Here is a 72,089-nt window from a genome sequence, read left to right on the forward strand (position 1 = left end):
AAACGCAAAAATTTTTTTTTAAAAAATGTAAGAGAGAGTCTCGTAGCTCCACAACTTAGCATAGAATTCAAACTGATTGCTATTACGACATGCCAGGCCTTGCTGACATACTGGGTGAGCCAATCAGAAGACCTGGAGAGTGAGACACTGAGACTGGAGAAAAGAGAAAATTGTTCCATCTTATTCCCTCAGGTATAATACTTCCTTTAACAGGAAGATCATCGTTAATCAGAAGTTATCCTACCAACAGGCCCTCTCTGACATCCTACTAAAATTACGTTTCTCTTCCCTCCCTGATATACTTTTATCCTTATTATTATCAATTTTACTTATTTAGGTTATTATCTGTCTACTCCTACTAAAATGTGAGCTCTATTGAAGGCATGGATTTCATGCTTTCTTTGTTCACTGTTGTTTTCCTGCCACTTATGACAATGTCTGACAAGTGAAAGCTCCTCAATATTTGTTGAATTAGCAATGAATCATGATATTGAGGGTGAACATGAAGAGCTGAGGGAGGAGTTCTGACTGGTGCTCACTGACAGCTTTGTGTGTCTGGCTGCTGATTTAAAAAGAAAAATCAAATTCTGGCACTTTTGGCAATGCTGATCTCTGAGATGCTGCTTCTAAGAGAAATGTGCCTTTGCTCCTAGATTGAAAACCATGCATTTCACCATGTCTTAATCCTAATTCTACCCTCCTTTTCCTTGGGCAATTCTCAAACTCATGGCAGGAACTCCCCAGCTGACCTACTTCTGAATGTGACCCATAGCATGGACTGTTGGAAGTTCCACATTATACTGGTTTAATACCAAATCAGCTTTTCATTAACATATTTTGTTTTCTAGTCTTTGTAACAAGATACATGGCTTTTAATACTTAAAGCCACTAAACTCTGAGATGGACGGTGGCTAACTACAGGACTTAAAGTTGAGATTCCATCTTCTCTTATTCTCTTCACTAATCTCTAGAAATAGTGGTATCTTAATGCTGTGGTGTTCTGCAGAATTTAAATTTAGGGTGCCTCAGTCTTCATCTTAGATCTAGCATTCACTAGCCTTGTAACATTAGGCAAGTTACTTAATATTTCCAAGCCTTTGTTCTCTAACCTCTAAACAGGCATGACAACAGTATCTCCCTCACAGAATTGCCATTAGCGTAAAATGAGGTAATGCATGTGAACCTCTCAGCATAGTAATTGGCCATTGTGTGTGCTCGATAAATATTAGATATTATTGTTGTCAAATTTTAAATGCATGAAAGGTAATAATTTATTTTTTCTTCAGACAGCGTAAACCAATATAAGCAATGTAGTGATGAATGTATGAATTAAACTGCCCATCTCTGATTGCTGGCAGTTTTCTGATAATCTTGGTCAGTAAGCCTGTAATTTAAAAATGGAATGATTTGGAATAATATTAAATCTACTACAATAGGTGTCTTGAGATAGGATGTAGTTTATTTTTTAATGCCTTCTCTTAAAATTTCTGCATATAGTGAAATAATTTTCTTTTCCTTCCCTCTCACTCCTAAATGTGAAGAGAAAATGTGAGCAAAGCCAGAGAGTGATCAGGGAATGATGGAGTTGGTCAGGGGAGATGTCTCTGAGGAAGGGCATGGTATAATAAATTCTATAAAGCATAATGGCTGCACCCATCCTGGGGAGAGAGGAGGAGAAGGCACAGAGAATGGGAAAAGGAGTAACGGTCAAATTCTCTCAAGGATCCCAAAGGCAATATTTTTCATGAGCTCAGTGGGGTGGTAGCAAAATCCTTCCTGCCTTTCTTCAATCATGTGAATTACTCTGAAGCTCAATCTTCTCAATTATTGCCTTTGTCTGGTATGACAATGAACTGGTGACAGATTTCCATGTTTAAGGCTCCATCTTTCAAAGTCATGCCATAGTGGATAGATGAGAGAAAGATGTCACCATTATTCACTTTGTAAAATGTTGTTTTATTCTTTAAAAAGAAAAAAAAAGTTGCCTATTTCCATATTCCTCAATGGTAAACATTTAGCATCAAGCTCTTTACCTCTAATGCCAGCTGAGTACTCATCGCTACACATAAAATAAGTCCATCTCTCACAACTCTCTATGTCCATTACCCTGTTTTGTATTCTTTAATACCACTTGTTATGTAATTATTTGGCTGTATTTATTTTCTATCTTCCCACACTAAAAATTAGACTTTATAAGAGCATGCCTTTATCTATTTTGTTCACTGTCACCCTCCCAGTCCCTAAAAGGATACCTGGTACACGGTATCAACAGACATATAGGCATGAACTAATAATTTTGTGAAAGAAGAGAAAATGACTCCAATCTTTGTTTTCATAAAGAAACCATCCTTATTCTCTCTCAGCGTTTTATCTAAAGCTAGATAGTTCTACAAAGAATCATTGTAGTATAAAGTAGAATAAAGCCAAGGCTAATGAAAATACTTAGAAAAAGGTTTTAAATAATCAAAAATTCCAAACTAGAACTCATGGCTCCCTACCAGTACCCTCACTCAAATTATCTGTGGATGCAACTAATTTAAAATTTCAAAAGACAAGACTGAAAATCTTATCCTCTTGTTTGCTTTCTTATAAAAACAAGAATACCCAGATATTCAGAAACATACAGAGAGTGTACTGAATGTCTCATTTTTTACCTGAGTAAATGAGATTTTGAAGAGGCAATGACTAGGATAACTATTACAATAATATTTTTTGCAGTTGAAAATATGCATTTTTTCCAAAATTGGTTATTGTAGTAAATCACAACCAAGAGGGACATATATGTTTTGGGTTTTTTTCCTAAAATTTTCATTTCCCAACAAACACCAATGGTAACAAAAGGCTAATTTATCTCGTGAAAGGCTCTGCTCTGCAGAAGGAACAGTTATTTAAACATGATCAATCCCAACTTGCTTTTCATAGAAATCTCACACTCAACACTTGAATCTGTCCTTTGTCAGTATGGTGGAATTTAACACGCACAGCTCCATTAGCATTAATGGTTGTCCGGCACACATCAATCCCCTGGCTGTCAATGACGGAGCAGATCCGACAGAAGACAACTTGTTGAACAACTGAGAGGATTGTGCCAAAGTTGTCCCCTATGACATGACGGATATCCTTTCATTTTTCCCTTTTGCAATCAGAAAGTCAATGGCTGTAATAAAGTCTTATTGCAACAAAAATAGAGCAAGGAGCTCTGAGCCCATCTGACCTTTCCCAAGAACATACCTTCTAGAACATTAGGGACAGTACTTTAATAATATGTTCCCAAAATCATATCAGTATTTGGCTACCTAGAGCTTAATAATGGACTTTTTCAAAGGAGTCTCTGAAACCCAGACTCATCTTTTATACTCTCTTTGTTTTTATAAATATTAAATACTTTCATTGCAGATTTTGCCTCAGTTTCTTTATTCAAAACAAACAAAAATGCTACCTGCTACTCAAGAAAGCTATATTACACACAGATGCTATATGGAAACAAGCTAAATCTTATTTTCTAGTAGCTACAAATAATACTAAAGAAACCAAAACGTGGCCTTAAAATTATATTTCTAATACTGATCTTTTGAAGATAAACTTACAATAGAACATGAATGTGAGCTATATATAAAAGACCAACTCCAACAGATATATACGACTAAAGAAAGCAAGGATATGGCTGATATCTACATTTTCCAAGAAAACCATACTTTAATATTTCCTGCATTAGAAATATGCCATACAAAATTAATTAAATGGTCAACATGCAAGTTTTGAGCATATGTATATATAATATTCATTTTGTAGCACATATTAAAATATACTTTAAGCATTTACCTTGAAATGCATATTCAACAAAAGAAGGTACATTGCAGTACTCAAAGATTTATGACCTAGGTTGAAATTCTTGGCTTTATCATTTATGATCTTTATAACCTTGGAAAATTACCTAACCTCTCTGAATCAGTTTTTTCACTAATAAGATTGGTATAATAGTAGTATCATCAAAACTTCATTTTTCAAAGTCTATCATAGAGGATACTTCATACATGAGAGGTTTTAGCATTCATTATTTAGTCTTCATTAAAGTCATTATAATTAAAATTTAAGTGTTTTAGAGAGAATAAGAAATAAAAAAATGATGTTTGTGCATATACATCAATATACATAAAACACAAAGATATGTGTATGTATGTGAACATATACAAATATATACATAAGCATGTAGCATGAGAAATCCATTCTTTACATATTTTAAGGTCCCATTATATTTCTAGGACCTGGATTATTAAATAAAATATGAGAAAATCATAAATATGTAAATAAAAAACACAAATTTTGACTCCTTCAAAAACTAACGTTATTTGGAGTCATTAAATATATTTTTTATCCACATTTATTATTATTCATCCTAGGAGATTTCAAATTTCCTTTCTAGCAGCAAGTTTCAGATCGGGGGGCAGTTTCTATTGAAACATCATGCCAGGTAACTTCTCACTTTGTAAATCAGCCATTGAGTTATTTGTAATTCTTTGCCCTAAAACAATTTTCCCTTCTCAATCCCTAACCTGTTAAGAGTTACATTCACAGTCAATGTGCTCCCAGAACGGATTTCCCAATAGTGTCTCACGAAAGCCATGAATCCCCAATGTGGCTTGAACTCTGAGTACCATAGCGCAAAATATACTGGTGCTTTTAAGCCCCATAACTGAAGCCTATATAGTCCTAACTATGGAACTGGCCACCCTTCTGTAATTAACTCAATGTCGGTTGACTTCCTGTGTTTGTCTTTCAACAGAAGGAGATATAATGGAATAGCTTGAAAAATGAAAGACCTTCTCATTTACACATGAAAAACCATCTTATGTGGGAGCTCCACAGGGCTGTCTGCAAAGCTCTGTGTATACATTGCATTTAAGGGCTTAGATCTCTCTGCACCTGCTGTGTCACTACAGACCCCCACTAGTTTGAAGCCTGTTAGAGCAGGAGACTTTTCAGGCTGTGTCTACAGGACGCCAATACAGCTGGTCAATTCAATTCATTTGATGAGAAAAAAAAAAGTCACTTCAGTAGGGGAAAATTCATCAAGCTGTTTCTTTGGTGTTGTGTAGACAAATAAATTGGTTACCTTCATTTTCCATTTTGCCACCTGTTCTGTGGGGCTGTGTAGACTCAGCTCCAGGCTCATCATTTGTTTTAATCACACTAAATGCAGCATTGAATCAACTTTTCAATCTGAAAGCTGCCATCTGCTCAACTCCAGAGACGAGATTTAGAAGATGCTACCCAGTTGCAGCCCTACAGAAGCCTGAGGCAGCTTTTTCCAATAAAAAATGCAGTACTGGTTAGTGTTTCTGTGAGACGGCCCTTAAGAGACAAAGTATTTTGTGTATTACTATATAAATAGATTTATGTCACCAACCAGTTGTTTATAATGGGGATGTAGTGTTACTGAGCTGATAAAAGGTCAGTAACCATTATCCAGTTAATAGAGTTATTAACTACAGCCAAATTGGTTCAATAATCTGAAAGCAACAAGGAGTAGGTCAGAAATTCTCTGACCACCCACACACTGTGAAGGACTTTAGGAGTAGTCGCATAAATAGTCTGCAGAACAGCAGAGAACATTAATAATACAACACACAGCATATTTACATTTTATGCATTAGCTCAACTATGAGCCACTTGGAGTGTATATTTCTCTTGGAAATTCCTTTTCAGCAGCCTCATCACTTGTATCAGCTCTTGGGAGTAGGGAACTTATCTGTGAATGAGAACATGCTAACAAAATTGTAATTTTATTTAATATAAAGGATAAATATATTACCTATGCTTTATAAATTACTTGTATTACACAGAGGTATTTAACATTTGTGTCACAAAAGTAGGTATTTTACTATGCATCTAAATTTTATTGATAATATTAATAAATATTAATCACATTTTCTACAAGAACCAATGTTCAAAACCTAACCATTTGTTTTTAGTAAATGATATTGTATGTGTCCCTAAATATGCTAATTTTATCATTATATGAGAGGAAAAAATCAACAGTAAATATCATTTATTAAAAAACCATTTGGCATTTGACATAGTTTGATTCAATGCCTAATAATATGGTCCCATAGTCATGGCAATAAACCAAAATAGAAATTTCCCCCTAAAAGTGGTCTATCATTAAGGGTAAAAAGCTAAATTTGTAAGACTTTCAAAGTCAGTAAATGACCAAATTCTCTTCACATCTACAAGACTTGAAGGGATGTTATGCAGCACAATTTCCACATCAGGAGACAATTGGCTAAAGTTAGCTCTCAACTTATAGTCTCCTTTATTTTGTTTTAAAGATACCGTGCTCTGTTAAGAAAAAATTTTTAAATGTTTCTACACTAGCAATAGTGTTTTGTAATTTACTTATCAATAGCATATGTAGGTATGTGGAGACGAGGGTGGGGATGGGGTGAGATGGAGGTGAGAGGGAGAGAGAGAGAGAGAGAGAAAGAGAGAGAGAGAGAGAGAGAGAGAGAGAGAAAAGGACATGCTCAACTGATATAATAAAGAAAAGGGGGGATTTAAATAGCAATCCAAAGGATTTAACTGAGACATAAAGAAATTCTTAGCAGTGGGGAACTGTTAAGTGTAGAATAGGTTACATGGGGAAAAATAAATTTTCTTATAAAAAGCAGACATTAATTTATCTATAAAGTTTAGGTATAATCCTGTCAGAAGGTAAAAGGATGATACTTTAGGGTCTTGGTGGCTAATTAACAATTTGCTTTAGCAAAACTGGCAAATTACTCGTACTATAAACACCTAATATTTATTAAATATGATGTATCCTGGATTTTTTAAAATAGATAATCTAAAGACCAAGTCCCTGTTTTCAATAAGCATATATCTGTCAAATGTGGGGGTACAGTGGGGAGGAAATTATATTACAGCACTGGTGTTTTGTGATAGTCTAAAATAAATGACTACTTAACAAAATGAATCAATATTTTATGCAATAAAAACATTGTAACAACTTGGTAGGTGCAAAGATCTGGGCTAAATAGTAAATAGGTATGTCTTCAAGAGGAAAGAACAAAGGACTATAACCAAACACATGAATCAAGTTGGACATGGAACTGAGTCATATTGCTGATACCAATTATTAGTGCAGGAATGAATAGAAGGAGCAAGAGTGTGTGAGATTAATGACTCTTAGTTTATTTAGTCCTTAACTTTTCTAGGTACCTATCAATAATCCTTCCTAACCCCTTTTATAAAATTGTAAAAGCTCTCCACAATACTGTATTCCACTAACATAAATCCCCTGGGATATCTATCAATTCTATTGTTTCCCAGGAGTTCTCCTTCCCAATACTCTCTGTTTGGTATTCTGGACTGATTCTTTGTGTGATGTGCACACCTCTCTTATTGGAATTTCCTCTTTTATGTATGTACTATAACTCTTGTTTTCATAATCTAATCTATTGTTCTTGTTTACTCCCTAGTTGTGGTACAATTTATCAATAGAAGTTTTCTCAAAAAGGTTGCATGGAAAGTAAATTTTTGTAATCGTGTGTGTCTAGAAATGTCTTATTCTATCCTCAGATTGATTAAAGCTTGGCTATATACAGAACTATAGAAAACATTTTATTCCAAATTTTAAAGAATCATCTTCAGCTTCCAGTATTGCTATCAAGAAGTCTTATGTTGGTCTGATTATGATCCATTACATGTAACCCATTCTTTTAAAAAATCCAGATACTTTTTATTTTTGACATTTGGAAGTATTGGAGGGAGTCTTTTCTCACCCTTTTGCTGAGTGCTTCATGGACCCTTTCATTCTAGGAACTCATATGCACCACCTTCCTGAAAAAAAGTCTTCTCTTATTTCCTTGATATTTACCATCACCGGATTCTTTGATCCTTTTTCTATTCTTGAAACTCCTATTAGTTGGGTGTTGAACTTTATCTCTTTCTTTTCATTCTACTGTCTAGATTACATCATTTTTTTCTTCCTACACTTCAATTTTTATAACTATTATATGTTACTTTAAAAAAAAATCTTCTTCAGTCCCTGATTGTTTCCTTGATTAATATTATATTGTTTCTGTTTGATAAATATAGCATTTTCTCTTATCTCTTTGAGAATATTAATTATAGTTTCATGATACAGTCTTCCATTAACTGTATAGGCTTTTTTTAGAGTTTATTTTAGTTTGTTTTCGTATCTTTCTCTCATGTTGACATTTTCAGTCAAATTTCTAGTGGTCCTTGACTGTCCACTCACAGAGTGAAATTTAAAACCTAATCTAGAACTCTATGTATGGGCCGGGCTTGCGAATTCGTGGGCTGCCCTATAAGTCAATAAGGTTTCAAGCTGGATTTTTACAAGGAGATCTTCAAATGTTTGATTCTGGCAATGACAGTGCTTACATTATAGAAATTAGACAAAGTAAAGAGGTAGACATTTTCATCATTAGATAAATAGACATTTGCTTAAGCCTCTTGTTTTCAGGAAGGAAGTTCATCTCACCTCTGCTTTGCCAGGGATCCCTGATTCAAAATCCTTTCCAAGTCAGCATCCCTGGAAAAGAGACATAATTTCTCTTTCAGAGCTGGGAAAGTAGCAACTGCCTGACTGTTAGAGATGGGAGAAGACATCTAATGTTTCTAATTACTTTTTTAACAAATATAAGCCAATGTTCTTGATTCTGTCTCACTTAAAGGTTGCCTTTCATAGATCCTGAGATTTCTAATCCCTTAGAAATCTGGAGAGATTTCAAGGGATTGAAATCCCTTGATTTCAATCTGAGGGACTAGATTAGAAATCTGAGGGACTTTCCAAGGTCTAGTGGGGAAAAAGTGATCTTTTCTTCTCTGGAATCCTTCTCTGGAAGTACAGAAAGTTCCATGCCTGCTCTGCCAAGTCATTTATTACACATTTATCTGCTTTCCACATGAAGTTTGATGTCATCACTTAGCTGCTGTTGTCTCTATTCCTGTTTGTCCCTATAGACTTTTACCCCTCTTATTCCTTTCTGTTCTCTTAGTTGGGTTATAGGAAGCAGTGTCTGCTTTCAATGTATCAAATTTAACCAAACTTCAACACTGTTCAACTGTAAAATAAGTGAGATGATATCTAGACTTTCAGATGCCAAAATATAAATCTCAGAGGTAAGAGAACCTTGTAAGTAGGGAACATCTGAGTAGTGTTTACAGATGGGAACAGACGGAGGGGAAAAGTCTATTGAATTGATCACTCCTGTCCTACCTTTGAGAAAGAACAGTCAAAGTCAAAGAAGTTTGACCTCCAGGAATGTAAACTACTCACACAGAGGCAGAGTGCCAGCAGGAAGAAAGCAAAGGAAAAGATTCAAGGAAAGCTAGGAAGGCAACTCTGAATGCATTAGCATTTCCAGTGTTCTATTTATCCCAGGTTCAAGGACAAAGGAAGATCCAGGAGCAGAGGAAACATATGATCGGAGTAAAGAAAATAATAGAAATGAAGAGGTCAGGAGCAGAAACGGTTTGTAGAAAAGGATATTTTTTAAGCTAGACTCTAAACAGCCAGTGAGAGGAGATTTGACAGCACTCCAAGGGTCTGCATTTGGAAGAGTTTCATGTGCTTATTTTAATTACATCCTCTTATATTTTACATTACAAAGCATGCCCAATTTTGAAAACTCTAGCTATAAGCATAAAATACTTTATGTAGTCCATTTCTTTGGCAATACACATGTAATAATTAACAAAGCTTGGAAAGGCAGAATTGTGTTATAAAAGAGTTATTGCTGTATATTGGGGACCATTTTATTTATTAATTCATTCATGTTATCACACAAATAATATTTCTGAGTGTCTGCTATGTACCAGGCACTAGGGATTAAAACAATAATGGAAAAAAATTTCAAAAGAATTAACCTTAATTTTGATTGTAGAAGGGAAAAAAAAAATATGGTGTTCTAAGAAACGAGTAGTTATTTTCAAGAAAACATACAATTTTGAATATAATATTTTTTATACCTAAAAATCAAGTATTGCTGTAAAATTCCTTATAGCATAGCTATTGTAGGCACTTTATAAGGAGGCATTTTGTAGGAATTCTTTTCAAACATTTTCAAAATGCATAAACTGGGGGCTTTTGCATTTGGAAAAAGCCATGATTTAGCACCTCTGACACAGACACAAGTTTATACAGTCGCAAATTGAAAGAGAAATAGCCAGAGAAAAACAAACTCAAGAGATGAAACTGTGTATGCCTGATCAAAAAGCTCTGGATTTCAAAAATGAAATATTTGGCAATTGCAAACAGACAGAATGACTCTCTATAATTAGTACTTTTATCTCTGATGCAAAAAAAAGTAACCAGCACCTAGCCCAGCGAATGTCTAAATCAAATATTTGTTGAGTGAATGAATTAAATATCAGTGCAGTAGAAATCTGTGTGGACTACTATGGGATAAAGAAGCACATGAAGGAATCATGCAAATCCAGAAACATAAAAGATTACAGGGGCTACCATAACCAGTTTTCTCTAAACTGTTACCACAAGCTGATGGCTAACATTAGAACCATATTTTCATAGTTGCTGCAAACTTACTTTACTTATGCTTAAGCAATTATATAAATAATATGTTTGTTCCATACTGTGAGTTCCCTCCTTTTCAATACATTCCCTTGTCATTATAAATATCCAAGTTAAAAATAGTCTTTCAGTTAATGTTAAGAGGGGCCATCTAAATGGATAAGCCTGCCGACATTTGCAGTCAGGATTTGCCCTTCACCAAAAAGGAAGTCTGTGGACTAACTCTGAATAACAGTGTCTTATAGCAGGGGCAATCCATTTTGGTGATCCTCCTTTTAAACTTATAAACTCCCCCTAAATTTTGATACAAAACACTTACTCAGACAAAATACTAAATATAATGATTTTAAGAATGAGTTTAGTTTCAAGTTTTGTGTATACTAATATGAAGATACAATTGGTAGATAAAGTAAATACTAGTTAGTAGGATCAAATTGCTGTTGAGAAATTAGAGCAGTGTTTAATCTTAACGATGAAAAAGGAATTTAGCATCATTCTTCCATCTATCATTGTGATGTCATTCCTATCCATTTGTATAGTGAGGTATGAGGCACTCCAGGTGAGAAGGCACAGAAAGAAGTACAAGGTGGAACTTCAAGTGTAGTATTTGACACTATTTTGTTTTGCGGGCTTGAGTTCCAGCTTTGCCCTTCTGAGCAATGTAACTTCATTTCTCATCTCTGTAAATTATGTATAAGTATGTGTAATATAGTAATAATAAGGTTTCTTGTTTTTATAAATCATATGCCAATTAATTTGTGAGGAGGAAAATGAAGTCAATCTATAAACTTCTATTACTAAAAAGGCAAAAAATAGCATAGAATGTGAAGAAAAATGGGTCTTCCCAAATTCAAAATATTCATGAGAAAAATTACCATTAAGGCAGAAAAGAAGATTAGACTTGACAATAAAGATTTATGTTCTTGCAAATTATAAGTAGAAATGTAAGTATCTAAGATGATGAGACAAGAGACTAATGGGTGGAGGTGGTGGAGATTGAGGGACTATACAGGATAATCAAAGTCCTCTCCAAGAAAACACTTTTAAGCTGAGAACTCAACTTATCAAATACATGAAGAACAATGAGAGCAGAGCATTCTAGGCCAAGGCCTGCAGGCTGGAAAGGGCAAGGACAAAAGAAAACCATAGTAGTTGGAGCATAATGACAGAGAAGGAAAGTGGTTATGAGATGTAGTTGGAGCGGTAACCTAGAGTCAGAATACATGGGGCCACAGAGGTCATATTGAACAATTTATTCTAAAAGTAAAAGGAAGCCATAAGTAATATGTGTGTTGTGTGGCAGTGGTACTTATGATCTGATTAACCTTTAGGAATAAAATCACTCTGCTACGTGGTGAACAGGACCAGGGCACTAGAAGAAGCAGTGAAACCAGTTAGAAGCTACTTGAATTAGTTCAGGTGATTGTTTAAACCAAAATAGAAGAGTGAAGATCAATATAAGTAGACAGATTCAAGACATATACTAAAGATAGAACCAATAAAATTTGCGGTTAAGTTGTATTGGAGGTGGGGTCAGGAAGAAGTAATAGTCATGGATACTCTGTACAATTTCAGTTTGACTAACTGTGTAAATTATCATGATATTTACTGACATAGATAAGACTAGTGGGGAATAGTGCTGGGAAGATAGGAATCACTCTATTTTGGAGTCATAAATTTTTAAGTGCTTGTTAAGACATCAAATTAAAAGTTAGATAAGAGTCTGGATCTCATGCGAAAGCTCTGGGCTAGAAGTACACAACTGAGGCTCATCATTATATAGATAATATTTAAAGCCACATGAATATATTAAATTTCCTAGTGAACAAGAGTAGAGAGGAAAGAGAAACCAAGACTGAGATCTAGGACAAATCAATCTTTAGAAGATGTGCAGAGGAAGAGCAGCTATCAAAGGAGAGGAAGGAGTGGTTGGTGCAAGCAAAAAAAAAAAAACAGAAGAGAACGGCATTAATTCATTTTGTGACTAAGAATCTTCCCTGAGATTTTCTATAGCTTTGTTTCTATGACTTAGATTTTCAACCTCATTATTACCATTCCACACAATCCCGAAAATACGTTTTTTGTGTTTTGATGGAAAGAGCATGAATTTTAGTTGAGTTTTAAGGCTGCATTAGAAAAAGGCACTTAAGTACTAGGACTCTTTTTTATTATGGCTGTCCTTTAGAAGTCTACTTAAATTCTCTCGAGCTTAGTTTTTCATCTATAAAATGAAGAAAAAAATTGGTAGGTAGTGAGGATTAAAACATTTAATATGTGAAAATTACTTGAGACAGTGCTTGGAATATAAGCCCTCAGTAAATGTATTGTTATTTGAATTTGCATTATTTCTCAAAACCTCTCTGCAATACAACTGATCACAATGAGTCCAAATTTGACCATCACAGAAAAAAAATACTAATATGATGACAAAATAAAATAATTTACTGAAATAAAAGACCAAGAAGTACAAATAACAGAGGTATACATAAAGGTCATGTATAGAATATGAAGGGGCAATCACTTATGGCTCATGTACAAACCTATTAAAATGTTTCCAAAACAAAGAGGGAAAAAAGGAGGAGGGGAAAGATGAGGAGAAGGAGAGGAAGGAAGAGGAGGGGAAAGAAGAGGAACAAAAGGACAAGGGAAAATAGTACATCAATTTTGCAGGGAAAAAGGACTGAGTCTCAAAAAACTGTAAGTGAAAACTTTCCTCTGATTTTGTTCTGTAAGAAAAGAATAGGTAAGAATTTTTAAAATACATGAAAATTCTACTTTTGAACCTCAGATTAAAAATTTTTTAAAGGTGTGGTATAAATAAGTGGCAATATAATTATAGAGAGATTGAAGAAAGATGGCACTCAAATAACGTGATTATGGGCATGAATAAATTTATCGCAGAATTTCAGGTCTTGAAGTCTCTGGCAACAGTTATCAGTGTAATTCTATTTTAAAAAAAGATGACTCGATGACACAGGGCCTATTGATTATTGCGTTTATGAAAAAACAGGGCAGGACTTCAGAAATGCAAAGATCTTAACACTATTGAATTCAGACCATAAAATATTTGTGGGGGTTTAATTGCAAAGATAAATTGTTATATCCACCAAAATGATGTGTGGAATCCAAATCTGTGCAACAAAAGGAAAATGGCTGACTGCCTCATCTCTTTTAATGGAATTAGTAGAAGGATAAGATGGTTTATTACCTAAGTAACAGCACATTAAAAAAATGCTTTTGACTAGAGACAACATCTTATATTTTCAGTCATGATATACAAATAAGTGTAGATTTAAGTGTGTGAGATATATAAGAATAACAATAATATGATTAGAAATCCAATAAAAATGGATAGAATTAAAAGGAAATAATTATCAGTATGCCTGTGGTAGATACAGATGCCTGGTATAGGCTTCTGCTGTACACAATGGAAATACATGGTGATACATGTTTATACACTGTATCATCTCGGAATGATTATGGAAAGCTACTGATAAAGATACCAAAAACCGAAATTCATTATAGATATGTGGTGGCCACTATTCTCTCTGCGTTGTAGAAACTATCATTTCAATTGCTTATCCAAAGCAAATATGTGAAAGGTTAAACTGTCGTTGCCCTTGTTCAACACAGTAAAGGAAACTTGGAATTTGAGCCAGAGGTGATAGGATCAAAAGAGAGATGTAAGCAGCACATCATGAAGATTCAGAGGGGGTATATCACATGGAACCGAGAAAAGATTCATCAAAGAGGGAATATTTGAAATGAACCAAAGAAAAGACAGATTTTGGCAGTTTTAGAAGTGATAGACTAACCAACTCACAGGGTGACCAGCTGTCCATGTTTTATGTTTTACCTAATTTGTTTGGTTTTTCTGTTTGCTTTTATTGTTAGAGATTCCTAAAGTTGTTAATATATTAATATGTACCATGAAAAGACTAGGTGGAGTTTACAGCCTGATCTGGGCATGAAACCACAAATGCTTTCTCTCTCTCAATATTTAGTGAGACTAGCATTTGGTAAATTTGCTCTAGAGCTTTGCTCCTCAAAGTATGGTCTATAGTCCAAGAGCATTTGAATCATCAGCACTCATTACAAATTCAGAATCATAGATCTAACTGAGGGCATACAAAATTATTTAATTTTCAAAGCACTGATCTAGAGAAAGAGTCAGCAAACTTTTTCTGTAGAGGACCAGATAGTAAATATTATGGTTTTGTGGGCCATACAGTCTCTGTCACTACTACTTAATTCTGCCTTTTTAGAGTGAAGGTAGGCACAGACAATATGCAAATGAATGAAATTGGGTATGTTCCAATAAAATTTTGTTAATAGAAACAGGTGGCAGAACAAATTTGGCCCCAGGTAGCTTGCCAACTTCTAGCTTAGTATAGGGTAGTTGTAGATAAAAAATAAGAGCCATAAATGAGAAATCTACAAGTAATCTATTAAGAAGACATAGAAAGCAGCTTTTAAGGAAGTAAGGTTCATATCTCAGTCTAACATTGCAGCAGTTAAAATGGAAAGATGCTAGAATGAGGTGCCAGCTTAAAGACCACTGTAGTAATTTGGGCTGTAAGTATCATAGGCCTGAATTAAAGTGATGTTAGGGAAAGCCTAAAGGTGTAAATATAGGCGAAATTCCATAGTTCAAAGAATCTGATTGGATGTAGGGTTAATTCAATATTATTACATGTTCTTTCTTAGCACCTGGGAAAATAGGACTATCATTGCTAAGGACTGAATTATCAGAAGAAAATGCTGATACTGGAGTAGGAAAATGATATTTTATATGCTGTGTATAATTTGCTGATATTATATCAAAGGAAAGATGTCTAGGAGGCAACTTGAAAGCTGGGTCAAGAGACATATGTCAAATAGAGCCGAAAATTATTCATGTAAAAGAGAAAATGCCTACTGAACCAGATGAGATCTACAGAAGAGCTGGGGCAGGAGAAGCAAAGGAAACTTAAAGAAAAACCTTCGGAATAGGCCTACATTTAGAAGATGATAGAGAAGGCAGAAAAGTAGAAGTTCAGCAGTGTACAACTCAACATTCAATGAAAAAAGGGGAAAATGAATATAGCAGATAATTTAAGACCCTGAGGTTCTTACACACATTTAAAATACTGAAAAATAAATTCTGTCAGGGCTTTCCTGGGTGTAGTTATAGGAGTAAATATTCTAACACTGCAACTCAAGGTCTACTAAAACAGGAGTAAGACAGCATGGCTATTTATGGAAAAACCAAAGCTATCACTCTCATTTGCTCACGATCCACTAAGTGGCTTTTTTAAACAAACAAACAAACAAACAAACAAACATTTACTATGGTAGGTCCTAGTTCCCTGCATCTTATCAACACAGTTCAGAATATTCAAAGAAGGAAAACTGAGTAAGAGCCAGAGATGTTATGACAGATAATGTCAGGAACAGCTTAGGTCAATTTATGAATAAGCTATTAACCCTGCTGAATAAACCTCTATGAACCCTTCCAATCTCTAGGACCACCAGGTTTTCTGCAACAGGTTCTTAGAATTAAAAAGAATTAGAATAAAGATGACCTTTGCTATATTCTCTATGTTAAGTTCATATAGAAAATACACATTTTAATCAGGTGAGCTAACAGCACTAATTTATAGTGACAGAGCCATTTTTTTCCATTAAATATTTTTTTTTCTTAACAACACAATAGATTGTACATATCAACTAATAAGCTCTGGCTAACCAATACTAAGTTACTAAGGTCAGAGCATGAGCTTCCTTGCTTTGGATTTTCAATTAGATATCATAAATAGCTGAATTTAACCTTTACTTTCTTTTTTGCATGCAAATATAACATCACCCTCTAGTTGGCAATTGTATCCTAGAACTTTACTACAGAAGTAGTTTAGGAATAACAGTAATAATAAATAACTAATAAAGAAGTTATTATGTGGCAGGAACTTTTGGAACAACTCTACATTTATTAACTCATTTCACCCTTATTAGTCTCACAGATAGCAATTATTCCATGGAAGATGTCTTATAGATCATCATAGCCCTGACTACCTCGATTTTTCTCTTCCATGCCCTATTGGCACTGTACCATGGATTCTGAACATACCTAAGCAGTTTGCCATCAGAGACATGGCAGCTACTCAACAGGTTCTGGCCAGCAATAAAGAATGTTTTGCGCATATATGTTGAATTAATTTGAACCCATGGAGCACATATGTAATTGGCCAGATCAGCATAAGAAGTAATCGTTTCATTTTCTCAGTCTGGCTTGATTCAGGGGCAACATCTGCATCTTTTAGGGGTATGGAAAGAGAGCCAAGTGAATGACAGCAAATATATAGAATTTAGTTTGATTCTTACCTGTGCTCTGTTAACTGTGTTACTGAGAGCGAATAAGCTTTAGAAATCTCTAAAATGGAAAGTAACTCTGAGAGGTAGAGCTGAGATTAACGATTATACCAAACGCTGCTTGTAAATAGAATTTTAGAATTATTAGCGAAGTACCCACTACTATTTTAACATTGTTTAAAAGATTTATTCTGTTTGCATTTTATGTTTGTAACTAGTCCCTACTCCAATCCTTCTTTGTGTTTTTTCCTTGCTAAAATCAGAGTGAGCTTTAATGTCTCTGTTCCTCAATCAGATAGTGCATACACCATAGATAGTTATTTCTATTGCTTCTTTTTGCACATACATCAAAATCTGTAGTTGACAGAAGCAGACTTTTGAAAAACATCACTGATCCCAAAATAAAATGCAGGTGATTTCTGCCCCATATGACCCTGTAACATCTGTAATCTATCATTTCCCAGGTGTCAGCTACTCACTAAAGAAATAGAAATAATCACATTTAAATGATGCCTTTCAGACTTAATTAATTCATAGTGGCAAGTAAAAAAACGTATGGTTAAAAGATTAGTTTCGATTTATATAGAACTTTGCTTTTCAACCATATTAAAGATACAGAAACAAAAACAAATGGCCTATGTATAATAAATGCAGCTTTGATCCTTCTGGATACTAAACTGTCAGAGAAATTCAATTCACTCCGTAAATCATGACACAATATGTAATACCTATAATTTCTGGTTTTCTTTAAAGATTAAAGAAAAACCAACATTAAAATTCTGAGTGCTGCACTAGGGATATTTGTATATATATTAGTTCACTTAATGCTCACATAAACCTTAGAAAGTTGGCATAATAATCCCCACTTAACAAATGAGGAGAGTGAGTTTCAAAGAAGTGAAATAACTTGCTCAAAACTATAAAGTTGTTAAATAGCATAGACAGAATTAGAACCTAAATCTTTCAGCTTCATCTTTCTCTTTTGCCATTATTACTAAAGGAAACAACTCTGAAAGAGCTGTACTTGAGATTGTACAGAAAAGATGAAGAGGAAAGAATGGCAGAGTTAGACAGAAATGGAAGTAAGAGAGATATAAATAGAGGAATTGTCGTCTTGAACAAAAATATATTCATTTTCCATTTTCTGCACTATTTAAATACAAACTAATCTCCCTGGTTTCATGGGCAAAATTTAGTTTAGATGATTACAAAAATGTTTCTGTGGGGACTGAGTAGGACAGCTGCCTTAATTCCAAACTGTTTTCTACTATTTCTACTTGGGAGCAGATATTAGAGAAAAGTTAAGTATACAGCAGTCACTGGCTTCAAATTAAGTGGTAATGAATGCAGATTGCCATGAAGATTCCACGAGTTAGTAATTACAGTTTTATTGCCATTTGAAATGGTGAGATAAACTCAGTCTCCACTGTCCCATACATGTAATTGATGAGTTAATTTGTCTTCAGCACTCTCACTGTTCTAATATTTCTCCATCGATGCCATGAAAATTAATAGAATGCAAAATGTATAAAATTATACCCACTAAAAAAACCATTGTGCAGTACCAGGGAGGCATATTTATTTCATCTGTGGATGGTACGGGGTCACCATTTTTTTTTCCCCTTTCCCAGTGACATTTTCAGATTTGACATTCTGTGACATTTTCAGTTTAATATTGCTAATACCCTGGCTGCAGAATTAAAAGTATACCCCGAGGAAGGGTTGAATGCAGACACATCAGGAGAGTACAACTATTGTCCCACTCTAACTAATGTTTATATGTAAAGAACATATATAGTAAGAATTAGCGAACAACTCTATGTATCCTCACTTTTTTTATAGGGGTTGAGAGAAAGTGGGTGGTCAATTCTAGGTTCCCAGGGATTGACTCTTCATCAGAATCTTGATGTGCAACAAACCACTGTGAGATACTACCTGTGTGTCACCTAAGGACTATATAATAAATGTCTAAAGTACAAACTGAATGGAAGGAACTCGACTTACAGCTGGTGAGGCATCCTCACATAAAGACAGCTGAAGAAAGGTCTCTACGATTATGATTCAGGAGCCGCTGGAGTCCTCATACTATATATCCCTACCTGATGAATAAGCTACAATGTTAATTGGATGTTGATACTTACTGATATTTTAGAGGGTTCTATTTGATGGATGAAAGGTTAGATTCATTTTTTAAAAGTGTGTTGTAAAGCTCCATCTGACTGTTCCTTGGCAATATATGTGGACTCCTATTGCATTCAAAGGATGCCACTCATCTCTCTAGCTCAATCACTTCTTACTTTCCTTCATCCTTAAGCAACACAGTTTTCTCTGGGAAGGAAATAGCCTTACAATATTCAACCATTAGTATTAATGGTTGAATAAGCAAAAGAAATATAGACAGTATCTGAGCTATAGAATAAGCAAAAGAAATATAGACAGTATCTGAGCTATAGAATTTGGCTCTGTTAATCATTTTCCAGTGCCAAATAAGATATTTATTTACCTACAATTGATCCAACCTTCCATTCCTCTACTACCACCAACCCATGATCTATTTGAAGAACTGAGCCCCTCCTCAACCTGCAAATATGGATATTTCTATGAATGATATTTGAACATGAGATGGAGACAAAGGGCCTGGAGTGAAACCAGAGGGCTTTTGTTTCTACCAGATCAAGTGAAAAATAAGACAATTTTGGGGTTATTTTTTTGGGGGGGGATTGGTTTTTTGAAGGTTTATTGAGATATAGTTGACAAAACTATATATTTAAGATACACAGTGTGATGATTTGATGTATGCATATATTGTGAAATGATTACCACAATCAGGCTTATTCACACATCCATTACCTCACATAATTACCATTATGTGTGTGTGTGTGTGTGTGTGTGTGTGGTGAGAACACTTAAGATCTACTCTTAGCATATTTCAAGTATACGATACAATATTAACTATAGTCACCATGCTGTACATTAGATTCTCAGAATTTGTTCATCTTATAATTGAAAGTTTGCCCAGCTTTAGAAATAATAATTTGAACCTAATCCACTTTGATGTTAGTTCTAGGGGTCCCTGGCTTGCCTGAGCGCATTAGGGTCTTTAAATTATACCTTAGTGCAGACACAAGGTCTTCTCAAACAAAGTCAACATATACCAAATGCTAAGCACAATCTTACAGAATTTCTGAGCATCAAACAATTCCAGAAAAAGGCTTCAGTCATGGAGAGACTTGAGCCTATTGTGGGATTCATTCTGTGGAAATTTCAGACTGCAAGAGTTATAAAAACAAAGTAGTGACCTTTCAGTCTGCCAGTGCCCTACTGGTCATAATTTTCCAACAAAGATTTATGAAAAAGGGCAGATGAGAATATACAGCTACCTGCCACTACTGGTAAGCTTGAGTTTATCATTACAAATGTTTCTTTATGAATAATATCAGAAATGAAGCTCACTGTTATTTTCTTTAGCTGTAGTTTTTTTGTTTGTTTGTTGTTGTTGTTGTTGTTATTGTTGTTGTTTTTAATGGTTAAGCTATGCGCTTTGCAGAGAACAGGTCTGAAAAACTCCCATTTTTTTATGTGATTCTACTAAGCATCCAAATGTAAATGATAGCTAGATTTTTTCCCTTCAGCATCAGTGTTCTGCCTTCCTTTTTATGTATGGTTAATATAATCTAACAGCACACACACTTCCATCTATTTTCATTATTTGACAATTGTTTTTGTTTTACATCTATTTAAAATGTACTCAATGTTAAGTTACATAGAAAATATATTACTTAAATACAGAATTTTTATTTATAAGAAAATCATTTTGACGGTTTCTTTTTTCTAGTACTCTGATATGTAAGAGTTAGGAGTGACCACCTTAGGCCATCATATCCTTCTCCTTTTTTCCACATTGTGACAAAGATGGTTGCTATGAAGATTTACCTCAATTTACACTACAGTCATATATCATTATACTATGCCCATGGACTTATATGAAGCAAATGCATATTTATTTAAACATAAGCACAATATGATCACTGATGTAGTGAATACTAGAATTAACAGTTACATAATCCAGGGAATGGTATTTTGCCAAATTAGTAAATTGGTGACATTTTTCATAACCTGTTCAAAAAAATGAGTTCTTTTGGTTTTATAGTACAGAAAAAGTTATAAAGAAGAAAATAATATTTCTTGAAATGGATTAGGTAGACATGTCACCTGAGTAGATAGATTTTGGAAGGTAAATAAAGGAGACATTTATTGAGTGTCTTGTATATAGCAAAATACTGTATTTGGCCCTCTAACATAGGTTATATGCAAGAATGACATGTTGGCTTATCTGTTTTTCCTTTGGCATCTGAACAGACTAAAGGCAGTAAGATATTTGCAGAAGACAAATATGTAGGAGCTTTGTGAACCTAAGAAAAACATATTTGTAGCTTTTAATAATACATATGTGAATATACACACAGATAGGTGTTTTATAAACATATTCTATATATGATAAGGCTATGTCTTAAACACTAAAATTAATAAAGTTGTCATGGATATGTGGATTTCTAGTACCTCCATTTTTAAGATTTTTCCTCTCTCTTCCATGTTCTCTGGCCCTAGTTGGGCATTTTATATGCCTACAAAAGGCTTAGCATTATGATACATTGGGGAAAACATAGATGTATAAAACATGAATCTTTGCATTAAGAAACTTTTAATCTAGTGGGAACATACAAAATAAAACAACATATACTGTGCAGAAAATTAACGCAGAGGGACAAACACAGTGGTAAGGAGGAGATGATTCAGAATACAGATGATATATAATCAGTTTCTTGAGCAATGAGTAAGATTTCTGTAGGTAGAAGGGAATTCAAGGGAAAAGAAAAACCATGAACACAAAGTGACTGCTTTATAAGCTACCTCCAAATCTTTTTGGATATAGATATCATATAAATCAAAGTAATCAAATGTAAATGATGACTATGAACTGAATTTGGCCACGGATTTGGGAAACAAGAGAGCAATCTAAAGGTTTTCTAGAACCAAGTTTATCTAGAACAGAAACTTATGAAGTAGGTGACAACAGAGTACAAACAGGAAGAAATTTGTAAAGGTAAATGGTGGTAGGTAGGTGGTAAAAAGGAATAACATACATAGAATACAGTGGAAAGAATAACTTTAGTATCTTTTCATTCTCTTCTCTCTTTCCATCCTTCGGAAATAACTGTTTCAAAATTTATTCTATCAGTAAATCTAATTAAAAATTATATCCCAAGAAAGAGAAATATTGATCAAGAAATTATGGAAGAGAGTGTATAACTAAATCTTAGCAATAAAAAGAAACTGCAAAAGATAAAAATAATTCCTACTAGGGTACATTGATTCAAGAAGAAATAACAATGATAATGAGAAAATGTCTTTTAAGTTAATACATTTTAATATTCTACATATAAAAACATAGGATATAAATAAGATGTTTTTAGAAAGAATTTTATAATTTTAAATGCATACTTTAGAAAAGAAGAAACACTAAAAATTGGCTATCTAAATTCCATCTCAAAAGATTAGAAAAAGAACAGCAAATTCCAATGGCAGAAAACAGAAGAAATTGATAAAGAAAAGAACAAGAATTAACTAATTATAAAGATTATATATAATAGGAAGAATCAATAAAGCCAAATACTGCTTGCTTTGTTTGAAAAAACAATAAAATTGATAAACCACAGTGAAACTGACAAAGAAAATGGAAAGAAAACACAAATATGAAATCCCAAAATAAAGAATAGGAAAACATTATAGAATCCATGGACATTAAAATAAACATAAGAGGATGTTATTATACTAAAAATTTGAAAATTTAGATAAATGGACAAAGTCTCAGCAAAATGCAACTTAAAACAACTATAAAAGAGAAAACCTGAATAATCTTGTATTTTAAAAAATATATTTAATCCAAAATTAAAAATCACCCCACAAAACAAAATAGTCTTGGCCCAAATGGTTTCCCAGAACATTCTACCAAATATTTAAGGAAGAAATCATATCGATCTTTCACAAACTCTCCCAAAGAATAGAAAAAGAGGATAACTTGCTCAAGTAATTTTATGAGTGGTATGATTTTAATATCGAAACACAATTAAAGGAAAAATTTATAAGCAAAGCTCTCCCATGAACATAAATGTAAAAAATGTTAAATAAAACATTAGAAATCCAAGCCAATAATATGTAAACAGGAATGTAATTCACCACATAAACAGAACAAAGGGAAAAGTTGCATATGATCACAAAAAATGCTGAAAAGGCATTTGATAAAATTCAACATCAATTCTTAATTTAAAAATGTTTAGTGGCAAAAATGTGAAAAAGACTGGAACTCCTGCGCATGGTTGGTAGGAATGTAAAATAGTGCTGCCACTGGAAAGCAGTGTGATGGTTTCTCAAAAAACTAAAATTGGAACTACCATATGATCCAGCAATTCTACTTCTGGGTATATACTGAAAAGAAAAGAAAGTAGGGACACAAACAGATATTTGTACATCCATATTCACAGCAACATTATTCATAAAAACCAAAAGGTGGAAGCAACCTAAGTGCTCATTGATGGATGAATGGACAAAATGTGATATATACCCACAATGGAATATTATTCAGCCTTAAAAGGAAGGAAATTTTGATACATGCTACAACATGGAGAAACACTGAGGACCTTATGTTAAGCAAAATAATCAGATATAAAAGGACAAATACTGTATGATTCCACTACTACCTAAAGTAGTCGAATTCATAGAGGCAGAAAGTAGAATTGTGGTTGCCAGAGATTAAGAGAAAGGAAGTATGACGAATTACTATTTAATGGGTAGAGTGTTTTAGTTTTAAAAGATGAAAAGAGTTCTGGAGATGGATGGCGGTGATGGCTATACAATAATGTGAATGTACTTAACTGTGCACTAAAAATAATGAAGTTAGTCAGTTTTGTGATGTGTGTATTTTACCACAATTAAATTTCTTTTAATAAATGAAAAAATACTTAGCAAACTGAGAATATTTAGGAAACTCCTTAATTTGATAAAGATTATACAAAAAAAGCTACATAAACATTACATTAATGGTGAAGTAGTGAAAGCTTCACAAAGAAAAACAAAAAGTTATTTGTTTGAACTGGAAAGGAAAAAAAATTCTCATTGTACACATGTAACAACTGTTTTTAAAGAAAAATGTGTAAATTCTACAACTAAATTACTATCATAAATTACTGAGTTTAGTAAAGTTGTTTGATACAACATCAGTATATAAAAGTTGGCTGCATTTCTATATATCAACAATATGCCATTTATAATAGCATAAAAATTCAAATAACTAGGAATTAATCATAACATATATGATAGTTCTAACATAACATATATGACAGAGAATTATAAAACATATTGACCAAATAAAAGAATGATGGATTATGTTGACCAATAGAAGATTCAATACTGTAAAGAAATTCTTTTGCTAATTTAATGGTTCAATCCTAATCGAAATCTCAATAGGTTTTGTGTGTGTGTGTGTGTGTGTGTGTGTGTGTGTGTGTGTGGGTGTGTGTGTGTGTTTATATAGTGGAAAGAGTATTGTGTGTGTGTGTGTGTGTTTATATATTGGCAAGTGGATTTCAAAATGTATTTGGAAATATCAATGCCCAGAATAACTAAGATAATCTTTAAGAAGTAGTTTGATGAACTTAATGTACCAGATGTTGCAACTTACTTTAAAAATATAGTAATTAGGAAAGTGTAGTATCTGAGAAAAAACAAACAGAAAAACAGAGTACAGAGTGCAGAAACAAATCTATGAAAATATAGCTATACATTGCTAATGAGAGTGAAAATTGGTACAATCATTTTGGAAAATAGTTTGGTCTCATCTATTAAAGTTGAAGATAAACAGATTTTATCACCCAGCAATTACACATTTAGTTATATACCCAACAGAAATTTGTGCAATTGTACATCACAAAACATGAACAAAGATGTTCACTGCTGCAGTGTTTGTAAGAGTCCAAAGCAGAACACATTCCAAACGTTAATCAATAGTTATAAATGCTTTTTTAAGTGTTCTAAAATCATACAAAGGAATATTGCACATCAATGACAATAAACAGCTATATGCAACATGGACAATTTCACAAAAATAACGTAGAGCAAAATAAGCTAGACATAAAAGTATACATACTGTATGATTCCATTTAAATTCAGTTCAAAAAGTCGATAAAACTAACTCTAGTGTTTAGCAATATATACTTAGTTGATGAAATTATAAATAAAGATAAGGACAGAATTGCTAATATTAGTGAGAAAAGAAATGAGCTAATGTTTGGGAAGAGTTGTGAAGGGGCCTTCTGATCTCTTGGCAGTGTTGTAATTACAATGTTGGTGATAAAGGGTGATGGCTTTGTGATAAACTAGAAGCTATACACTTGTTTAATTAATGATGCTATATTTCACAATAAAATGCTAAAACAATTATAGAAAAATATGGGTTATTCAAGTTAAATGAGTGCCTAAAATAGTGTCTAAATAATATAGGGAAATGCTAGCTTCTTTTACGAAAGCACTTTGTTACGTTTTATTACTAGTCCTCCTGGCTATTAGACACTAGAAGAAATTTATTGATACCTGAAAAATAGTAAAGTCCTAAAATGCCATCAATTTTGCTCTAGGAATGGAGTTAAATTTCACAGTAAATGACTGGGAAGGAAGATTTAATTGTCCGCCACTGCTGCTGCTGTTTTCTTTCAATTTCTTAATTGTGATCAAACATTTTTATTTCAAAGTTCAGACAGGTTATTCTGAAACCTCCTGACTCCTCTCAAGTATAACTTTCATTCTCAAAGCTACATGAGGCAGGAGACTCCGTTCTTGGTTTGCAGGGGAGTTGACGGCACCGTAGAGAAAACTCAGCTTACATATAACATGCAAGTCTTCAAGTTCTATGCACAGTTGGTAGGGATGGGGCAAGCCACAAATAACAGAAAAGTAGCCAGAAATATGGAACATTATGCTGCCATCAACATAGCTAGTTTATTACATACCTCCCCCTGGCAATGTGGTTTATAAAGCAAATATTCTGCCGCACTACTCCTTCTAGAACCTCATCCCTTCTGATACTGCTTGTACAAGTTATGTTCTGCTTAAGTCATGCTCTGTCCAAGACTCAGCACTACTCATCCTTCATATCACAGGTATACTCAAATAAATGTTCCAGATATCATTATGCTACTCCCCAGATGAAGACAGGTGAAAGATCTTTATGCACAAACCAATTGGTTGCTTCCAACACAGAAAGATTCACTGATGCTCTCCCCTAAACTATGAAAATACACAAGGATATAAAACCACAGCTTTTAGTCAATTAGAATAAATTTGTAAAAACAAAAGAAATGTGTTTGTGTATCCAGATACTGTGTGATTTCATGTGTGGTATGGTGTGGGAGGAAGCACAAAAAGTTGATCACAGGCAACCAATCATAAGCCAGTGGGTTATAAATTGCAAATCATTTTAGACAAAGTGAAGTAATGTGTGATGTAAATTTATAAACCCCCAGGTCTACACTGTAATCTAAAACAATATGAGGGTAAAGTCAAGTTAAGAATGCTTTTCTTTGTTTAACAACCAGAAATATGTTCCTTTCTCCAGGCAACCCTATGGAGGGTTAAGCTGATCTGCTGTGCTGAGCAAACAGAGGGCTGCTCACCAACAGCATCTGCTGGGGACTTGAGAAGGCTGTTCTCGGTTAATAGATACCATTTCCCATTTTTATTTCTTCTGGTGTGTAAACTCTTAGAGAAATGATGCATTGCATGAAAATTCATCCACAGCTGAGAGTGCAAATAAGGGAAGAAAAACAAAATCATAAAAGACATTAAAAGGTACATTTCAGAAAGAAAGTTTACTCAGTTTCTTAGGCAATGAAGCATTCATGTTTTCAATTTTAACAGAGAGGCAGAAAATATAAAAACAAAGTGATTCCCAGGGAAAAATATGCTTAACATAGCTGAGAAAAGTTTGTTATTTTTAAACTTTTCTCTTAAGAAAAAGAGAAATTGTGTGGCTGTAGATTTCAGTTGTCTCCTAAGAGAGCTGGCATTTTTGCAGTTTGTGTGTAGGAGGCAAAAGTTTGCTAAACTATTTGGGAAATAAAGCATATACGATAAAGCAGCAGAAAGCATGTAGTTTATTATATTTCCTATTCCATAGCTGAGAGCACCTTGTTATACTGCGGTAATTCCATGCAGTCATGCACCGACCCATAATGGTGAACTATATTTTGAGAAATTAGTGGCTACGGTTCAAAACTAATTCCCTAAAACCCAGAATATATTGCTGAAAATGCACACCTTTTTAATGTTGACATATATTTAGATGTCTGATGTGTAATTATAGCATGCTGGTCTCAAGAATACTCATCTAAGCAATTCCTTTTTTTGCCAGAGGAATGAGGTTGAAATTTCCTGACATTAAAAAGCATTTTCTCTGTACCTACTAACTGATGCATAATAATTTGGAATTCACTGATCTCAACAAAGCTTAAACATAAAATAAAGAATGGTAAAATATCTCCTTCAATCTTTGGTGCAATCTTTCAAGTACCTAGGTAACCTTTTTCTTTTTTTTAACTAAAAGCATTTTAAACACAAATACATTTATGGCATAAGAATTAACTACAAGTCACTTATTTTCAATTGATTTTACTTACATGAGACCTGAATATCTAAAACATACACTGAGGCAAACATCCATTGATTGTAGCTTTTATAAAAATTATACTTTCTAGATGAATAAAACTTCCTATTACAAGAAAGTGTATTGGTTTTGTTTACGTGAATAATTAGTAACATCTTAAAGCACTCTGTTGGATCTGCCTTATTTCTCTTGATTATGCCTTTGGGTCAACTGAGTTAATGTGCACAGGCAATGTGCACAATACGCAGGAAAGCATCGTGTATTCAAATAACATTAGCTGTTAACAAACAACAAGTAATGTTTATTTAAAGCTTATTTTGTGGCATATACTGTGCTAAGAGTTTTATATGGATGATCTCAACAAATCTGCACATCAGTAAGTATATAATTCCCTTCCTTTGAAAGTTTGTTTCAAGGTCAGCATATAGGCAGTGGTAAAGATTTGATATGAACCTAGACTGGCTTGATTCTAGAGTTTGTGCTCTTAAATTACACTCTCTGTGGATAACTAAGTTAAGAGAATAGAGTTCTTGTCAGGGTAAAAACTGCATCACAAGAAGAGACTGCACTGGAAGTTGAATGGACTCAAGCACCAATGTGACTAAAGTCAGCTTCGTGCCAGTCAGAGAACTGAAGTACACTGAGGGTACCCTCTGCTCTAGGAAGAGAAGGTCAAGGACAATTATAATGAGGGTGGATATCTGTCTGCAATGACCAACTATTTATCTGCAAATATATATCTATGGGTATGTTTATATTTATTTGGACACATACATACATATATGTGTGAGTGTGTGTGTGTGTGTGTGTGTGTGTGTGTGAGTTTATTTGCAAGTACGTGTGTGTGTGTGTGTGTGTGTGTATGCAGATAAATATGTGAATATTTATTGTCCCAGAAACTAAAGCAAGTGACAAAGATGAGAGATTGTGCTCAAGGATTTGATGAGTGGCCCCAAAACTGTCTGTTCTTGGCATAGATTATGAAGCAGTTGGAGTTTCAACATTATTCTAATTTCTCACTTGACACTTGTGTAAAGTCTCAATAAAACCAAATCCAAATTACCAGAGTGATTTGTTATCCTTCCTCTTCTAGAAGAAGACAATGGCAAGAAATCAAATAGATATTAGAAATACAGTTTGGTTCAATGCTCTATATCTCCTATTTTTACTGTCTTTTTCAAATAAAAAAATTTAAATATTTAAAGTAATACTACACTATTTCTGTATTTTTTACTTAGAGGCAAGTAAAATAATACATCTTAGAAAAAAACTGCCAAGCCAATTACAAGAGCTGTACAAATCTTTTTTCTTGTGGCAGTTGTTATTGACTAGCACTTTACAAAGTGTATTTAGTTAACCAAGACATCACCTTTACCATAAATGTTGGTTGTTATGCTTAATGTTTTACCGAAGTAAAAATACACATAGAAAAATGTATAAAGCAAAGGTCAAACTCAATGAATAATCAGAAAAGGAATATATCTAGGTAAGTACCAAATAGGTCAATAAATAGCATGCCACTAACAATCCAGAAACATATCCAAGGCAATCATTATTTTGACTAACTTATAGATTATTTTTGCTTATTTTTAAAATTTTATATTAATGGACTCATATAATGTGTATTTATTGGCTGTACCTATCTCTTTTGGTTTAATATTGTAGGATAATTCAATGTGGTACTCTATGTTGTTCATTCATTTTATGGCCATATGTTATTTAATATCCATGAATATACAAAATCTCTTTATCCATTCCAGTGTTATTTGAAAATTTGAGTGGTTTCCAATTTTGGTATATTACAAATAATGCTGTTACAAATGTTAGTGTAAATGTCTTTGGCACACAATCACAGTGATTTAAGGAGTATACAGAAGAAAAACTGTTGGTCTATGGAATAATTATTTTTTCCAACTTTGGTAGATACCTTCTAATAGTTTTCAAAAATTCTTATACCAATTTATACTCCCACCAGCAGTTCATGAAAGTTCTAGTTGTTTCTTATTCTCACATCATATCATCACTTGTTTTAATGGCATTTAAATTATACTCTAGTTTTAATAATCACACATAAAAAATTAATGTAGAATTAGCATTTTAATGTATTAATTTATACAGGCAATCACTATGATAAAGAAATAAACCCTATGGCTTAGAAATAGATTTGAGGGTCCGTTGCTGTTTGACTCCAGTCTCTGCTGCTTCCTGTCTTTGCAATGGTCAAAACATTTCTTTACTTTTCTTAGCCTCAGTTTCCCCATCAAAAAATTGGAAATCATACCTAGCAACAATGTTACAGATTAAAATATTCATGCTTGGCATAGTACCAGGGAAACAGAAATCATTCCGAAAGCATTCTGATATTGTCACCCAAATGCATTCTGATACTGGCTGAAACCACCAAGCAACCATAATGTTGCCTTTTGCCACCCTATCCTCCGTGATTTAAAAATGAAATTAGAATTTAAAGTCCTTTTGTCTTTCTCTACTCCTGATTTATAAAATCAGAGTCATATAGAATTTAAACTTACCTCAAGTTCCCTGGCTCATTTCCTTGTCTTTGAGTAGAAACATATCTATATCACTATAGTTTTTTTCTTCACAATATCTATAGATATACCTCTTTTCTCTACTAGATTATAACGTTCTTGTTCATATCTCTCCCTCAGCCAACAGAGACTTTAAAGACTCTTCCCTATAAGAAGCAATCAACAATTTTTCATTTGAATTGCATTCATTTGTTCATATCATAAAACCCAAAATCCAAAATACACCTACTATACTACACACATTACTTTGAAGCAAATATAGAATTCTCGATAAACGCCAGTGAGAATTATGGTGGTAACAAAAGCAATCAAAATAACAACTTTCAAGAACCACTATACTGCTGAGTCTTTTACAAATCTCTCATGGTTTTCCAAACTTCTTTATTTTCCTAAAAACTTGGAAATTGTGTTTTGCCTAAGATAAGCCAACATATTTGGGTCTGTTTCATAAGTCTGTGCATATGAATTCTAAGAGCTCAAAACTGGCAGAACACATCCTTCTATGTCTGATGTATCACTCCTGTTCAATGAATGAAGAGCCAAATAATCAATAGAGAGAATTGAGCTTTGCATGGAAACAGAATGAGGAAGAAATAAAATAACAAAAAGGAGCTCCTTTTCCTTCAGGTTTATTCTTATCTATCTCTCTATAATAAATACTTTTTACATAACTCTTACATTATTCATGTTTTCAACAAGTATTTAGTGCACATGTACTCTGTCCAAGGTACTGAGCCAAGTACATACTGTAAGGATGGATCAAATAAAGTCCATGCAGTCAAAAAAAAACCAAACAAACAAACAAAAAAAAAAAAAAACAAAGAAAACAAAAGAACAAAAACTCAATCTAGTGGGTAGATAAGGTATGTATTCAAATAAATGCAAGAAAAAGAATAGAATTTAAAAAGGAAAATCACAGATAAGATGCTATGACAAATCAGAGAGATCATGTTTCACTGACGGGACGAGAAAAGATAATTTGGAAAAGTAAACATTCAAAATGGGTCAAGAAATAGAGAAAAGCTTTTATATGAATGCTACATTCTTGCTCTAACAATGTGTATGCCTCTAAGCTTTCCCATCCAAGTAATAAGTCAGCATTTTGCTTTTTCAGCGAGGATCATAAGTGAAGCTATGATTTATGTGGGATTTTAATTTGACCCTCATGACCACTTTTCAAGGAAATGTGTATTTCACTTAATAACTAGGCCTATGTTGGTAACTCCAGTCACGCACAATGAATGCACAAATGAGTGTTTGGAACAAGACTACACTTGTAGAAAAATTACTTAGTTAGCAATTAATGAGCCTATTTTCATTGATGCCTGAGGCACTTGAAAAAATGATGGGAAAAAATTGAGGCAATTTATTTAGAAAATGCAAAATTGTTCACATAAATAGTATTTGTTACTACCTTTCACAATGAGACTCTCTCAATATACTTCAGAAAATAGTGGAGGAGACAATATTTATAGGATGAAAATATCATAAAAAAACTCAGGAAGAATTATTTTTAAAAAACTATTTAACCTAATACTCAGAATCCAGATAGTGTGGTGTAATATGTATGAAAAAGAAGAGTCCTGCATATGATGATGTAATGAGGAAGGGACTGAGGAAGAGAGAAGTTTTTCCTATACAAATTAAAATGTGTAACAATATACAGCGAAGAAGAATACATAATAATTATATTCTTAATCACCAGTGAGAAATATCAGTGGATATTGACAGAATGGGTAGAATGAAGATTAAATAATAGGATTAAGTTCATTGTTTTGCAAATTCTCTAGTAACTTTTTATATATATTTCAAAAATAAAAATGGTTTTAAGAAAATCATTTCTATTATCTAATCTAAAATCTAATATATATATATACACACACACACATACATACATACATATTTTAAGGATAGGATATTCTTCCCAGAAGTTGTCATAAGATAGTTAAACTACACAAACTAGTCCAGGCCATAGCAGAGAGAAACAAATTTTGCAGGATGTTTCTCATCAGTGTGTCATGGCATTTCCTGTTTACGTTTTTACTGTGATTGTTTGGTAATATATATATAAAAAAAAAACTTTTGACATTTGAAGATGAAATCAAATGTTGAGGTTGAATTATCCTCAGCAAACTCAAGGTATTGATAAAACTTCGCAAACTACAACAGCACAGGAAGAAAGAGTTCAATCCTAGATATTAGCCAAATATTACAGAACACATGTCTAAGAAGCATTCCTTCTTCTTTAGAATCATATAACCATTTAATTTCCAGCACTCTTGCATCTAGGCTCTAAGCGATTTGAACAGGAATAACTAAAGCTCTAAATACAGAGTAGCCAAAATCTCTTAAACTTAAAATCCTACTAGGAGACCGATTACCTGAGAGTTGTCCTGGCTCTGATTTGAGGCACTGACTCTTTCAAAACAGATTACCAAAAAAAAACATGATAAGTTTGAAACACAGAAGGGGATCAATAAACAAACCCCAAAACTAGAATACTAAAAGCAAAGAATTAAGATAAGAATATTGAACTAACACTAGCCAGACACTTCCCTGTTTGTTACTTCTAGATAAGAGTTTTACTGATTCCTAAGGCATACTGGTAAAATAATATCAGTATCACACACTGTTAACATATTTACATATGAATTTTTATTCATTTAATACACATATATAAAAGTATAAAGATATATTTAAGATACAGCGGTTTAGAAAGGCTATCTCTTAAGTCCATTGTCAAGACTCTCCAACACTAAGTCACTACAAGTCGACTGTGGGGAAATGTTATTTATGGGTCTCTGGTTTATTTGCAAAAAAAAAATTGCAAGGATGAGGAAACAGTCTTTCTCTCATACAGGCAAATAACTGCAAGTTCTTAGTCCCATTTGGTTGATGTCGAAATATTTAAACTTGTATTCTGTAACTGCTACATATTACTGTGTGTAAAAAAGGTAGTTCTGAAGGTCCAAGATTTCTAAAAATTTGTCCTTTCTTATAGATATAATATGAATCTAACAATTATGCAAGAGTTTTATCTTTCTATAATATTTTAGGAGTTATATTCCACAGTGATATTTACAGATTTGTATGTTTACAAATGTTTAAAGAACATATTGATCAAAAAGTGGTAGGAGTCATATGAGGGGGTTATGGATGTATGAAATACAAAATTATATTTGTAAGTCAAGATTCTAGTGCCTAGACCTGGTTGACTAGGTAAGCAGAAACCTTTATAGGGGTATGGTTAAACCAGACATATTTTTATAATATTGCTTTTTACATTTTACTCAGATCTAAAACAGTCTGGAATATTTGAACTCAACCACTTAGGTAGCAGCCAAAGCAAGGAGTAGATGTCAATTCTACCCCTACTATTCTTTGTGTCTAAAAATCTGGCATAGAGAATTTATCCTGTGTTATGAACCTAGAACTTTCTGCAAGAATAAATTGCTTCTGGAAAATTATCATAAATACAGTGATATTATAGCTGAAAGCCTGCCTGTCCATTAACTATTGTAAATTTGAATTTTTAGATCCAGAAACAAATGATATAGTGGAGGCACTGGGGCAAGAAATGTTGACACTCAAATAGCTACAGAATTTGATGGTCCATCTGAATTTTCCCACAAAGTATTCATCCCAGCTTTTTCATTTTGAGGAGGCTGAGCAAAAGCTATATACAGACTTTGCCACTACTATGCCAAAAATGCAAAATCATTTGGTTAAAGTTCTATTCAATTTAGAAGGATTAGTTTTAGAATGTGGGCAATATTTACTGTGGGTGCTGGCTGGTACTCCTTGCTTGTTCTTGTTTGCTTTTACCCACTTGATCTGTTAGGGAAAAAACGATGCTGGGTGGGTGGGTGTTTGTGCGCGTGTGTGCATGCATGCATGTATGCATGTGTGTGTTCCCCATGCATGAGGACTGCTCATGTACTATTCAAGGGTCACAGAAGTGGGTCCTGGCAGAGCCACTCCAAGGCATAGTTTATTTGGACCAACTCTCTTCCACTAATGGTGATGAAAACCATAGTTGGCAAACAATGAGTTTCCATTCAACTCCAACAATCTGGCTGGTGTGGAAATTGTTCATAAGCAATCAGTCTGTTCCAATTTGGTAATGTGCCTCCTGAGCTTCTATAGTTATGTTCTCTGTTAGGCAATGTCCAATGTCATGCAACACAGGTGAAAGATTAATTTCCGATTCCAAAAACAATTCCTATTGACTTCCAGTTACAAATGCAGACTCAGACACACTCAAAAAATTGTTTGCCTTATTTTTCTTTCCTACTGTAGCTGAATATTTGTTTCTAAAGCATCCTTTTCTTTTCAGTAACATTAGTCCTGAAGGCATTATGAAGGAATGCCCTCTAAGCTTAAATTCCAGCTGTCAGCATCACCCAAAAGACTTGACATCTAGGTACATGTGAACAGCTGAAATAGAAACATCTGGTTTATTACTCAAATTCTTTTTCATAACACTTAAATAAAACAGAACTCTAATAGTTCAAATAAGCGACCATCACGATAGTTTTAACTAATTAGAGTAGTTTCCATATACCTCCAGTAAGATAAAAAGAAGGGGAAAGACATAAAACTTTAGATACTAGCAATTTTATTTCAATATTTATCCTACTTTATTTCAAAATCACAAATTAAAATCATTTTATTTAATAAGACTCAGAAAACTAATGTGTATCCACTTATATCTGTGAAAAACTCAAATCTATTGTGCAATCTAATTTTCTTTCAAATCCATGAGATGATCAGCCTTACAAAAATTAGAAATATAATTAAATCAATGTTTTCATATTAAACATAGTTTTATCACGTTCAATACAAAGACAATCATTGCCTATTTAAGAAAGATATTAACTAAATCCATGTTAAATTACAAAATATTCTATCTTAATCCATTACCTAGATTTCTTAACACTTTACAAAATGTGATTGTTTATGAGAATATTGTTTATGAAAATATTCTTGCAAGAAAGTCTTTAAGATATATTAGGAAAAATCTCAATTTGTCTACTAGTATTTTCAATTAAATAATTCAGTATGAAAGTATGAAAGAAAATGGCTTGGTAATAAAATACTGTTTCAGATGCACATTAATCCATCTTACCAAGATAAACGTAAATATATGGAGAGTCAGAATATCTATTTCCTATCATCTGAAAAGACATAAATAATGCTAGCTTTAGTTTAAGTTTACAGTCAAACCGCTAAATTAGTTTACATTAAAAAAATTAAAGCAGAGCTGAGAAATTTGTCAATCCTTATAGCATTTCTACATGACAGGTAATAAGTAACTTAACTATTTAATTTCAAATTGACAAAGAAATTTCAGAAATGTATGCACAAAGATGTCCTCATACTATGGCTGAAGACAATCTTTTCCCTTAGATAATTATAATTACAAGACGTGGTAAAGATTAAAATCCAGTAATGTTTCTAGAAATACAGTAGATTTGATTAGATATACAAAGACACCATCTCTCCCAGCAAATATTCTAGTTAAACATGGAAAATATTTTTTTTCTAAAGTACAAATATACTAAGGGTTAAAAAAAAAAAAAGAGGAAAAATATAAAAAATTATAAAGAAGTTTGATTCTATATGACCAAGCAATCACTGGAGATAGTAATTGCCCTAAGGGCATCTGGCAATTTCTTGTAACCTAGAACTTAACTTTTAACTGACCACATAAGGGAAAAGTCTGAGTCTTTATTGGTAGCCTGTAAAATATGTGAAACACACACACATAAATCAAGTGAATTGGAGAGAAGAAGTCTTCTCTCCACTTTAGCTCTGCCTAAAATGGCAAAAATTAAAATAGTCTTTTATTAGAATTCCTAACCACAGGAGCACACTAATGATGGTATTTGAAACAGAATTCATACTTCTTATTTTAAGTGACAAACTCTAAAGTAAAAATTTACTATAAAGAATACTTAGATTGGTACTGCACTCAGGTGCCTATAACAAGTAAAACACATTTCCTTACACAAGGAGAATACTTCCTTACACAAGGAGAATACACAAGCCTCAAAAGTTTCCACATATACAATTTCACACAATGAAATTTCATTTTTTGTTTTTTAAATCACTGAACAAATCCTCTACAGGCAAGAACTAACAGAAACAATAAATTGCAACATCAAACCTATGAAGATAATAAATATTGTAAATATCAGTATAGAATATAAAATAAATATTTAAAGAAATCAGTTATTTAAAGTATTATGGAGAAATAAATGTCTATAAAAACTGACCAGGCATAAATAAATTAATGGTAGTGAAAAATGAGGTAACTGAAAATAAAATTTCAATCTATGAGTTAAAATGAAAATTAGACACAACTGAAAAGAGAATTAGTGACCTGAAAGTTATATCTGAAGAAGTTATCCAGATAGAGAATGCAATGCATAGAGACAAAAAGATGGAAAATATGAAAGAAAGGGTGAAACACACGGAAGACAGAGTGAAGTCCAACATACACCTAACTGGAGTTCAAAAAAAGAATATTTGAATATGGACTAGCTGAGAATTTTCCAGAATTGTTGAATGATACCAATCTTCAAATTTAGGAAGATAAACAAATTTCAATGAGGACATAATTTTAAAATAAAACCTTAACATATCACATTTAAACTACTAAAAAATATATGAGAAAAAAAATAAAAGTAACCAGAAGAAGGGGAGAGAGAGAGAGATTGCCTACTACAAAGGAATGACAATTTTACTGACACTGACTTCTCAGAAGGAAAAACAGAATGACAATGAAATAAAATCTTCAAAATACTGGGAGAAATTTGTATATCCGTGACACTGTTTTCCAATACTAAGGGTCTAACTAATAACTTCTAAAGATAAGCAAAAACTAAATAATTTCAAAATTCCAACAAACAAGAAATAGGTGGGACAATTTGCTCTACCAGATATCAAAACTTACAAATAAGCCAGATAATTTAATAGGTATGTACTAGCACAGGGATAATTAGACAAATGGGGCAGAAATGACACCACAGCAGTAGACCCACCCACATATAGAATGAAGTATGCAAACAATTGTGTTGGAGTTATTTGTAATTCATATAACAAAAAAAAAAATTGAAATTTGATCCCTATCTCACAGCATATGCAAAATCATTTACTCAGGGTAGAGATACATGCCTTAAAGAGGATATAAAAATAATCAATCATAAAAGATTTAAAATATTTAAAAAAATAAAACATTTAAATTAGGAACTTCTAGTCTTTAAAAGACTCATAAATAGAGACCAAAAACAAGCCACAAAGAGGCAAGAAAAAACCCTGCAACTTATATAATGGTCAGAGGTGTATTATGCTCTTATATAAAGAACTCTCAATTCAATAAAACACAGAAAATCCAATAGAAAAGTGGGCACAAGGTATTTCACAGAAGAGATAATACAAAGTATATGGAAAAATATTCAACCTATTTAGGAACCAAGTATATTCCAAAAGAAACAAAGTGTAACTCACCACTATTTTACTTTAGAAGTAAAGAAGAAAAGTCGTATACCCTCTTTTGAAGAGGTGTGGAGCACAAGGAACTCTCAAACATTGTTGATGAAGTGCCACTTGGTTCAGAGTTTGGCATTATCTAGCAATGTTGGGTATAACCCAGACTCAGCAATTTTACTCCTAGATATATTCCTAGAGAAATTTTTTACATGTGCATTTGGAAAACTATTCAAAGCAGTATTGATCATAATAGCAAAATCTAGAAACAACCTAAATATTTTATCGCATATAGCATGGTATATTCATTCAATGGAATATTATACAGGCAGTAAAAATAAATGCACTACAGCTATAAGAATCAATACAAATCTTAAACATGTTGAATGAAAGAAGCAAATTACAGGAAAAATGCAAACATTATGATACTATTTAAGCAAAATATTTAAAACAGAAAAATTAAACAACTTATTGCTTAAAGATACATACATATGTGGTTAATTTATAAAGAAGAACAACCAAATCATTATTATAAAATTAAGAGAGTCATTGTTTCTACTAGGGAAGAGGGGGGTATGATTAGGAAGTTCAAAGGAATATCAAATTTTCTCATTTTGTTTTATACCTTAAAATGGGTAGGAGGTACACAGATATTTGTTATTATACATGAAACTACATATTACGTGTAATCTATATATGTATATTATTATTCTAAAATAATCTTTAAAGATCGTAATATTTGTTTTGAGTTGTCCATGTCTTTTCCATTCCTTCTTATTTGGGAATTGCAAATAATGATGCAGCATCTAAAATTAGATGCATTTTCTATTGCTTCTCAAATATATTGCTATTATGCATTTTTACTTAATCGAAGGTCAATATTATATAAAGCACTTAAAATACATACTATTTGAAATTTTACTGTAACTTGAGTATCGTAAGATATTTCATTATTAATGATGAAATATGCTCTGATACATGTAATTCTACATTTTCAATTTTAAAATTTTGCCAGTTAAATACAGTAATGCACCATACACTTTTCCAATAAAAAAGCTCTACACATTAAAACATATTTTTGTTGAAGCTAAATATAAGGAGAATTTCTTTGTAAAAAATTATTTTAGAATCACACCTTTCTTGAGGCATATTTAATAAAATTGGCAACCCTGAATTCTTCTCTTATAGTCTAGAATTTTCTATTTTCCTGGAAGAATGACAATCCTTCCTTTACTGGGTGCTCATAGCCTAAAAAACTATTTCAACAAAGAGGATAATGATTTAAGGATCCACTCACCACCAATCAAGATTTAGATATTCATGTCTATAATCATGGAGATTATTATTGAAGTAACATTTTTGTTTATGTATATGTGTGTACACGCATGTATGCATGTGGCTGTGTGTGTAAGTGTACTTTATGTTAAACTATAAGGATCTAGATCAGAGCTTGACTTTTTCTGTAAAGAGCCTGATAGTAAATAATTTAGGCTTTGGGATCATGGAGTCTCTTTCATAATTACTCAACTCTGCTGTTGTAGCATAAAAGAACCAGAGAAAATAGTAAATGAATAGGCATGAGTGTCTTCTAAAAAAAAAGTTTATTTATAAAAATAGGCAATGCGCCAGATTTGACTTGTAGGCCATATTGAGCCCATACCCTTATCTAGATAATTATAAAAACTTCTCACTTTGCTGAAAATATAAATATGTTACATGTGAATTATGCGCTGATTGGCTGCTAAATAATTTCAGTTAAACTTTCTTGAGCTAGTTGAGTCCCTCATGTATGCTACTGCAAAGATGCTTGCCTCTTTTAATTCCTCAAATGCAGCTAGTTCTTTCCTGATTCTAGCTGTCACTCAGACACCCTTCCTCTAACTTTTTACCTAATTAATTCTGAATATACATTTTAAAGATTTTTATTTAAATGTCACCTGGTTAGAGAGGATATAATAGCATTCACTCAATTTTTCCTATATATATGTCAGTTGTTCATTGTCTAATATCTTTTCTCACTATCAGACTGCAAGTTCTATGAGGGCAGGATGCATATTTATGTACTTAGTTACTGTGATTCCAGTGTCTAGGATAACACTTAGGAAAAAATAGACAAAAAAATATTTGTAGAGTGGAAAAAATAAACTGCTTTAAGAATGATTTGCTCTAAAATTGTATCATCAGTTTTCTGTTTACAATCTCCCACTGCTTTTAATTCTTACACAATAACATATAAACCCCTTAGTATAGCAAAGTGGACCTATCTCTGACAATCATTCTAGCCTCATCTCTTACAATGATATGGCTTCCTCATTTCTCAGTCTTAAACTCCATGATCAGTATATAAATACTTACAGAACCCAGAACTCTAGGACAGATAAAGAGCTTCCCAGACAAAAATAAGTTAAAGGAATTTATCAACACCCAAGTATTACAGGAAATGTTGGAAGGGCTTCTTTAAGAAGAAAAACCATGAATAAAGAATGGTAATAATTACATTCCTATCAACAAATACCTCAAATGGAAAAGAATTAAGTGCTCCAACCAAAAGATAGAGTGGCTGAATGGATAAGAAAACAAGACCCCTACATATGCTGCCTACAAGAGATTCACTGCAAATTAAAAGACACACACAGAGTAAAAGGAAGGGGATGGGAAAAGATATTGCCTTGATGAACCTAGAGGGCATTGCGCTGAATGAAATAAGTCAGATAAAGACAAATATTGCATGATTTCACGTACATGTGGATTCTAAAGAACAAATAACAACAATAAAAATGGAAATAAAATCATAGATACAGAGAATATTTTGAGGGCTACTAGATGGAAGGGGGGACAGAGAAAAAGGGCAAAGAGATTGAGAAGTACAAATGGATAGTTACAAAATAGACATGGAGATATAGAGTGCAACATAAGGAAAATAGTAAACAGTGTTGTAATAAACATGTAAGGGGGAAGAGAGGTACTAGATTTAGTAGGGTGATCACTTTATGAGTTATATAGATCTCTAATTACTATGCTGTACAACTGAAACTGGTATATTATTGTATGCCAACTATAATTGAAAAAAAAATACAAGTGACTAATTGTCTATTATATTTCAATAAAGCTGGAAAAAAACTATCATTTCTAAGACAAGTTCTCCCACGTAGCCAACCCACTGTCCAGTCCCCTCTATACAACTGCCCACTCTCCCCTTTGGAAACACTTCTGAAACCATGAGTGGTGGTTCTTTACTGTTCTCACATACCTGCTTTTCTGTTAATTTAGACCATACTCTTAAGTTCTTTAATGGACTCAGACCTTGATTCACTCACCTGTGTAGCCTCAGCATATACACAGTATCTGTAACACATATAAAAGAAAAATTGTCTCAAACCTCTCTCAAGAAAGAAGTGAGTATTCTGTTCAAAGGCTTAAGCAATTTTATGGTGAACTTTAATGCAATTACAAGACTTGTTCTGGGAGACTGATTATCCACCCTGCACAGAAAGCCAAAATTCTAATCATCTTTGACCAAACATAACCTTATGATTTTTGTATTTAGCTTAAATATGACTATGTAATCATTCTATTTTCTTAGAAAATGCTCCTATCAAGAATGAATCTTTTAATTGGCCTACTAGAGGCCTTTATCCCTGCAGTGACATTGCAATGACATGATGTTAACATGTACTTATAACAAAATTTTCTGAAGAGTACTTAGTAAAAAAAAAAATCTTAGTAGGATCTCAATAAATATTTTTGAACGAATAAATAACATCTTTTTCACAAGCAGAACTACTCTGAATTTACATACGTTCTCCCTCATAAAAACCTAAGAAACACATACGAAATTGTAAAAATTATGCTAAACCTGCATAGCCATGTCCTGCATACTCTCTCAGTACAATGAGAGGCTCTTCCTCCTAAGAGATAAAAGCATTAATTTTAAAATGACCAGCTCAACAACATAAAGCATTGTACAAATGCTTATGGACAAAACTGGATGTTCAACTTAAATTCAAAAAGCATATCAATTCCTATTTCTCTATTAACTTCCTCACCTTGTGAAATTATTCTTATCAATATTTTAATTGCATTGAGTATGAATGAGAGAGCAATGTGACTGCTTAAACAGATGGCTGTCACAGACTTCATACCACAATTAAGAATTAGTATATAAGCAGAAGTGCTCTGACACACTATAAACAGTTCCTGAATACCAATGCCACCAAAGCTTAGCCTTAAAGAGTACACAAGACCAGTTGGGGAAATATTAGGTCAGACATTTTCAATAGTCATCTGAAAACCTTGCCTAAGAAAATCAACATGATGATTCCAGATAAGGGGGAAATGTTTGCTTTCTTTGATTCCAAGTTTTGCCCATCTGTGCTGCCTATGCTGTCACTGGCTATATAACAGCATAGGAGCCCCCAAGGGTTTCCAAATGTTCCAGCATATGTAATGATTGGTATATCCAAGGAAGGGCATTCCATTGACACAGCATGGGCTACAATCAATACAGACATGATGCCCATAGGATATCCCTGAGCTAAACTGTAATCTAAGTGAAGTACAATTTCTATATCATCTGTGTCACTATTCTTCAGTTTTAGCCTTCCTTCAAAGGGTAAAACTTCTGCCAACATAGCCTGTCTCCTTCTTCAATTAATATGCTTACAGGAAAAGATCTGAAGTCAGGCCTTAACAGAAATCTCAGCCATTGTGTCATCTCCATCAGAGGTCTTTGTTTTTAAGCCTTTTCTCTAATGTGTAATGAAAGGAAATTCCTCTGTGAACATAAAATAGGGTTATTTAATGAATAGTAGAAGGAATATTTAGGATATCCCTGAAATCATATTATTCCATCTAAACTGGTCAGAATAAATTCTAAATTATGTTCTAGAATTCATTTTAAGACTGAAGTTAATAAGGTTCTGAGAGACTCCATTTTTCTTTAGAATGAGATTCACAAATAAATTTCTTGAAATAGTTGTATCATATAATGAAAAAATTGTTTATTATGGATGCAAAAGAACTGGAAGTCTTTGAATAGGCAATTGTCTCTTTCCGTGCCCCAGTTTACTCATCTATAAAATGGGAAGAAAAATACTCATCTTAATTACTTCATAGGGTTATATGGTAAAATGCTGAAACACAGAAAATTCATGGAAGTGGATTTTGAAATGGATAAATAACTAAGTAGGTGTGAGATGCAATTACCCTAGAGTGTCCTTTAAGGAAGTAGTGAAAATTCAAGTTTAGAATTAAGTGGTCATGCCTCTGCTCTCTCCCTCATCTTTCTGTAAAGTGTGGTTTTCTTAAAAACCCAACTGCAGACCTTTCTTTTTTCTTATTTTCTAGTGAGACCTATGCTTTTGGGGAGAAGGTGAATTTTTCTTGCTGTGACCTTATGTCATTATATTCACTTCAGAACACAGCAACATGCCATTAAGAATATCTCAAGAAAGCGAGAGGTGGTAGCAGTCTTTTGGCCTTTAACAAAATGCTGTCTCTGTGTCACAGAGGTGGCGATTAGAGGTTCTTCCTTCTGGCTGTACCATTTTTAAACCTGTTAAGGATCTGAGCAAGTGAGGTAGGTTTAAGTGACAGAAATAAAGAGAAAAAAAAGAAGTTTCTAAGAAAGTATGTTCTCTAGAAATAGAAAAGAAGAGATCTTGAGATTACAGGTTCAATAAATTGATAACTTACAGACATAGGCTGGCTGTATAGAGTTGGGCCTCTCCACTAAACGTTATAATGAGACCCAATATCTAAATTTAGACTTCTTGACAGAAAATTATAATTTGTAGAATTAGGGGACCTGGCAGAAAAGACTCACACAGAGCATTCCATTCATTTCCTTCTCCTAGAGAGAATGATTTGATATTTAATTTTCAAAAATTTTAATAGGTATATACTGGGGTAGTAGGGAGGATTTGGGAGAAATAATCTTAGTTTATTACAAAACATAAGTCTCATAGACCAGGTAATCACTTGCTAAAGCCTCTCTCTGCAAGAGATGTTATTCACATAACTGCCTAGGCTCTCTTATCTAAATATTTGCTCTGAGAGACAGCACTGTCATTGTTATTTAGCATATATATTGTTCTTCACAATCATATATTGGCTAATTTTAGCACATATCCCCAGTGAGCATTATCAGCAATATTTGCAGATGAAAAGAATACAATATACAAAGGTTAAGTGACTTACCCATCCTGAAACAACCATTCAGTGCTAAACAAGAAAGGAGCTAAGGACTGGACTATAAAACAACAGGCACCCCATCCACTAAATTGTAAGCAGAGGGCTCACTTCTTGAACACATATGAAGGGACTCGTTTACTTTTTATAATGTCTTGTCTCAAAAGGAGAATTAAATCATTAAATCTTGGCTTATCCCTTCTGCTTTTTCAAGATTTCTCTTTTTATCTCAGTCTGAGAAGGAGTAGAGCAATAATGCTTTCAAATCTGCCACAAAGAGTTACCTGCAGGTTTAGATCAGACCTGTGACTGACTAAAGGCAAAGTTTTTCTCCATTCCCTGAAAACCCATCTCTCATGCCCTCTCTGCAAGGCACAGTATGTATTCTTTCAGCCCTTATTCCACTAATTTGTAACAGAATAATACCAACCATATCAAATTGTTTCAGAACCCAAACACCCTTGTGTATGATAATTTCCATGAATATACTTGCATGTGTGTTTGTGCTCGTTATCTGTGCCTTGAGGGAGGGGGATAAGGAGAGGTGTCCTTTAGCTCTTACTTATCTCTCCCGTAAAACTATAGTATTAGAAAAGGCAGGAATTATATTTCTAATTCATGTTCAGTCCTTTTTTAAAAGACAGAATATAAATATGTAAATAAAATTTTCCAATTTCTAGTCAAGTTATTCTGAGGACTTCTCACCTTTTGATAGTCTTTAAATAATGTCATTGACTAAGTAATAGATTCAAACTCAGTAACAAAGGCCACCACTGACCTGATACATTTGGCAAATATAAATTTCTAGCTCTTTATATTTTTTTGGAGAAGATATTCTCTAGAATCCTGAAATTAAAGAAAACTCAAGAGGTCTTCTAGTCCATCTTACTTGATTAAGGCAATACATAGATGATTTTTATTACATGTAGTCACCTTTTAGTTTATTGCTGTGCTAGCATAAATTCTAATCTCACAACAGATGTCTTCCAATTTCCTTAATACTCTCTGTAAAAAGAAATAGTTCTTTAGTATGTCTAAACAGTGTATAGGTGAAAATATTTCGCAATATGCATTTGTGGTTAATATTTTTAAAATTCAACAAACGCTTGCTGCAATACATTACATTATCGTTCTAAATGGTTTTCACAAATATATGGCTTTGTGATTTTCCATCGCTAGTGATGCTGGTGTATTTCTGACAGAAAGCTTTATTCCAGATCTCAGACTCCATATACATGCTTTTAAATGGTCTCATTAGATGGTAAGTATTATTTCCCATGAGAAATGGCTGTTTCAATATCTGTCTATCTCTGGGTTTCAGGTAGCAGGGATATAATGCTACATTGAAAAAAGAGGCATTGCTCTTTTTTCTTTTTTAATCTAGTGAGAGACTCTTGAATTTTCAATAGCAATAGCACAGTACTATCCCTCAGATAATATCAAGGAAACAATTTTAGTTTCTATCTATAGATGGAGGTCAAGAATCAAGAGAAGAACAAAATAAATATTTTAGGACTTGCCATTAATACAACAAGACCACAATGTGTACATCAAGGTGATAAAACCTGCAAGCACAGTAATCTTGTATCTTTCTGCCTCAGTGTATCATATTTATAACAGCTGATTTACCTGATTCCATAACTTCAATGGTGTCTTAATGAGACTTGGAGGTGGTTTTGTGAAAGGCTCTTTTCCATGGAAAAAGAGCAGCCATACACAAATGGAGAATGGCCAGCAGACAGAAAAGATCTTTTAAGTCTTACTGGCAATAAAAAATCATAAAGGTGAGACACTACTCTAAACAGGGGCCTATTAAAATTCTGAAGGATGGAGGCTGCTCATCTCAAATACCTAGGTGGTGAGTGAGAGAGGAGGAAGAAGAAAAAAATATCCCACCACTTTGTACAAGATTAGATTTGGCCCTGTGTACATATAGCTATCTGAGGGGAGGATCAAGCCCTAAAGATTTTAATTTCAGTGAAGTCATACAGAGCTAATGGAGCCACTGGCAATCAATAGCTCCCACTCTCCTGTTAGAAGGAGTATTGAGCTCTCCCCGCTGATCTGGTATCAAGTACAGCCAGCAATGCTGATCACTGTGCCCCCCGATTCCTACAGTGTGCAAATGACTCCATTCCTAGTAGTCCAGCTTTCACAGCCAGCATAAAGTTCTCTGATAATCTCTTAATATGTCCACTGGAATAATATCTTTATGACATTTAGGCTGAGAGACAAGGGAACCAATAAATCACTTACCTCTCTCCTTCTAAATTCAAACCCAAATCAGGAAAAGATACAGGAGTTGCGATAATAACAAAGTAGCAGCTTTATTGCTGTAACCTAAACTTGTCAACTCCCCTGCCCCTACTCTTTGATAAGATCTGATCTGCAGTACACTTACTCAGCTAGTTGACTCATGCTCGAAAGCAAAACATGCACCAATGGTTGTTAGACACTCACTTCACCAATCAGATAAAGCAATTTTCTTTGAGTAAGAGTGGAAAGGAAAACCAAAAGCATTTCCCCAATACTACTTCTCCTAATACAGGAAGTTCTCAGATAGAAAATGATTCTCTCAAATACTGAAGTCAAACCTGTATGTTTGGTCTTAAAGGATACTTTTGGGACATTTATATTTAAAAATATTCATTATATTTATTAAATAATCTAATCATTTATAAGCACTAGAGAAAACAGTAAGGCTCATTCCTGACCAGTTCATTTAATGGTGATTATTTCTGCTGTTAACCTACTCAACTGCTGTTTTATTCATTGCTTCTAAAATTAGGAATTCCCTACTGTCCTCCACAGAGATAAGCATTACATGTTGGCAGATATTCAAGTGGTGGTTACAAAGTGTTACACACAGTGCACAAGTAACTTAGGTAGGTTGCTGCTCTTTGCACATGAGGAAGTCAGCCTGGGTGTTTGCCATTCAAATTAAATCAGATAACAATTTTCAAGAATGAAGCTGAAATTTGCAAGTCTCTGACTTAAAACACTACTGCAACTAATGTTCATTGAGCCACCAGAGGAGGGCAATGGAGGTTCCAGTCAGTAACCAGATGGCTTCCAGATCCAAATGTACTTACTTTATCTGTTTACCTTCCCTTATACATACCCTTTCCCACCGCTTCTGAAGTCATACACTCAATGCTATATAATCAAGTAAGTCAGACCTTCTAAATAACTTCTATTTATTAGCAAATTTCATTTAAGCTTTTGTGCATCTCGAATGCTAACTTAACCTGAACTTACTAGTAAACTTACTAAAAATAGTGTCCCTAATTTTCTCAGATTCATAGATCTCTAAAAGAAATGAAATATTTGAGTTTCTTGAATTCCATTTAAATGACTATTTTGGTTTCTCTCTCATATTTTGCACTTATTAAACTGCAAGTTCAAATTGACATCATAAAAGATCAAAGAAAGATCAGATAGCCACCTTGTGCTGTTCCTAGCAATTAAAACTATTAAAGCATTGTGCTATTTTATTCTTGAAATAAAATCTTCAGATCAAGGGCAAGTTCACTGAACAGAGGATTCACCATATCCTAGGTGTGACACCCTACAAAGACCTTGTTAACAAGTATATGAAAAGTGTATTTTTTCATTGTTTTATTTACAGATAAATACATAAAACGTAGACACGAATTCACTAGTAAAGCAGAAGATAAAGAATAGTTTTAATTCCCAATATTCTAAGAAAGTAGAAAGAGAGTTTTGTTTAAAATTCTTATTATGTAATGTGTGATTGTGTGGGTATTAGACATTGAGGTAGGTACTATCGTGCCTATTTTATAGATTAGAAAATCGAAATCCAAAGAGGTTACATAATCTGTCACAATAGCAGTAAGTGGTAGAGCTAAGATTAAATTCTATCTCCTTTTACTTCAAAACCCATATTATATTGACCATTATTCAAGACTAGCCATTATCAAGCTGGCATAAAGCTCATTTAGTCAGATTCTCCTCTGTTTCAAATTTCTCCAAAGGATGAATAAAAAAGATACTCTGAGAAGTTGTATAAACTTTGAGAATTGAAATATATTTTTAAATATAGAGCTATACATATTGAAATACATAGTTACATATGCTTAATCAAATAATTACAGAAGCAGATTTACTTTTTGAAAAAGATGTATGAAGTCATTTACTTTTCAATCAAGGTCAAAGAGAAAAAAATGAAATGACCATTTATTGAAGACCTACTATGTGCCGGGAGCTTAATGTCCATTATCTTTTTTAATCCACATGAATGTTATGCTACAATGTATTATAATCTTTATTTAGCAAAAACAAATAAACAAAAAACCTAAGACTCAGAATAATTAAATTATCTAACTGAAGTATGATACTGTCCTCTTGGAACACTTCACTACAATCCCCTGCAAAGACGGATGCTGCTGCATTGATGATTAATGGCTTTATATCACAGTATGGCCTTTCAAAAAGACCCCATTAGGCAGAGAATTTTCTGCCTTTCTCTATTGTGTCTTCTGCATTCCTTACATTGGAGAAGCAAAATCTAAGGTGCAAATAGAAACTATAAAAGAGAAAACAGCTAATCTAAGGTAACTGGAAAGAAGGGAGAAATGCAGAAATGTACACAGAAAATATAACAGTTTATATAGAAAATCCTAAAGAATATATGAAACAATTATTAGAATTAAATGAATTTAGAAAGGTCATGGGATACAAAGCCAATATACAAAAACCAATTATACTTCTATGTAGCAGTATCAAACAATTAAAAAATACCGACTTTTTAATACCTCATTTATAATAGTGTCAAAAAACATAGAATACTTAAAAATAAGTTTAAAAATATACAAATAAAAGACTTTAACAGTGAAAACTGCACATTACTGAAACCAATTAAGACCTAAATAACTAAAAAGCTATATCATGATTTAGATTAAAAGATTCTATATTATAAATACATCAATATATCCCAAATTTACCTATAGATACATTGCAATCCAAATCAATAATCTTTTTTGGTCAAAGGTCAAATTTATTCTAAATTACATACAGAGAAGAATCTGTAGTAGCCTAAATAAACTTACTTGAAACAATAATGTTAGACGATTCCCTGCCTAGTAAAATTTATCACAAAGATAAATAATCAAAATAATGTGCTAATGACATAAAAATAGACACACAGATCAATGAAACAGAAAATTCAGAAGAAAAAACTTATGAAACTATTGAACTAATTTTCATCAAGTCCTCTGACGTTATTCAAAGGGGAAAAAAAGAGTTTTTTTAGTGGCACTGGAATTACTTGATAAATATACAGGAAAAAAATGAACCTAAGCTTCTACCTCAGACCACATGTAAATATTAATTCAAGCTGGGTCATAGAGCTATGTGCAAAAGGTAAAACTATAAATCTTCTAAAAGAAAACACAGAAGATGATTGTTGCAACTTTGTGATAGGCAGAGATTTATTAAGAAGATATCAAAACAAAACTTCTAATAAACATGAAAAATAAAAAAAAACTGAACTCTCTCAAAACTAAAACTTTCTAGTAATCAAAAGATACCATTAAGAAAATGTAAAGGCAAGCCACAGATTGAATGAAAATATTTGTTACAAATACATCTGAATAAAGATCTGAATACAGAATATATAAATTCCTACAAATCAAAACACAATCCAATTTTTTAAAAATGGACTCAGGTCTGAACAGACATGTTACCAAGGACTGGACAACAAGCTCATTAAAAGACATCCAATGTCATTTTCACCAGAGAAAATGCCAGTTAAAACCATAATACAATACTATTTTATACTCACGAGAATGGTTATAACCAAAAAGACAAACAAAGCCAAAAGTTGACAAAGATGTGTAGAAACTAGAACTTTCTGATATTAATAATGAGGTCTGAAAATGGTTCAATTACTTTGGAGAATTGTTTGGTAGTTTCTCATGAAGTTAAATACATATCTACCTTATGACTAAGAAATTTCTTCCCTAAATATTTACCCACAAAAAAAAAAACAAAATATATGTCCTTGAAAAATACTTGTATAGAAATTTTCTTAGCAACTGTATTCATAATAGCCCTAAACTTGAAACAACTCAAATGTCCATCAACAATGGAATGAAATTTGCAAAAGCAAATTTCACTATATTCATACAATAGAATTTTGCTCTGAAAAAAAAAACAGAAATGATCTACTGATACAGCAGAGATGAATCTCAAAAACATATTGAGCAAAAGAAGCAGAGTATCATTCCATTTACATAAAGATTCATAAACAGTCAAAACTAACCTACAGTGACAGAAATAAGTGTGATGGTTGTCTTTGGTGGAGAATGATTGGAAGAAAGTCCAAGGAAACATTCTGAGGTGATGGAGAAGTGTTTTATCTTGGTTGGCGTAATGGGTTTACAAATATATACACTATCACAGTCTTTGAATTGCACATTTATTATCTGTGCATTTCCCCTCAATATATTTTTAATTTAATGAGAAAATTATTAGCCTGATTTTGATATTCTACTCAACAAACTTAAAACTGCTACAAGAGCTCTGAAAAATCTTTTGGTGGACTATCCTGAAGTTGAATGTACTCATATCCGTGCATCTGGCAATTCTACTCTTAGGTATATAATCTACAGAAATAAGTCAAAATGTTCACCAAATACATGTACAAAAATTTTTACAACATATTCATAATATCCCAAACTAGAAACAATTCCTATATCCATCAACAAGAGAATAAATTGTGATGTGTTTATATTTATGGTATTTTAAACATCAATGAGAATAAGCTATTGTTGACAGATTTCACAATGTTAAGTGAAAGAACACACAAAAAAAAGAGTACAAGTTGTATGATTCCATTCCAAAAAAAGACAATCAATGTCTAGTGTTAGGGATCAAGATGGTGGTTACCTTTGGAGGATACTGGTGACTAGGAGGGCAATAAGTGTGCATCTTGAAACTAGGAATAGTCTATTTCTTCATGGGGTTCTGGTTAAATAGATACATTTATTTGTGAAAACTCATTGAGCTGTACACTGATGTTCCATGCATTTTATGTGTACTATACTTCAATAAAAAGTTTATTTTTAAAAATGTGGTCATGAGATGTCATTCAAAGCTGTCATGAAACAATGCAGTATGAATTAATCGGCCTAATAGCAAATAAAAGTGATAGAAGAGAGGTGTGATTTTTAAAATCTTGTTTGCCATATACTTCAGAAATAAGTTCATTTTTATTTGGCATCTGGTTATTTCAAGTGCCCCTGGGGAAAGGCCAAAATTTATAGTTCTATAGTTATATAGGCCACTTGTTTATATGGAGAATTGTATGGCTTAGTTCCCCAGGCTTATTGTCAATATTGCTTTTGGAGTTTTCTCTGTTAATTATCCTCTGAGACTTCAGTGTGCACACAGATGTCAATTCAGATGGGCCAGCATGTATCTTTCTGAAAGCAATGGACTCTGAGTTTTAACCAGATGGTTGAGGCAAGTTCCCTTAAGGCCAAGCTCATTCTAAACTTTGTCTATGGATTTAATTTGTGAATCAGGTTCCATTTTCAATGTCTAATCTGATTTACTCAATCATTAGTTTCTTAAACTCCTTTCTTATAACATTTTTTTAAAATTTCATAATAAATGCCTAGATAACAGTGAACATTTTAAATTTACCATGTGTCAATCACTGTCCCAAATCTTTCATACATAATTCATTTGTTTAATCATTACAACTAGTCTATGCAATGGAAACAATTCAAATTATCCTCACTTAAAATAAAGAAAATGAAACACAGAGAGGTAAAAGGCTTGGCCAAAGTGACTTGGAAGATAGAAAATTTAATGCCACATAGGTGTGTTCCAGCATCTACACTCTTAACCATTATGTAAGTTAGTCTCAAGGTAAGAGTTCTGTAAACATACAGAAAGTGTGCTCAATTATAAACTCAAATTGCTGAAAATCTGTATTCTACTTTCATCAACTTATTTATATATGCATGTCTCAGATTCCTTATAGATAGTGTGGATAATAATAGTACCTAAATAGTAGCATCAATTTAAAGATTAAATGAGGTAATGCATGTAAAGAACTTCATACATACTAAGAACTTAAATATTAGCCAGCGTTATCATTATTCTCATTTATGATATTTAATTATTGTTACTGGGAACTGAAATCTCTGCATTATTTACAAAGGAGACAGCTAGTAAGAAATTTGAGTATTGAGCCCCAGTAAAATTTCTGGAGGCATTAGACATCATTGTGGCTGAACTTATTTTTAAAAGTTCACCCATTGCCAGATCATCAGATGCTAAGAGGATCTTTGGAGCCTTTAGTTCTGTGAATCAAAGTCCTCCAACCATGAACTCCCCAACCATCATTGTGACTACATGTTTAAAAACAAAACAAAATCTCAGGGACCTTATTCCAGAGTTCACACACTTTATTTTCTTACTTTACTTTTATCCCTTGGATTATTTTTCAACTTCAGTAGAAATTAAAACCAATGAATTGGTTTCTCCACCTCCCACAACTCAAATTCCACCTCTGCAGAAAGATAATTCAACATGGAAATTTACGTGTAAACCTTGTTTCCTATTAACTTATTTCATTGAAAGGTAAACATAAATGCTACTTTTTCTTTGGATTAAAAGTAAGAGACACTGCAGACTCACTCTTACCAGCAGTAAATAATGTGCTCTAGGAAAACTGTCAGACAACGTCACAGAGAATACAAACAGGACTGTTACTAACTCTGGTATATTGCCAGACAGAACATGGCATTTATCTTGCAAGCCCACAAGCCTGCTAGACTTAATGTATTATGTACCAGCTACTAAAGAACAATAGAAAGGTATAGATAGTTAACATTTTTCCAATGCTGCCTTTCCCTTCTTTTTATCTCAAATTTCACTGAAAAGTGTAATAATGCAAATAAATATTTTTCTTTTAAATATCTTCTTCCAATAGTTTCCATGAATAATGTCAAAAATGGTATCCCTTACTCCCATCACAAGGATGGGCATCAAAGAAGCACCAACTTTTTATTGTTGTTATTATTAAGACCAGCTGTTGGGTAAATACAGTACTCCAGAAATTATGTTGTAGGTTTACTTTATATACTTTCTCACTGCATCTTCACAATAACCTTCATAGTTTATTTCCATTAAACATTTGAAGTAACTAATACCCAGAAAAGATGCATAGCTTTCTCAGATTAGATACCAGCAACTGAAAAATATGGGATATGGACCTAGAACTGATGGATTTTAGAGAATGTTTGTTTTTCCCACTTAAGCAATCCTGTTTAAGTTCTTAAAATTAAAGTTTAGGTGAGTGTCAATGATGTCTTTTGCATTAGAATAAGGACTCCTAATTTTGACCAAAACAGTAAGAAATAGATTCCTATTCTATCTCTATTCTATTTGTCATTGTCCTTTGCTTCAAGTGCCACTAGTATAATCCTCTTTCTTCTTACTTACAGCCCCTAGAAAGAGTTACCACTTGGAGTGCCAGAGCAGTACTGGACACAGCCATGAAGCAGGGAATCTCTTTCTCCACTTGTGTCACACTTTACTGCCAGAAGATTTAATCAATGCCATTGGTCTACCCTCATCCCAATACCTGTGTCTCACGGAGCTCTTCATGAAAACCTATCCTCTAGAGGTTATATCTCTAACTACTCTTTCCATACAGGCTCAAAAATGACAAAAATGCTCCACAAGGGCAAAGATCGAGCCTCATCATGTTCTTTCTAATGCTCTCAGGTCCTCATCCATTTCAGGTGGTCTCCCTCAGGCCTCTATAACAAAAGCCACCATACAAATCAGTTAGCAGTGAGTCCTTTTCTGGTCCAACAAGTCAAATAAGTCTGATTGTGTTTTAGGCTCAGCAAGAACCACCTTCATTCCATTCGTGTTCCCAAAACCTGACGTGGTACCTAGTGTGCATTCTGGATGATCAAAAGAAAAGTCAGTTAACTGGGCTACTCTAAATCAATTGCCTTGAAAGCAAAATGAAGCCATAAGTGAGAGATGAGTTACACCTTGAGAACAATATGTGGATGTGAAAAATGCAGAAAGCATGACTGTACTTTTAGATTATATAAGTAAGTTTAACTATGATATTGTTAAACAAAATTGGAAATTCAGGAAAATAATCACATGTATCGAGAGATGAATGATAGAGTAGTGAGTTCATATTTGAATATGCTGATTTTGAAATGCCTATGGGACATTGATGTGGGCGCGGCAGGGGTGGGGGCTGTCCAACATACTTTAGAGCCTACCATACAAATCAGGTCTGGAGAAGTAAATTGAGAATCATTATTCCTCAGATGCTATTAAAAGCAAAGAGAGTAGATAACATGGTCCAGAGAGAGGAACGCACAGGAAAGTGAAAAGCAGCAAAAATAAAGCTAAAATCTAAGTTTCTCGCCTTGTTATACTGTGCTTTCCACTAAGCTCTTCAAAAGGACTCTTATTCTAAGACTAAAGAATATTTAAGTATTAAGTCACTAATGATGGAATCTTGGACATCAGCAAGTAGCTAGCTAGACGTCAAAACATACTTCCTCTCCATGCCATGTATTCCACTGAATTACAAACCAGCCAATTATCTTTCCTGCTTTATTTTTCTCCATAATACTTATCCCCATCTAATGGACTACATATTCTATTAAATGCTTTTTATCATCTATAGCTCTCTATTTGAATAAGATTCTAAGAGAAAGAAATTTTTCTACTTTGTTTACTGCTTAGAACATCATAGGTGCTCATCAAATATTTGTTGTAAGAAAAAAGAAGAAGAAAAGGAAAAACAATAAAGAGTGCTCTCTATCCTCGGGTGGCAGGTAGTACTGAAATGCTATAGATTTAGCAAACTGTCCCGTTTCATTTTAACTGGAGTATTAGGGCAGAGATAAACTTGTAGAAGCAGTTAAACCACATCTTATTAACATTGAAACATATAGTCAAAAGTCATTCTATTACACAATTTCTTTATTCTAATAGAGAAGCTATCAGAACATAGATAAAGAGAATTAGCTAGCTTGGAGTTAGACTTCTGGGACACTAAAGGATAACTGTTTCAGCTTCAACAGCCTATACTGAATGCATTAAATATACTGTACTGCATTGACAAAATGAAAAAAGTAGCATTAACATGCACTTAAGCAATAAATGTTTGTAAAGAATTTCCCTGTTCATTGGTGGTACAAGCTGTTTACATAGCACTTCTGCAAAATATCCCATCATAATACACAGCACGGATGGAAGACATTCTTGAAGTAATTGGTATTCTAGAAGCAATCTAACTGGTGATTATCTACAATATTGACACATGTACTGAAATGTTTAGAAGCTGTTTCAGGTAATTCTAATATACTGATTTGTGGTTGATGGTGTTGTCTTTCAGTTTAACAAGCTTTTCTTTGAAAGAGTCTGGGGGTGAGGATAATTAGACTATTCTCTGATATCTCATCACTCCCCAGGGCTTATTTGTTAACCTTTTTCTCTTTAACCTCTGAGCTCCAGAACCATACATCCGGAAGATTCAGGCATGTAGCCGATGGCATTTCCAGATAAAGAACTATCTGGAATACCCTCAAAGAGCTCTGAACACTGGATTCCTCTCAGGTGGCTGAGGAAGTATAGATCAGTAGAGCTATTTTTCCACCACCTCCAATTACTAGCCCTGTCCAAGCTTCCTTGGGCTACTGCGCTCTCCATGCTTTTGTTTTGCTATCAAGTCTTTTCTCCACACATAGAGAGTCAAACTTGCTACCACATTCTATAAAAGTCCTAAGTGACCAAGTCTGAATCTATCTCTACTACCTAATTAACCTACAAAAACTGGGTACTTAGAGCAGCTCTAGACTTCTTACTGTTCCTTGAATTTGGATAAACTCATTCTTGCTCAGACATTTCTATATTTGCTTTTCATTCTCTCTGGATAAATAAGATTCTCACTATCTACTGTCCAACAGACTACATTCCATAAATTACCTTTTATCCACAACTATTTCTTTGCCTTTTATACCCTACCTTTGAATCGCCCATATCAGAGGCCAAGATCTTCTATCTGTTGCTTCCTACGAAGGAAGAAAGAGAAGACAGAGAAGAAAGATAGATGAAGGAAAGAAAGAAAAGAAAAGAAGAGTCATTCTCTGTTTGAGATTAAAAAAATAACTAAATATTGTGCATTAATGTATATATTAGGATATTAAGGTCCAAGTCTCTTATACCTCCCTTAACATACTTCTCATCCTCCATCTTCCCAATATAGTTACATGGCAATGCTTTTATTTCTAAATCATTTTTGGTTTGTCTATTAATATAATATGAATAAAACTTATTTTTGAGCCACATACTACATTAGAATTATATTTATTTTCTTATAAAATTCCTCGCTATTTTTTGTATGTATTAATTGTCTTGTTTCCTATTTTCTTAGTTTTCTATGTAGTTATCTCCAATTTATCCCCAAACTTTCAAACAGAATACTAAGACTCATTTTTGCTTGGTCAAGTACCTTGAGAATTTTTCTCCCTTTTGAAACATCCACCCTGGAGTCTTTCTATATTCACGTTACGATTGCTCTGTTTCCAGTCCTTCAACACATCCATTATCCTGGGGTCCCCCACAGGATCATATTACAAGTTTCCTTCCTTTCTCTCCTTTGCTGGACCGTGTTTCATGAAATAGTTTACAGGGAATTTACATTAAAATTCTAGACTTTTAAAGACATTGCTTCCTTTTCTTCCGGTATCCAATTTTACCGTATGTCCAATGCCACTGTGACCTTAATTCTTTTTATGAAGCTCTACTTTGTATGATTGTTAGATCAATTTTTGTATGATTTTTTTAGAATCTTTTAGGAACCTCTCTTAATCTCTGGCATTATAATAATTCACAATAATGAAACTTATTTGGATCATCACTGTACTGGGCATTAGGTTGGCTCTTATAATTCTAGAAATGATGCCCTTCAGTTTTAAGAAATGTTCTTGTAAATTTTAAATTTTTTAAAAAATTTTACTTATTTAATTTATGATTTAATATAATCTTTATCATGAGTTTGATTATATTTTATTCTAATTCAAATTTTTATGTACCCTATGTTGGAAAACGAATTCCTACTCTGTCCACGACACACCCTGTTTAGAAGAAACAATATGTTCCAACACAAGAACTCTGTGGTTTTCCATATCCTTTTTAGACCTAATAGCTTGAGATGTCTGCCACTCAAGACCATCAACACAAGCCTAGCTTTTAGCCGATGGGTAGCAAACAGATATAAAGTCCAATGCCTGAGTCCTTTCTAAAGGCCTTGTTCAAGGTCTTCTTGGCCTCTCAACTCTGCTTGCTACAAAGAGTTTGGGGAAGATGGAGGAAGCTTCACGTGTAACCTGCACATCTGTGGTTCACCAACAGTGCCTATTTTTGGCACCAGAGGGTGGCACTAAATGGGGTCCCTTACATTATTTTTTTCTCACATTATCTTAAATATACTTCTATTTTAAGGTGCTGATCTAACATTTTTTCAGATATTCTTTTATGACTTTGATGACATTTATATTCATATATAAAATAGTCATACTTTTTCTTGAAATTGTACTTTGTTAATTAACTTATACTGTATGTTGTTAGCAAAATTTATCTACTATGCTACTTTTTCCCAAAATTCTTAACTATTCTCAACTTCTTGTACTTCCAGATAAACTTTCATAGAAAATCTTTTTAAGGTTCCAAAATAAATTGCACTTGGATTTTTATTTAAATATGTTAAGTCCTTATTTAATTTAAGAAGTATTGACATTTTCCAATACTTGGTCTTTCTATTCGAAATATGACACTGGTTTTTCTATGTACTCAAGTCTTATTTAAGGTCTCTGGTTAATGATTTGTAGTTTTTAATTTTCCTTATATAAGTAATAAACCTGTTTAAATCTATCTTCATGTTACTATGAATAGGAATTTGTTATTGTATTTTATTAGGGTGGTTAATTTGTTCATTCTGGCTACTTTTGTTCTAAAAGTTTCTGGTTTATTTTCATTTTCTAGTAAGCAACTGTATTATCTACATTAAGCAACAATGTAGTGCTATCTTTCCAAACAATTTACGTCTTATTTCCATATGAATTGCTAGAATTTCCAGAGTAACATCTAGTTAAAGGGTGTGATGATGAGAATCATCACATGTTGAGAATTTTTGACTTGTCCCTAATATCAGTGGCAAATAATGTAGTGTTTGAAGATACTAGAAGACAAGTGCTGTGAGTGTAGAGACTTTATTTCATGGCAATCTAACATATTTTCAACCTCATAGCTTGGTCTTATTTCTGTTGTTGACTTTTATTGTTTTTTGTTTTATTCGTTTTATTTTCTTTACTTTCTTATTTTAGTGATCTACAGTGATTTGGATGTGATCAATCATGTTCTTGTCCTACTATTGATTACCTTTATCAGATATATAACTAAAATTACATTTCTCAATCTAAAATAAAACATAGCTACTATTAATTCACCAATTACTCTTTTCTACTAGCTTAACGGATAGTAACTCATTTATTCACCACATAATCTTGTAAAATAAGTATCACTGGTTCAATTTTATGCAGAAGAAACTGAAGTTAAGAGTTAGTTTGAAATAACTGCTCCAAAATTATATAAGAACTAAAATTCAAATATTATTGGTCTAATTCCAAGACTATGTTCTTAATCGATATGCTATGCAGGAAAATCACTAATTCTGATATACTCTTTTTATTCTCAGAAAGCTCAGAAAGCTTTTTATTTTTCAATAACTGTTCAATTTCAATAGGTTTCCAGATTATTTGCAAATGTAATAATCAAATGATCTTCTAATAATGGTCATTTTACCTCTATTTTCCTAATATTTACTCATTTTTCCTGTTTTATTGATTTAAGGAGAAAAATATTAAATAATTGTAAGAGGAGGAACCTTTCTTACAAATGATTTAATGGGGGGTTATTTAGTGTTTCATTGTTAAGACTCTCTTAGCTGATAGTCTGACAAAGAGATGATTTATTATATTGAGGAAATATCCTTTTATTCTCAGTTTCTTAGAGGTATTTCTAATAAGATGGATACTGAATTTTACTAAATGTTCTTTTGGACTCTTTCAGGAAAATGATAAATATTTGTCCTTTGAGCTTTTAATATTATTAAAGATTAATAGACTGATGGATATGAAACTATTATTTCAGTCCTAACACTTCTAAAGGTCAACATGCGGTTAAGGATTATTTGCAAATGTATAATTTGGTAGTTTGTCCCTTTTGCAACGTGTCAAATGGATATGTAGTTTTTACTTTACATTTCTCTTGTTACATTTTGGGATTATGATCATGGTAGTGACTTAAAATTAATTTTAAAGCTTGGCAATACTTGTTTTACTCTTCTATGAAACATTTCAAATAAAGCAAGGCAGTGTCTGTTGCTTTGAAATCTGAAATAACTTAATCTTCAAGTTTTTTAGCTATCTAGTTAAAAAAAAAAAGTGATACCTGTGCAGAAAAAAAAAATATATCAACAAAGGAATAATGTGAACTCAGAACTTGTATGAAGATAATTCTTTGACAATTATATAAATTTATATTAATTTTATTATTCTGATAAGACTTGAACATTTATTTTGGTTCAAGTTTGGTTATTTGTATCTCCTAGAAAACTATAATCTATTACAGCAAGATTTTTGAATGAGTGCTATCAACCTAATGATATATATACATATATCACTATTTATATATATATCAGTCCTTTATCTGTAGTAATATTCTTATTCTCTTCTCTAATTTTGCATATATATGTTTTATCAATATAGTTGTAATGATTAGGAAAAGCTGCACCTATTTTTTAAGGATTGCCTTTAAATTTAATCATTACTATTGTTTTACTGTTTTTAATTTTTTGTCTTATTCTTAAATTAATATTCCCTCCTTTATCGTGTTAGTTAATGTTGCAAATTCATTGATTTTTCTTAGAATAGTAATTACTTAAAGGTATAAATTAGTGTCTGATAAAATTCTTTTGGATTTCAATGATAACCTTTATATAAGGTGATCCATTTTGTTTTTGTCTTGAATCCTTATTGTCGATATTACCATATCCTCAATTTGTTTTGCATTTGACCAATAATTTACCCACTCATTTATTTTTAAGCTATTTTGGTCAACTGCTTTTAGTTCTCTCTCTCCCAGACAATGTGCAATCTAAAGATCTTATTTTCAGTTGGAGAATTTAATATATCCCTATTCTTTGTCAAAACACATAAATTTATTTTTCTTTCATCATATTTTTAATGCTTTCTTGATTTCTTGACTTTATTTTCTATATTTTAGTTTAGATTTTCCTGAAGTACCACTAAATCGAGTTTCTTTGGGAGGTGATCACAGGAAGTACAAGTGAAGAAGTGAAAAAGTGAGATTAAGAAGTTTTTTTTAAGGCAATAAGAGACACGTGGATGTAGGCAGAACCAGTGTGAGCAACTGTGTCTCAATCCTACTGAAAATCCTGTGAGAAACATATAGAATGGATCTCAGGATTGTTCCACTGAAAAATCTGATAGGTGGGGATTTTCTCAGCTGATTCACAGTCCTCATTTGATGGGAGTTATCTCTGAAAGTATTAAATTCCTGGGTTGCCTTATCAGCAGGCTGAGAAAGTTCCTGGGGTTCCAGAGTAAACCCTTAGACAAAGGTGGAGGAAGGTGAGACACAAGGGTGTTTGTGGTGGAAAGCTGTATATGTGAGGACTGTCCACTGGAGATACAGTGACTCCAGCAGTAGGCCAAGAGGATACGGGACACTAACAGTATCTGCTGCACAGGGTTAGGGAGGGTGCCCCTCAGTTTGCTCTACAAATACAGGATGTACACATATTACTTTTAGTTCTACAGTTATCTACTATTGATATTTTTAAATACTTGACTGTATACATTTCCGATTATCACCATCAACAATAAAACACCACTTTGGAATTACTACAATAATCAAAATATGAAGGGAACATATTTGAACTCTGTCTACCTTGTTCTCTACAAGTTCTGAATCAGTTACTATTAGTTATTATTTTACGTTATACAGACAATACCTAACTTAATACTAGTTCAACTTCCAATTTTCTGACTTTATGGTGATGCAGAAGTGATTGGCATTCAAATTTTTATCTTTTCCCAGGCTAGCCATATGTGATATGATAATCTCTTGTGATGCTGGGCAGCAAGATGATTTTGCCCAATTTCAGGCTAATCTAAGTGTTCTGAGCACGTTCAAGGTTGGCTAGGCTGAGCTATGATGCTTGGTAGGTTAGGTTTATTAAATGTATTTTTAACTTACAATATTTTCAACTTATGTTGGGTTTACTGGAACATAACCCCTTCATAAGTCGGGGAGCATCTTCCATAATTATCTGTAATATATGCACTGTGTTAAATAACCATAATGTAACAATTGAACATAATTCATTATTTATTTTCATTTAGTTTTTCAGTTGGTAACAATGTATTTACAATCTCTTAAAGAGGTGGTTTATATGTTTTATAAGTGTTCTTATATGCTTTTACACATAAATAATACTTTGATTGTACATTTTTCCTAAATTCTTTATATTACTTGTTACTTCTCACATTTCAAAATTGTTACTAGCACAAATTTGCAACTCTGATTTCTCTTCCTTGGTTGATTTTTTTTCTTCCTGCAGGAGTATCTGGTTGGGTTTGTTTGTTTGTTTTTAATCTATTTCAGCAAAATAGGTCCAGGTGTGTCTTTTTTACAAATCATTATTATCTTTCAAATGATTAGTTGCTTTCAAATTCAGGGTCAGTGTTTTTATGGTTTTCGTTTCTTTTAATCTCTGAAAAGTTTTCTGTTAATATTTCTATATTATTTCTATATTTAATTTTGATTTGTTCTTCAGAATATTCATATTTTGGATCTTTACTGTCTGTCCTCCTTTCCTTCTCTGCTTATTTCATCTTATTCCTTTCTTTATGTAGTCCATGAAAGCTTCTTAAGCTTTTTTTCCATAAGTAACGTGTCTGGTTTTCTGATCTTTATTGTTTCTATTTCAGTTATTAATTCTGCTATTGTAGTTTTTTTCCATTCTTTTTTCCATTCTAACTCTACTGGCTCTTTTTTTTTTTTTTTTTTCTTTTTGGTCTGGGTCTGAGTTCTTTAACCGAGTGCATATTTCTTTGAATTATATAAAAGCATAACATGAATTTCTTTAAAAATATTTCCAATTTTTTTTCAAAACTACTTTCTTCCTCTATCTCAGGTGTTACATTTATCTTCTTTTATATAGATGATTCCTTTCAATGTTTGCTGTTTTCTTTTATTTACATACAATTGAAGAGAAGGCACATTCTAGACCAGTAGTTACTAAAAAAAGGTCTATTTTTGATCTTTTTACTGTTTTCTTGGAAGGTATTTAAAACTCTTTTCAGATCTCAAGCTAAAAACTGGTTTTATGTAAGTTTATATTATCCCTTTTGTGATCTAATTGCCTACCTAATTTAGAGCCATATTAGACATATTGTCATTGGTGAACTTCCGCTGAGAGGGGCTAATTTTTAAATTATTTCTCTTTGGTGTATTTTTCATGTTCCATATGATGCAACTGTCCTTTCTGGGTACTGTCTCCTACCATTATTCCTTCAATAGCTAGAAATATCCGTAATCATCCTATTTAAAACAAGCATTACTGCTCTTGTTTTTCTTAAGTAACTTAATTCTGAATTCAACTGATATATTATTAATAAAGAATTTCTAACAGATTTTTCTCCTATTCCTCAGCCTGTCTTCAACTATAGTCTCAATATAAGAGATTAGGGGAATATTAATTAGTTTATTTCTTGATCATCTTTGTTTAATTCTTATAATCCCATACTACTTTCTCTGGAAAAGGTTTTTAAGGAATTCTCCATTGCCTTCATTTAATATTGTCCCATCCTTGATGTTTCTAGCATATGGATGGCATCTTCCCATAATTTTCATTAAAAATGCTGAATTTTCCTTCTGTTTTTATATTCTTTTGTTCATTTGATGGTGATTTGGAAAAGTTGAAGATTTATATACTGATGCTCAAATTGCTTCTCATCCATGATTCCTGTCTACTCCATATTTTAGATGTCACCACACAGATGTCTCTTTAAGTCTCCATCTGCTTCTCAAAAAAATCACTTTCAGATATTTGGTGTTTTTCCTCCATGTCTTCGGGGAAATGTTCTATTTCTCTTTTGTTACCATATGGGTTTTTATCCCTTTTTTAGGCTCTGTCCCCACCCCTTTGAATAGCAAAGTCGATATCAGTCTAAAGTTTGATGACAACAACGTGGGTGAAGTATCATTTGTCTACTTTACTCTCCCACATGGATATATTCTGACACCTTCCCCATCTAATTTATCATCCGAACATCAGATTGCTCTGCATAGCATCTATTGTAATGTGTGATACCTAACAAACAGTGATAAACTCTAGGTCCACAGGACTAAAATTGGATCTTTTGCTCAAAATGGCAGTTTCTCTGACTAAGCTACAAAGCAAGATGCAGTTTTGTTCTATCTCTCAGCAATGTAAAGCACAGGACATTCTGGCACACATAATCCCAGCCCTCTTCTACTCTGTCCCTGTTTCTGAAGCTTTTCCACATGTGATTAAGCATCCAAGTGTGTAACACGCTTTTGCCTATCCCTTTCTCTATCATATTTGTTCTGGAAAGTTAGTCTCTGAATAGACATAGAAAGAGATGAGTAGAGAGTTTGGAGAAATATGTCCTCAGGTCTCTCCTCGAAACAATAAGCTGAACATCTAAAACTCAACAAAAACCTCCCAAACTGCACACCAGCATGTTTGAGTGTGGGATCTGTCCATAAGAGCTACCGCAGGTCAGAACTCTTGGGTGTTGGGCAGTAAACTGGGAGAAATAAAGAAGCTGCATCTCGCAGCCACCAGAGCTCCCTATAGGAGAAGGGGGAAGGAAGAAGGTATGGCGAGTTCCCTGAACAGCTCTGCCTGGGACTGCTGTGAGCTCTACGGCAGGTCCAAGTCATCAGGGCAGAAAGCACAGAAGTGGGATGGCAGAGAAACAACAATTGATTTTTACCAGCCATGGTTACAAAACCAAGGCTGAGCCACAGTCCCCAACCCCCAACCCAGAGGGACCCTCCCCCCATACCCTCCAAGACCAAACAGGGGAGCCCCAAAGATAACTGAGCAAATGTCACTGAAACTGTCACTAACAATGACAGAGACTGAGAGTAGTGAGCATGATTAAACATCTATAAGGGGACAAACAGGCATTATATAAAGCAGGGATCCAAGAGGCTTAGACTTCACGTACTGGAAATAAAAAGAAAAGTGCCTTCTTTGCAACAGGCTAAAGAGAGACCTTTATATAATAAATCTTCTTTCTGGAAAAAAAAGCTGAATACATTTCCATTAATTTCCAGGCAGAGAAATAGTCCATTAAACACCATGAACAACCAAGGTGACAAGGCATCTCAGAAAGATAGAGAAAAATCTCTAGAAAATAAGCTTACAGACTTAGAAATATGCAACTTAAATGACAGAGAATTCATGAAGGAACTTCTAAAAATAATCAGTAAGTTCCAAAACAAGTCATATCAACAATTTCAGGAATTGAAAAACAATTAGATGAGCAGAACAAGGAGAGTGAAACCCTCAAAAAGGGCAGAATATATCTTCTGGAGACTAAAAAAAAAACACACTGCAAGAGTTGAGAATGAAATAGCAAGCTTGGGAAATAGAGTCAACCAAATGGAGGAAAGGATCAGTGATATTGAAGACAGAAATCAAGAAATAAATCAGAAGGAAAAAGAGAGAAACCGAAGAATGAAAAATCATAAAAGAGAAAAACAAGAAAAAGCTAATACCATCAGGAGCGGAAGCTTAAGAATAATGGACATTATCAAAGGTGAGGAAAAGGAGCAGGGACTAGAAAGCATTTTCAGATAAATAGTTGACGAGAATTTCCCAAGTCTAAGGAATGAACTGGAGCTTGGAATTCAAGAAGTCAACAGAACACCCAATTATCTCAACCCAAAAGGCCTTCACCAAGACACATTGTATTAATATGATCAAAAATCAACGACAAAGACAAAATTCTCAGGGCAGCCAGGGAGAAGAAGATGGTAACTGATAAAGGAAAACCTATTAGACTATCATCGGGCTTCTCGGGACAAACCTTACAAGCCAGAAAGGAGGTGAATCAAATACTCAAAATATTAGTCAAAAGAACTACCAGCCTAGCATAATGTATCTAGCTAAGATCTCCATTAGATATGAAGGAGAAATAAAGACCTTTCCAGACATACAAAAATTGAGGGAATTCTCAACTACAAGGCCTGCGCTAGGAAATACTGAAAGGGGTCAGCTCACCTAAAACAAATAGACAAAAACAAACAAACAAACAAACAAACAAAACATAATTAAGAGTAAAATGCCTATCAGGCAAATAGAAGCAGAAGAGTGCAACCCTTACTAAGAACATTAATACCTTAAATCTTAAGAAGGGAATTGCTATAGCAAGATAGTAATAAATGTTCAGCATATATAGGGACAATCTGAGACAACAATGACTGAAAAGGGGAGGATTCAAAGAACCAAATTCACGAAGGAGAATGGAGATAGGGCACATGCAGAAGAAAATAACTATCCTTTTCATATTCATAATGGTAACCATACACTAAAGATTTAAAACTGAAGTATATAACAAAAAACAAAAAGAACCACAGGGAAAACCCACAAAAGCCAAAATAAAATAAAGAAAACAGAAATACAGGGACAGGGAAGCAAGGAAAACACCAAGCTACCAGAAAGCAAAAGATAAAATGGCTATAAGACGACCTCATATTTCAATAATCACCATAAATGTTAATGTACTGAACTCACCAATAAAAAGACACAGAGTTGCAGAATGGATCAAAAAATGAAACCCAAGCATATGCTGCCTCCAAGAGACACATCTCAGCTCCAAAGATAAATACAGACTCAAAGCGAAAGGGTAGAAAATGATATTTCAAGCAAAAGGCATTCAGAGAAAATCGGGAGTAGTGGCACTGATATCAGATGAAATAGACTTCAAAATAAAAAAGGTAAAGAAAGATACTAAGGGACCCTTCATAATTATAAAAGGAATCATGCACCAAGAAGACATAACATGCTCCCAATCAGGGAGCCCTGAAATATGTAAAGCAATTACTAACAGAACTAAAGGGAGAAACAGACCGAAACACCATCGTAGTAGGAAACCTAAATACCCCACTGTCAGAAATGGACAGATCACCCAAAAAGAAAATCAATAAGGAAATAACATCCTTAAATGACACATTAGACTAACTGGGCATAATTGATATTTACAGAGCTTTACCAAAACAGCTGATTATACATTCTTTTCTAGTGCACATGGAACATTCTCAAGGATTGACCACATACAGGGACACAGAGATAGCCTCAATAAATATAAGAAAGTTGAAACCATACCAACCATATTCAATGATCATAATACTTTGAAACTAGAGATCAACTGCAAAAAGAAAGCACGAAGAACCTCAAATACATGGATATTAAACAACATGCTACTGAAGAATAGCTGGGTCAGGGAAGAAATAAAAAGAGAGATCAAGAGAAACAGAAACAAATGAGAATGATAGTACAACATATCGAAACTTTTGGGACATGGCAAAAGCAGTCATAAAAGGAAAGTTCATATCATTACAGGCCTACCTCCAAAAACAAGAACGAGCCCAAATGAGGCCTAAAGTCAGCAGAAGGAAAGAAATAATCAAAATTAGAGCAGAAATAAATGAAATTGAGAACAAACAAACAAACAAAAAAAGAAAAAAATAAATGCAACAAGAAGCTGGTTCTTTGAGAAGGTTAATAAAATTGTCCTACAATAGATGATTGGCTAAAGAAGTTATAGTACATATATACAATGGAATATTACTCAGCCATAAGAAGAGATGAAATACTGCCATTTGCAACAACCTGGATGGACCTCGAGATAATCATGCTAAGCAAAATAAGCCAGACAGAAAAAGTTGAAAATCACATGATATCACATATATGTGAGATATAAACCTTTAAAAGCAACAAATGAACAGGACAAACAAACAGACTAGACTCATGGACATGGACTATAGACTAGTGGTTACCAGAGGGGTGGGGGAGGTAGATAGTTTCCATTGAATTAAAATTTTCCTAGTTTATTAGGTTATGGTTTCTCTGCATCTTGAGTTTAATCTGACCTCAGAACATTGTGATGAAACAACATAGTTCCCCTACTTTTTTTCAAATAGATCACTGGATTTATTTTAAATTTCCCACTATCATTTTTTGCTTATTTACATACTTTAATGAAGATCAGAGATAATAGTATCAATCACATCTAGTCTGCTCTATGCAACCCAGAATTCTTGAACTTATTCTTCATCTTGTCATTACTCCAGAGTTCTCCTCACTTAAGCCATTTTCAGTCACCTGAAAATTTAATAACTACCATACATTTTCATTATGCTATGTTCTGAGCATATTAGGACAACTAAGATATTATCATTTCCTTTGAGACTTAGTCTGGTAGGAAGAAAGTACCTATATGTAAATAAGCTGCATACTCTTGTATGGATGTTATGTATAACTCATTATTCTATATATTCAAAGGGAAAAGTAGTTGCTTCTTCTAGGTAGGATTCAGGAAAGGGAGGCAACACCTGAACTAAGTTTAAAAAAAAAATATCTGGGAAGGTGCAAATGTCAGAGTCAAAGAGTATATATCAGGTATTTTAGATAATAAAAACAATGTCTGATATAACACTGCCTGATATGCTAGAGAAACTGAGAGCAACTTGGCATGGCTGAATTATACAATTTGAGAATACCCAGCCACTATTAAGGCTGGAAAAAAAGTAGCCCGTTAAAAATGTGAAACTATAAGAACAGTCAAATATAAAATTATTATAGCGTGTATCTAGTACTATTAGGGTATTTTTACACTTCCCCTTCGGTGATTGTTTTTGATTATAGTTTCTACCTCTATTTTATCATTATTATAATTTAGGAAATATTTGCCAAATAAATCATACTTAAGAAACATTCTAAATATTCGGTCATTTTAGCTTGAATGACTAAAATTCAATCATTTACATTACACTTCTCTTAACATCAGAAGATCTAATAATATTAAAATGGCCTAACTGGTTTTGCTTTAGGTAAAATAGGTCATAGATTTTTAACTCAAACATACAACTATATATTTTCTAGACTTAAAACAGCACAGATCACAATTTTTCCTTGTATTGAGAGACGGATATTATGCATTGACTGAAGTGGCAAAGCACAAGTGTATGGCATATGGCATACAGTTGAAAAAATTAAATGTGCTTACACTGAAAGGAGGTCATAACCTAGTGGCATAACCAGAACCTAGAGGGTTCATTCCACTACTGGAATGTCAACCAAGAGAATGGCAAAAGAATATGTTATACATGAAAATGTCTACAATGCAAGATAGATACAATCTAGCTCAAAAATGCAAGGAATAAAAACTAAAGAATAAACAATGATGGCTATTTGCAATAGACCATTGGTACGAAAGGTGAATGACAATGAAAAACTGTAAGTCAACACTGTACGCTCTAAATTGCTCTGCCTCATATTCAAAGGGGATTTCCAACTCTCCTATAATTTTTCTGGGGTAAGGATAAATAATAGTGACAAACAAGCTGTTCTCAAAGCATTCTTAAATTATGTAGAAGACGACTTTATGACTCATAAAGCATAAGATCCTAAAAAAGAGACTGTATTATATCTCTCATATATTAGGAAAATAATATTCAAGCTAGTATCCATAGGCTGCTATAACTTAGAGTGGCTTTAACAAAACTCTCCTGGCATACTTTTCTTGAGTGCCTACTATGAGCCAGGCACCAACCTAAGCACTTGGCATATATCAATCACCAAAACAGATGAAGACTGCCCAAATGGAACTTAATGTTTAGCTGGGACAGGCAGAAAATAAACAAGTATAATAATAACTAAGTAAATTATATCTTGTATTTGCATTGATAAATGCTACATAAAAAGAAATAGTAGGGTCATGAGGGGATGGTTAGAGTATCAAGGTGAAGACAGAGGTAGGTTATAGTATTAGATAAGTTTGTCAAAATATATTTTATTTAAATAAATAGATTTGAGTAAATATTTGAAGTAGGTGAGGGAATTAACCAAATGGATATAGAAGGCAATGAGGAATGAATATCAGTGGAATCAAAGGCCAGATAGCTAGTAAAACATTAGTTCTGGGTGTGTCTATGGGAGTGTTTCCAGAAGAGATTAGCATTTTAATCAGTAGACAAAGAAGAGAGCCCTTACCAATGTAGGTAGCCAACATCCAATCTGTTGGGGGCATGAATAGAACAAAAAGTTGGAGAAAGAGTGAATATACTCGCTCTGCTTAAACTATGACATCCATCTTCTGCTCTCAGACATCAGTGCTCCTGGCTTGCAGACCTTTGAACTCAGACTGAATTATATCACTGACTTTCCTGATTCTCCAGCTTTCAGATGACAGATCATGAGACTTCTCAACTCTAATCATGTGAGCCAATTCCTGTAATTTCTATATGTATCCCTACATGTATATGTATGTATGTCAAGGTTCTCCAGAGAAACAGAAGAAATAGGATTTGTTTGCTTATTTATATGTTTGTTCCTTCATTTTTTTTATTTATATAGCACATATCAGTCAGGGTTCTCGAGAAAAACAGAACCAATAGGAGATAATATATATATTACATTATTATTATATTATATTATATTATATTATATTAAATTATATTATATATTATTTCCATCCTACATATAATATATAATATATACCCTATAGCATTGGATCTGTTTCTCTGGAGAATGCTGACTGGTACGACTTTACACATTTATGAAAGAAGTTGAAGTAAATGTCCAAAAGCCAAAAGGCAGAGTTGGAAGGTCGGTTGAAAATAATCAATTTACTAACCAGCCTTCTTGAAGCACTGAGGTGGTAGGGTAATCAAGGCTTGAGAGGAAATCTGGAAAGCCAGGCATGGCCAGGTGTCAGAGTGGGACCTTAATGAAGTGCTACTGGACAAGACTATAAAATCTACAGCTTCTGCATTTGATGTTGGGCCTAGAGTCAGTAGGGCTGATAGCCATGAAGAAGGCCAAAAAAAGGGAGAGGGAGGAAAGTGGACTCGGCCAGAACTTCTGTATCTGTTTCATATGATAAAAGAGAGCAAAGACAATCTAGAACCTCCTGGTCCCTATACAGCTGTCTCACACCATGTCTTTTCCCAGTGACCTTCAGAAAATAATGCCTACTGATACCTTTCAACCTTCCAAATCTCATGCAAATTTCTCTTTTGGCCAAATCTAACCTGATGTCATACAAAGAAGAAGTTTCAGTGAAACTTGGTAACAGCTTAGCCAAATGGATCCAGTGCAAAACCACATATATATGCTGATCCAGTAGAGAGAAAAAAGAAAAAAAAATGATGATGTAAGTAACAGAGAAGAATAGTTTTGTAATCACGACCTTGAGTAGGCAAGAAGGCATGATAGCTAGCATACAACTGGAGGAATTACATTTAGAACAGAGCAAAGGTTATTTGGGTTTATGAAAACTTATTTCCTAGAAATGGGAATCATCCCTGCTGACTGCACTGATAACAAGTATTAAATCAAACATTAAAATCAAGTTTAAAAATTTTAGGTATATTTTCAGAAATAATTACTACATAGCTGAATACAAATCTACATAGGAGAAGGTCAGTCACTAATAGCAAGAAATGTACTTGTTAGTGTAGCTCAATAATTTTATGCTGCATAAAATGAAGGTACAAAATAAAAATAATAATAATAATAACAGATTTGCTTATTTGTAAGATAAAATAACTTCACACTTGGCCCTGATTTCAATATTTCAATTGTAATCTATAGTATCACGAATTCAATTTTTTTTTTTTTTTTCTCTACTATAGATCGCTCTTTGGTCAGTATATCTGATTGCCTATTTGACAATTTCATTTCTAAATTCTCACGGCAACTCTGATTCAACTTAACTAAAAGTTAATCCATGATTCTATGTATACCATACACCCCCCAATTCTGGCCCTTATCTAATTCCAAAAAAATTATTTTTCAAGCCAAAAATAGAGTAGTATTGTTACCTCTGTCTCTTTTACTCTTACTCAATTCCCCATCTAATTGTCTTACCCTGTTCCTTTTACCTCATACACATCTCTAGAATCTGTTCACTTATCTCAGTGTACATCACACCATCATCCTAATCTGTGCAACCTAAAACTCTCTCCTGGATTATTAAAATATCCTTGTTGTTGATAGCCTTCATCCTATTCCTTCATCCTCACACTAGTTCAATTTCCTCATTGCTTCTAATAGATTCATTTGGTATTTTTATTGTTTTAATGATTGAATCGAGCCCTTGTTGGTAAATAACATTCTTTAATTTTATTTTTTTAATCTCAAAATAATTACCACACTCTAACAAGAACTATCAGTATGGGAGATCCAGCTCATTTATCTCTCCAAACAGGAACAGTGGGAGAAAAGAAAGATTGCTACATTTTTTAATTATTTAGCAAAAGATATAACCAAATAGTAAGGATATATTTTTTAATGTTACTAGTAAGGGAAAATATTACTTTTTAATATATATGTGAAATCATCAATTTGATGATTGAGAAAATTTTTCTTCACAGAAATCAAAACTGATTCCAGAATCTATTGAAGACATTATCAGGTGCTTTGAAAACAGATAAAAAGATTGGAAAAACATTAAACAAAAGTTTACAAAATTACTGGCTCTGTTGCAGTATTCTTATAACATGTTAATATGTGTTAAAAATGTCAAAGAAACATATAAATATGTGCACTTGTCAACCTTTCTTAGCCTTGAAACTTTTTGTTATCAGAGTGTATCACAGATAACTGCCCTAAGCATTTAAGGAGGAAACGGAGGTCTAAAGAAGTTAAGAGTAGTCAAGAATATATCAAACAGAGCCAGAATTGCTCTGTGGGTGTTAAGGGGAGGAATCCCATGTGAATTATGCAGTGAGGAGAGAGTTCGTTGGACAGGGATAGGGTATGGAAAAGGGGAATGGAGTCTGATTATAGGGAGGAGTTAAAGACGTGCAATATCATTGT

The sequence above is a fragment of the Pteropus alecto genome, unplaced genomic scaffold, assembly GCF_000325575.1.
Source record: "Pteropus alecto unplaced genomic scaffold, ASM32557v1 scaffold222, whole genome shotgun sequence".
Classification (NCBI taxonomy): domain Eukaryota; kingdom Metazoa; phylum Chordata; class Mammalia; order Chiroptera; family Pteropodidae; genus Pteropus; species Pteropus alecto.